The sequence below is a fragment of the Lactuca virosa genome, chromosome 1 (assembly GCF_052849685.1).
Source record: "Lactuca virosa cultivar CGN04683 chromosome 1, Lactuca_virosa_CGN04683_v6, whole genome shotgun sequence".
Lineage (NCBI taxonomy): Eukaryota > Viridiplantae > Streptophyta > Magnoliopsida > Asterales > Asteraceae > Lactuca > Lactuca virosa.
The window spans coordinates 55,729,123-55,800,282 of record NC_136426.1 but is presented as its reverse complement, the minus strand read 5'-3'; the positions used below and the strand labels follow the sequence as shown (position 1 = coordinate 55,800,282).

Sequence of the window (71,160 nt, the reverse complement as noted above, 5' to 3'; positions counted from 1 at the left end):
TCCAAGGTATTTAGGGTTGCATGTACACTTAGGAGTGTTAGAATGCTCATAACCCAACAACAACTAGCACTTTTGGCTAGGAAATTCCGTCCTCAAGTAAGTAAGGACTATTGTGAGATTTGTGCTAACACTCATAAGTGTTCAATATGAGTTCCTAAGGAGCCATAAAGTGTTAGAATGCAAATCTCTCCAAGTATAGTGAATCTCTCTCAAATCTCTCCAAGTATAGTGAATCTCTCCCAAATCTCTCCAAGTATGTGAAATCTCTCCCAAATCTCCCTAAGTATGCGAAATCTCTCCAAGAATAGTGAATCTCTCCCAAATCTCTTCAAGTATGCGAAATCTCTCCAAGAATAGTGAATCTCTCCCAAATCTCTCCAAGAATAGTGAATCTCTCCCAAATCTCCCTAAGTATGCGAAATATCTCCAAGAATAGTGAATATCTCCTAAATCTCTCCAAGTATGTGAAATCTCTCCCAAATCTCTCCACGGATCTCAAATCTCTCTCAAATCTCCCTAAATACCTTCCTTAGTCGAAAACAGCTCAAAACCGGAAGAGGAAACCCCAAAAGGACCCTTTTTGGTCCGGAACCTCTTGGTCCGGACTCCTCTTGGTCCTGAACCTCTTGGTCCGGAACTCTCTTGGCCGGAACCCTCTTGGTCCGGAACCCTCCTGGTCCGGAACCTCTTAGTCCGGAATGCCTTCTAAGGGCCAAGAGGAAGCATCTTCGGAACCTCTGAAGTGAGTCCGGAAGACTAAGGCTTGCTCCGGAAGGGCCTTGCACCGGACAACTTCGCTTCGCATCCTCGGTCCGGACTTACCTGATCTCGCGCCCGACTCCGGAAGTGGGCATCGACTTCGGAACTCCGCCTGATGACTCCGGAAAATACTGTTTACTTCGGAACTTGTCCAGCACCTTCGGAACCTACCCAGCAGATTCGAAATTGACCCAATTGACTCCAGATTTTCCTAAGAGGCTCCGGAACTTTGAGAAATTCTCCAGAAATTTCAGAAGGACTTCGGAAATTGCCCTAGAGCTCCGGAATTCACTATTTAGCCCCGGATTTTGGACTATTCCGGACATCTTCTTCATTTTGGGGTATTTTGAGGCCGGGAATCCCACCAAACTCGTGTTTTTCTTAACTAAGACCCCTAAAACCTTTATTTTATGCTAAAATTAATTATTTTAAGCATATTTACATAAAAATAAATGTTTGGGATTTAGGAAGATCTTATCCTAAATCAAGATGAGGACAAAGAGTTTGACTTTATGATGGGATGCAAATTCCTCATTTCCCAAGCAAATCCCAGTTAAACACAAAAATACCCATGGATATAAGTCTTGCACACCAGTCCTCCAAGCAAGTGTCATATCACTCTTATCCCTCCACTTAGAATACGTGAACTCCTCTTCTCCCTTTCCCCACTTCTCATTTTCATCTCCAGCAAACTTCTAAGAGTGCTCTCAACTCCTTCAAGCCTCAAGTTCATCTCTTCAAAAGAAATTCTCAGATTTCTTTGGTGAGTATTCTTATCCTATTTGAACAATAATTCTTCACATTATTCTAAGATTTCATTAACACAAAAATTATTCTTAGGATATTTTTAAGTTCAAAGAAACTCCCAAGTGTTGGAACTTGGAAACTCCTCCTCAGCTCTTCAAATCACCCAGCAAGTCAACTAAGGTGAGCTTCATACCCCACCTTTTCAATATTTTAATGTTTTTGGGGGAGAGTACAAGTCAAATCTTGCCTGAATTCTTGAATAATTGCTTATATACGTATATTTGTATGTGTGTGTAAAATATTATTAAATTAATATTTTAGTAATATACTCATGGACGTAGGATTTCTCAATTTCATAAAGAACAGAGGATACTTTGTGTACAAAAGGGCCTTCCAACTATTGGATGTGTCCAACTTAAGACCTTTATCTATGCTTTCATGTCTATAAATAAGACTTATAAAAAGGAACCTTGATAAGTTGATACTATTTCTAGTGATTTTTGGAAAATGGAAACTTTGTGACTATATTGTTGGATTAGTGTCTAAGTCCATAACTATTTTGGTATGTACTTGACCCGATTATGAGCACGGTCCTTTTGGGTTGCCTTCACCATAGCAATATGTAGGATGAATTAAGGAGAGAGAAAGGTTTAATTATGATTTATTAATATATTATAAGAATAATATATTAAAGGAGAAATCATATAGTTTAATTAATATTAGTTAAGAATTAATTTTGTGACTAAAAGAGATTAATTAAATTAAGGGGACTGATATTGTAATTATAAGATAGTTACAAAGTTGGGCTTAGGATCCATTAGATGGCAATGGACGAATTCTATATGGAGTACCATAAAGAAATCGTCCAAGGGCCTTCTAGAATGGTCCATTGGACTGCTTAGGGCTTAAGCAGTCAGATTAGGGTTTCCTAGTTGTAAACCCTAATAGCCTACATGTATATAAAGGACCCTTAAGCCCCAAAAACGTGGACAAGTGTTCCTCTATGGTTTCCAGCCGGTTTTTGGTGCCTCCTCTCTCCTCCCTCTTCATCCAAGTTGCTTAGTGGTGTTTGTGACTCCATTAGAGGTGCAGCATTTGAGGCACTAAGCTTTCTGAAGCCAATCAAAGCAAGGATTGATTGTTATTGCTATATAACAATCAAAGGTAATTACTAAATCCTTATTTCAGTTCTTATTTGATAGATCTAGGGTTTGTAAGTCTTGGATTCATTGCATGTACAATAGAGAAACCTAGATCCAAGCATTAGGGTTTGTGTGAGCACATAGGATTGTTCTTATGCTTAAAACCCATCAGTGGTATCAGAGCCTTGATTGGTTTCTGTTGTATGTGATGCAATTGTTGAATTCTTGCTGAAAATCGTTTTTCTTGCCTCTGCCCGAGTCAACTCGGCGAGTCAGTATCTGGACTCGGCGAGTTGGCCCTACTCGGCGAGTTCAGGACTGACTCGGCGAGTCCGGGAGTCTGACAGAGTATATTTCTGGATTTACTTGCTGTTTTGCTGTAGGATTGATGCCAAAATCGTTTTTTGATAATAAAATCCGAATTTTATTGTATGTAAATGATTATCCTTACCAAAACAAAAGATAATTTCAAATCTTTTGAATAATAGTTTCTTTATATGATAAATATAGATTATTCAAATTATTTAGTAATTATCATGTGATTAAAATTGGATTAGGTCAAATATAGATAATCACTAAATTAATTGTTTGATTTATATTATTTGTTATTTGATCCCTAGTAAGTTTGAATAGTTTCAAATTACTCCCTTTAGGTTTTATAGTTTAAATTTGAACTTAAAAGTTTTGTTTTTGAAATTTAAATAGTTGAACCCTAATGTTTTGAAAAGTTTCAAAACTTGCCCTCAAGTTTTGGAATTTAAAATTTTGATTAAAAGTTTAATGTTGAAATATTTAAATTCTAAAACCTAATATTTTGAAATGTTTCAAAACTTGCCCTCAAGTTTTGGAATTTAAAATTTTGATTAATAGTTTAATTATGTAATATTTAAATTCTAAAACTCTAGTATTTTGAAAAGTTCAAATTACACCCTCATGGTTTTGTTAAGTTAATTAAAAGTTTGATTAAAAGAGAAAGTTAATAAAACCACCTAGTATTTTAAAAGTGTAAAATACACCCTATACTATATATATGTAACATTAAAAGTCTAATATTATATATATGAGTAAAGAGTCAGTCTTACCGTTAGTAGGCCTCATTCACGAAGCTGGTCTATAAGGGGTGTTTAAGGAAATTGCCTATAAAATGGCGATTGAATGGGTATCCACTCTTACCCACCGCACTCTTGACTAGTGGAGGGTCGTTAGCCGAACGGGTAGGATAGGACGAAACCTTCCATTATAAGTATAATGAAGTACAAAGTAACTAAATGCTTTTACAAATTCCCAATCTTAGTTACTTTAGGACAAAATGTGAATTTGTATGCTAATCCATGGAATTACACTTCGTACCATTGTCAAACGTTAGTGGAGCGTGTGTGGCTAACCGGCACACTAATTTGGGATTGACATTGGTGGCGAAGGGTGGCTCGATGTTTATCATAGATCAATGGAACGTGTGTGGCTAACCGGCACATTGATTAGGTGATAGTAGCAATTGGGTGCACCACGTGATTCGTATGGTTATTCACACCTTGTTTGTGATCCTCGGCATCCCAGTCGCAAACTTGAAGGGCATAATCGAGATTAAACATGCCATTGAAAAGTTCAATGAATCTCAAAAGATCTAGGAGTTTCAATTCATTTAAAACTTAAATTTCTTTTTCGTTTTTCATGGTGGGAATTGGTAAATCGTCATTTACCTACCTTCAAATATTCTGCAACTAGATTACAACATCCCTCTTCTAGGTTGTAGAATGTTGTGTTGGATCCTAGCCTTGATGTTTCATTTGGGTGTTACATCAAGGATTCTTATCAACTAACTTGAATTTTCTCTCGTGTCGTAGATGTCTAAATCTTACAATGGTCTTCCCAAGTCCCTTGGAAGAAGCTTTCCAAATGAAGATGACATTCCAAGATACGATCAAGGAAATGAGAGTCATGCTTCACTTCCTCCACCTCCTCCAATTATTATCCCTAACCCACAAGGACAAAGGCTTGAAAAGTTCAAGCTCACTCAAGCCCTTTTGGCAAGTAAACACGAAGATGGGAAACCTGTGTGTGCACACGTCTTAGAGATGAAGTCACACATTGATAGGTTAAGGATGATGGGTGTCGATATCTCAGAAATATTGGCTGTTGACTGGGTTCTTCAGTCACTTCCTGAATCATATAGTGAGTTCGTTAGAGAGTACTATATGATGGACCATGACGTGACCCTCATTGATTTGACCTATATGCTTATAGCTGCTGAATCAGAAATGATTTGGCGTGCTGATCGAGCAAATTTGTCTGGAAAATCAAACTCCTAAACTTTAATGGACATTGAAAATGGTGACATTGGAAATCCGGAAAAGGTAAATTCTGAGATAGTTCCTTGTACCATTCCAAAAGAGTCCATCTGCTTCTACTGCCAAGAGAAGGGGCATTGGAGACGAAGCTGCCTTGTTTACCTAAGAGATCTAAGAGATGGGAGAGTCAAGACGTATGGCTCTACTTCAGGTAAAATCCAATAACTAACTCTATAAGTTCCTATTCTTTGATTTTCAATACATGATGTGATAAGATTACATTTTGATGTTTTGTAGGATCGAAGAAAAGAGAGGAAGCTTAAGGGAAGAAGTAAGCTGAATCTGATCGTGAAGAAATGGATTTCGATCGCATTGCTTGAAGATTGGATTTTTGAGCTACTACTTTAGAGTTGGAATAGATTGCTTAGAAATTGAAATAACATAGTTTTCATTTGAATTGCATTGTAAGGACAAGTTTTTCCGCAATAAAATGAATTTTGATTTCGTCCTATTTATTTATCCTTGCAATGGCATATGTGAAAATGGATGTTTATGTATTTCTAATTTTAGCAATGTTGAATTGGATGAGATTCTTGATTATGTAATTTGTGAAATGTCGAGGATTTGCCAAATAAAGGAAGATTCTCATCGCCCAAGTTTCAATTGGACAGAAACTTAGAGTCATACAACTTGGTTGCGTGATGAATGAGAAACTTCATATTTTGGAAATTAGACTAATTTTTTTTGGCAAAGTGTCAAGAGAAGGACCAGGAGATCGAGTACACTAGGTTGTGCGTTGATCAAGTCCACCACAAGAGTGATAAAGATATTCGTCATGATTTACTAAAGTTTAGTAAATATGATTATACTTATAAGATTAAGTATAATTCTGAGTTGATTGAAAGAGTTTCAATCAATAGCAGAACGAATAAGAAGAATCAGGTAGGCAGAAAGATAAAAGTTTCTCTATTCTAAGAAGAAGGGAGAGTACCTTTTATTGTGTTTTATGATAAGTCTTAATGATTAAGAACCATGTCTCAATTGATCCTCTAAGTGAGTCTTAGTGCAGTTGCATGTCTAAGAAGAGGAATCGAATATTGTAGAAATGGTTAAATCAAGAAGTCAATCATACTTCGTTCCAATATCAAGTCTTAGAGTCAAGATTCTGACATGAGTGACAAGTCTTAAGTAGGTTTATAACACTCGATAAATGTGGAATTTGGAAAAGTTTTCTTATTCTTGCACATTTGAAATTGGTAAGTTGTGATGTCTTAGATAAGACAAAGACCAACCAGGACCAATTGTGTGAAGTGTTAAACTTGACAAAAGGCTACACTAACTCTTGAATATTTGTTTGTCAAGAAATGTTTCTTGACAAGAGAATTTTATATGTCAAGGAGTCAGTGGGAGTCTTAATGGTCTTGAAAAGTTTCAAGAACAAATCAAGAGTAAACCTAGTTGGTCATCACTAGCACACGACTTGAGGTTTAAAGCCTATCGTGGATGACATACTCTTTTTCTGTGCCATTCCAATTGAGTTAATTATGTGTGTGAGTTCTATGAGTTCTCATTTGAATGCATAAAGACAAAGCACCTTGATCAATGGAAAGTACATTGATTTGAAAGGGTGAGTTGCTTGGAAGACATGGTGGGCATTCATGTTACCATGAGGCAAGAAATCAAGATTGAACAAGTTCAGTCCATATGGTTTTGGATTTGTCGCAAACTTTCGTTTTGACAAATTCACATGGATAGGAACACATACATCATAAAATCTAAGTGTCATAAAGTTTTCCTCCTTCATGAAAATGATTGTGAGGAAATGCTTTCACTAAGAGAGATTTTAAGAAGATAGCAATTGTGAAAATTGTATTCTCAAATTCGATTATGATTACGGAATCCCTTTTCATAGTTCGGATTGTGAGATTTGGCAATTGATCTGAACATTTGGGACTTAGTAACATAAATTCTGAATTGTTTAGACACACATGTGAGCTATCTAAGGCAAAGGTGTATGAGCTTAAAAAGCTTAGATAAAGGCTTATCAAAGCATTAGGTATTAGAAATATGAACTTAAGGAATTCAATAAGCATTGTTTTCTAGAAGGTCAATTGTTTTCTGAATACATGTCAAAGTTAGTGGGAGCATAAGTGTTATGCTGGTAAGAAAATAATCATCATGTTAGTGGGAGCATGATTATTATGGTAAGTATTGCAAGTTAGCAATATTAATTATAGAAAACAAAGATTCATTTTGCAAAGTTGCAAGGGTTGAAAAGTTGTTTTGCTATAATTAAGGGAGAAAATATTATACTTCGTTTCAAAATTATAAAGCTTAGATCGAGAAATGTTAATAAATTTAGTCAAGGATACATAGTGCATTCTCAAAATTCGATTATGATTACGGCATCCCTTTTCATAGTTCGAATTGTGGGAACAGGGCACATAAAATATTATGACAGAAGGATGATGAAGTATCATGTCTTTATGTGAGACATTATGTATCGTGTCCAATACGCTTCGGGTATAGGATCGATTGCATATGCTATAATATTTGACCATTCTAAAATTTTCCAAATGCCTAGGGCATTAAGAGGGAAAAGGGACTAGAACTGGTTTTGACTAAAATAATTAAACAACTATCAAAGGACGATCTGAGGTTCACTGAGGATTTGTCACTTGTGAGTAGTTAGAAGTAGAGTACTGGATGAACTATATTGACATTATTATGAATATATAAGATTCTATTAAGAATGAGTTGTCATATGGAAAATATGGAAATGTTTCCATTAATGGGAGTTGGATATTAAGAAATATGTCTAGATTAGAAACTTTTATGCGAGAAGGATGTTCAAAGGAATGTACTTTGAATGTGAGACTTCACGTCTATGGAATTGTCTTGTAACAATTTCCGATAAAATACCTTGTAATTTCATTAGTCGGGTCTTGGTGACTTTTGTGCTATGACATTACGAAAGAATCATTGCATAAAATGTTAGAATCTGACATATTCTAAAAGTAGCAAGAATTTGGTATTCTTATACTAATAATAAGGATTGTGGATTATGAAATGAGTTTCATTGGAAAAGTTTTCAATTGATCTATTTCACAAAGTATGGACCATAGGAAACCAAAGTGTGTATGCTTGGAGCATGGGACAATTGTGGTTATAATTCGAGTAATAAGTTGATTTTCTGAAACAGTAAGCAATGAATAATGAGTAATCAATATGGTGTTTAAATAAAAGTGTTTTTTATTTACGCTCAAAAGTTTTGGGACTATATAGGATTAATATTATTATTGCGTTTCACTTTGCATGTTTTGACTTCCAGAATAACTAGGTTATTCGAACCTCCACAGTCGGTCATACGTTGGAAGTAGGTATGAAGGAAGACTGTCATGAATCTGTCTGTAGATTGTCTAAAGTGTTTAGACATAGCACAAGTTTGCTGCAGAGTTCATGAGTGCTTTGATAAGATTAAAGTATTGGATCAAACCCACGCTCACTAGAATCACTTCATGGTTTTATCACGAGTGATTGGTGAGATGATAACATTGTATATTCTTGAAACCAAGATGTGTGAGTTGTTACTTGCTGATAAGTTGCACATTGATGATAAGTAAACGCACCAGTAACTTGGTGTTATAAAACTTATTGTTGTGTGTGATTCGATTAGTAGGTGCAAGCAAGCATTTGAGTCAAAGTTTATCCATTCCTTTTACCCAAGGTGGGATAAAAGCGATATCTGTGGGCCCCTCGATGATTTAGTGATGACAAAGGAAAGTGCTCGGCCGGGCCAAGACTGATTTGATTTGTTCAATTAGTCAGTCGTCATAAATGGGAAATCGGGAAACGACACATAGACTGAGAGAATGATTTCAATCCATGTCTATACGATATCTTATGGAGGAATATATAATCCCTTAGCTAAAGGACACGCGTATCTGATAAGATCAGAGTTGACAGCGGCTTTTGAAAGCTACGATTGCTGATCAGGTTCTGAAGTTATGCAAAATAGTTATTAGACTTATCCAAGTGGGAGACTGTTGGATTAGTGTCTAAGTCCATAACTATTTTGGTATGTACTTGACCCGATTATGAGCACGGTCCTTTTGGGTTGCCTTCACCATAGCAATATGTAGGATGAATTAAGGAGAGAGAAAGGTTTAATTATGATTTATTAATATATTATAAGAATAATATATTAAAGGAGAAATCATATAGTTTAATTAATATTAGTCAAGAATTAATTAAGAATTAATTTTGTGACTAAAAGAGATTAATTAAATTAAGGGGACTGATATTGTAATTATAAGATAGTTACAAAGTTGGGCTTAGGATCCATTAGATGGCAATGGACGAATTCTATATGGAGGACCATAAAGAAATCGTCCAAGGGCCTTCTAGAATGGTCCATTGGACTGCTTAGGGCTTAAGCAGTCAGATTAGGGTTTCCTAGTTGTAAACCCTAATAGCCTACATGTATATAAAGGACCCTTAAGCCCCAAAAACGTGGACAAGTGTTCCTCTAGGGTTTCCAACTGGTTTTTGGTGCCTCCTCTCTCCTCCCTCTTCATCCAAGTTGCTTAGTGGTGTTTGTGACTCCATTAGAGGTGCAACATTTGAGGCATTAAGCTTTCTGAAGCCAATCAAAGCAAGGATTGATTGTTATTGCTATATAACAATCAAAGGTAATTACTAAACCCTTATTTCAGTTCTTATTTGATAGATCTAGGGTTTGTAAGTCTTGGATTCATTGCATGTACAATAGAGAAACCTAGATCCAAGCATTAGGGTTTGTATGAGCACATATGATTGTTCTTATGCTTAAAACCCATCATATATTGCAAACTGTTAGGGAGTATTTTGTAAATATTCAATATAAAAGTTTGCGTCAAAGAAAATACACAAGTAGAGCCTTTATGACAGAAATATTTGCATGTCATAAACTGTTGTCGTAAAACCTCCAAGAACATAAGTAATGTTCTATATGTCATAAAACAGAAAATGCGTGTCATAACCGGCAGTTATAAATTTATACAAATTATAACTTGACACTTTTTCTCTCTTGACTAAAATGACTTATTTTTCAATAAACGAAAAGAACGAACACGAGCACCTAGTTAACGAGCCCAATCAACGATATGGAACGAGGATGATACTTCTATTCAATGAGTACGAATTTCATTATTTATCTAACAAATAATGGATCTCTAACGATTGCTCAAAAGGTTGTTAATATTCTAGTCAGACAAATCTCAAAAGTACCTAAATATAAAAATATTAGTGTACGTCTAAGTCCTGTAAGGAGTTATAGCCAGAGTCTTCTGGAGGGAGAGCGAGAATTTGTGTATAGATTTATACGGGGTTGACACCCCGCACCTTCGCTGTTCGCTACAGCTAGACAGGCCAGTCTAGGGTGACAAATGTCTTATCCAAACCGAGGGCGCCTGAGAAACGCCAAAACAGGCACTTCGTCAGATTAGTATGGTTATAACGACTCACTAGAATATGTTATATTAACTAGAAATTTATGTAAGGAAAACCTCATAAATAAACTTTGGCACGTTATGTTGACTGTCCTACACGTGATAGGTGATGGTCCGCATTTGTTGTGTCGACTGTCCTTCTTCATCGCGTAGAATGTCCACAATAGCCATGTTGATTCTTTCTCCTACAAGTATCGAGTCGTAATACTGCTATTTTTACAAATTAAAAAGCGTAGGACTATGGAAAACGTTTGTAAACGATTTTGATAACGATAAACTAACCCACACATATACATAGTTGGAAACTAGAACTTACAATTATTTTATAGCAGAAAATATAGGATTTTCTGGGGAAAACGATTTTTCTACGATTTCGATAACGACAAACTAGAACGCACACACTCAATTTTACTCGATAAGAGGAACAAGATTTTCAACCATATTTCCTTTTTGAAAATAAGGGATTTTTCTTGAAACGGTTGATTGTTACTATTCAAACGAACTATTCTCGGACACACCTCGCTTTTACAAATCACACTACTTTTCAAATCACTCCTTATAAGGATGAATAAAAGTAATGACATGCACACATATATCCATGATTTTCAAGGCAAGACTTCAAACGATTTCATAGAAAATATCGGATTTTCTGAAAGTACAATACGAACGATTCTAAACAAGTGTAAACGATTTTATACACAAAACTACTTATGAACTCACCAACTTTTTAGTTGACGCTTTTGATAAACTACTTTTTAGTCTTAGTGATCTAAACGAAAGTCGTAGTATTCGTTAAACCGAGAATTTTGATAAAAAGAACGTTAAAATCTGACTTCGTATGAGGAATTTATGATTTTTCTAAGTTTCGGTATAGCAGTAGACAGCTAAAAACTCGAAATAAAGATCGAGTGATTTTTAGCCGACACAACCTAAACGAGAATCGAAGGTCTCTTCAATAGTAGTACAACGGTAAAAAGACAGATAAAAACGGACGTCGGATGAAGAAGTTATGAATTTTTAACGGATTTTCCTGTCCCGGTCTGTTAAAAATAATAATATTAAAAATAAAGTCAAAATTAGCCAACGGAATCTAAACGAAAGTTGTAGAGCATAATTTTTACCTACGCGTGCATTTAAAGAACGTAAAAAACGGAGCCCGTATACGAATGTTATGGATTTTAGAAGTTTGGGACACAAAAATCGAGAAAAATGCTAAAACCGAGGAATTTCACATGGCTGGTGTTCGGCCACGTCACCCTCGCTTCGCTGCTGCCCCGTGTACGATCCGATGACGTGTTCGAAGCGTGGTCCGATAGAAATCAGACGCGTGTCGCATATGTGGCGTGTCCGAAGCGAGCCACGCCTCGCCTACGAGCTTCCGACGCGCCTCCCACTCCTCGCATCCGTGTCTTACCCTCGCACCAGCCACCTGTTCGCTTCGCATCCGAGCCACCTTGCGTCCGAGCCTCGCAGCAGCTGCCACGTGCTTCTTCCCCCTTGCTTCGGATCTGAGGCTCTCCTCTATAAATAGAAGGGCTGCGAATCCTCCCGGGTAATTTTGGAAAATTGCCACTTTTCACCCTAAATTCAATATTTTTACTATCTCGACTTCCCCCCGAAGCCTCGTTATCATTTCCAACACCCAAAACACGTTACGGAGTACCCGAAGAGCCCGAGAAATTTATCTTTTCGGTTTTGAAGCTCTACCCTCGCAGAGCCCGATTTTTCATTAAAAAGCTCCCGGTTTTATCAGAAACGATCGTTTTAAGAAACGAAGTGCTGCCCGATTATCGTCTTATCAAGTGAGTGTATAGTCACTTTCATCTTACACATAGATATGAAGTATTTTATATAAAATACGTGCTATGTGAATATATATTGTTTAGTTATTTGAGATGGATGATGAATGGATGATTTATACAGGTTTTTAAATAAATTAAACTGTATATGTATTTTTATCTACAAATATGTTGGGTATAACATGGGTAGATAATTGATGTGTGATGAAATAAAACGATGAGAGGCCTCGATGTTATTGTGATCCAGTCATCTAGCGGAGTATTGATGACGACCATAAACTTTTCTAGATAGTCCTGTGGAACGCTGGCAGGCTCGCAACCTGTAGGTTTTAATGAGCTTGGGTGTTCATTTGCTGTACTCCATCCCCACATGGTTGCCTTATTTGACATAAATTGCTGGGAAACCCCCAAAGCAGTATTGTTGCCCCGAAGAAATCCCTTAGACTAAGTCCCTTGTGATAGTTGTTTTAGGGACGTAAAGTGAGGATAACGGGAATGGATAATCAGGTTATTGTTGTTCGATGAAATTAATAAATTTATTTATTGTGGGTTGAAAACCCTATATGCTCACCAGACTCCCAAGCCTGACCCACTCAGTTTTCTTTGTATTACAGGTAGTGGCGCGAGAGCATAAGTTGAACGACTTATTAAGATATTTTGATTATAGGCCTGTAGTGTATATAACTGTTGTAAGGCTTATAAATGTGCCGTTTATGCTTTTGGTCTGTATCGGAACATGACATCCCGAATTTTGTTATATAATGAAAATACATTTCTTTAAGAAATGTTTTGGTAAATCTTATTTTATCATATTTCGTTTTGGGAACAAATTCCGCAACTCTTTTAATCAAAGAATTACTCTGAAATTATTTTAAAAGCATAAATTAAAACCGGCATTTTCTGGCCTTGATTTTGGGGATGTCACAGAAAGCAAAAGAAGGTTGTGATTGGTGGTTGAGCTTTTGTACAAAAATCGAAGAATCCTATATCAAAATAATAAGAAAGATGATGAGCCTGTGGGTGATTTTGAGCCCTCAATGGACCGTTGTCGAAGCTTCCATTTTTGTTGCTAATTTGTTACTGTGTTCTTTTAATAGAGAAGTAAGGAAGAAGATGAAGAAGTTATACATTTGGTCCCTAAAGTTTCAGCAACCTAGTATTTTTTGTCCCAAAAATAAAAACATTTTCATTTAATATTAAATTTTTGTGTTTTATAAAATATAGTTTATTTAATATTAAATGTTTATGTATTAAAAAAATATAATTTATTTAATTTTGATAGAAAAAAAAGTGTTGCCACTCCCAAATATTAACACCCCGTACCTGAGTTCATTTTAAGGAGAAAAAAGAAAAGAAATGGGTGGAAGTGAGAGGAAAGTAAAAGAAATTGGTGTTCCCGAGTTTCATTAAAGGAAAGAAGTGAAAGGAAATGGAAGGATCACTTTCCCTCCTAACTTTCCTTTCGATTTGGAAGGATTTGGAGAGAAAAAACAATATCTTTAATTTTCCTTCCACTTCTCTCAAACTCAAAATCACAAAAGACGAATTTTGTTTCTTTTTTTTTTCTTGTCTTTTCTCTCATTACTTTCTTTTCTTTTATCATCTTTTCTTTGCTACAACTCGAGAACGGGATGTAAGGAAAAGATGGCCCAAGCGTCCATATGCAGTCATAGAGGGTGTTTGAGATTCCTTCTCAAAATAATTTTTTAGACTTTTAGCTTTTTCAAAAAGCTAAAAGTTTGAAAATGTGTTTGACAAATCTAAAAGTTTTTTTAAAATGACTTTTTGGCAAGAAGAAAAAGAAATGGTTTTAAAAGTTAGAAATTTATCACTTTTAGTGATTTTTGGTTTTTTGGTCTTTACTTCCTTAAAAATTAATCCAAATACATTTTAAAACCTCTTTTCAAAAAAAAAAAACTATAAATCACAACTTTTTTACTTCCTTAAAAGTTATTCAAATATATTTTAAAACCTCTTTTCAAAAAAAAAAAAACTATAAATCAAATTTTTTTTTTGAAACGACTTTTAAAGCTAAAAAGGAGAGAGTCGCAGGAAACCCTCCCTAAGACTTTATTAAAGCTAAAAAAAGCAATACAAAACACCCTCCTAAGACCCATAGGTTCATAGTGACAACAGAAAAACCCTCGACTTCACTGGGAAAATAACGCCGCCGTTCACTCTCTCAGCCTGCCTCCCCCGGTCGGTGGTCCGAACGAATCGAGTTGCAGGCAAAATAGTATCTTTATTCGATTCGATTATGTAATAATGGACGCTACAGAGAAACGTACGAATAAAAAGGAGAGAGCCAAGGAGCGTAGAGAGAAACGTCACCAAGAGATCTCTCGCCTCCGTACAGTTCCTTATTCAGACCACGACAGGTATATCCAATACCCGCTTTTAATTGTTTACTTTTGTTCTACAGCGAACCCTAATCCCCAATCGTGGACTGAAGTTATAGAAATGTTGATAAACAATCATCATCATGGCTGAAATTCAACTTTAAGAGCTCTCAATTCTCGAACAAAAAATTAATCATTACAGTATCATTAATTTAGGTGGTGGTCTGCAGACACAATAGCGGTGGTGACCGGAGCCAATCGAGGAATTGGATTTGAGATCGCACGACAGCTTGCATTCCATGGATTGACAGTCGTTCTTACTTCAAGAGACACTACTACTGGGGAAGAAGCAACCAAAACCCTACAGGAAGAAGGATTGAAAGTCGTCTTCCATCAACTCGATATTTTAAACCATGAATCCATTGATTCCTTTTGTGCTTGGGTAAATGAAAAGTATGGTGGTATAGACATTCTGGTAAACAATGCAGGAGTAAGTCATAATACCGGATCTGATAATTCCGTTGAGTTTGCTGAAAAGGTAATCAACACAAACTATGTCGGAACCAAAAACATGATTAAAGCTTCGCTTCCATTGATGAAACCTTCAGCTGAAGGTGCTCGGATTGTTAATGTGAGCTCGCGATTGGGAAGACTTAATGGCAGAAGAAATGTATGTACGATCTTCTTTCATCTATAAATTCAACCTTCTACTGTTCTACATTACCTGAAATTTTTTCAAAATTGTGTTTTCAGAGGATCGGGGATGTTGGATTGAGAGAGAAATTAGAAGATGTGGAGTTGTTATCAGAAGATCTGATTGATGAGACTATGAACAAGTTCTTGGAAGAAGTGAAAGATGGGAGTTGGATCTCTGGAGGATGGCCTCAAAACAATACTGATTATTCATTGTCGAAGCTTGCAGTGAATGGTTACACTAGGGTTATGGGTAGGATATTGTCTGAAAGAGATGATGGTGAGAAGATATATATCAGCTGCTGCTGCCCAGGGTGGGTGAAAACTGCCATGACTGGATGGGCAGGTCAGACTTCACCTGAGGAAGGAGCTGATACTGCTGTATGGCTTGCTTTGATTAGGGACCAGTCTGTTAATGGCAAATTCTTTGCAGAGAGACGTGAGATTAATTTCTAAAAGCTAGAGTTTGTCTGTATTTTTTTGACTTAATGGACTGAAGGAGACATGATTTGATCTGCGAAGTTATACACAATGCATTTATGCGTGAAGGTGTCAAAATAATTCCACCTTGAAGTCAGTAGTACTGGGAAATGGTGTTAGGGAGTAAGGAAGTAGTGAGATATAGAAAGATAGAGAGAAGGTTTTTTCTCTCTCATTTGTGAAGGAATGTAGCAGGCTTCATGGATGGTCACAAGGCAGGGGATGTCCCCACCCCCCACCCAAGTCACTCGTGAGTTGGGCTTCCATGTCAGCATACGTGTGAGTTTTACTCACCATTCCGTTTAGCCTAGTATGTGTGTGTGTGTTTAGGCTGTTCCGTTTAGCCTAATATGTGTGTGTGTGTGTTTAGGCTAACCGGTATGGGAGCGTTTTCACGACGTCTTGGGCTGAGGTGGCACGCCTCCCCACGCGTGAACACCGCCCCAAGTCCGGTGGGGTGCGCGTGACGTGGCTCCGGAGACGGGAGAAGACGGAGCTTCCTATTGGCTTGCTTCTTTTTTGACCGTTTGCCCCTTAATTTTGTTGGTTTTTCTTTTAATCATCGAAGTAGAAAAAGAAAAAAAAAAAAGGATATACCCGTTTTCCAGAAATCGGGTGAAGAAGACAACCAAACTGTAAACGGGTGTACATTAGATATGTTTTAATGGAAGTTACAAATTTAGTCCCTGAGATTCTGTCATTTAATCCTATTATACCCTTTCACTTTTATTTGAATTAAGTTAAACCCTTAACTACATATAGTTATGTTTATTTAATTTTAAAAATTAATAATATGTTTATTTGATTTTTTAATTAGTAAAATGATTACTTAAGTTTATAATAATATTTTTTTACTTAATCTAATGTTTTAAAATTTAAAAAATAAAAATATAAATAATGTGGAGTGGTAACCATTTCCAATGTTTAGTGGGTTGGTGGTGGGTTGAGTGTGAAGCTGACGTGACGCACATGTGGCAACACTTTTTCAGTGGGGTAGGTGTGACCACTCCCCAAAGCCTTATGTTTAGCTTAATGCACAGGAATAACTTGATTGAATTCAAGATAGGAAAAAAAAAGACAAAAAGGAGTAACACTAGAACCATTTGTGATTTGATATAGCAATTGACTTATAAAAGCAGCACCCTAATGTCAGTTATAATGTGACAATGAAATTAAGGGGTGTTATGTGACAATGAAATTAAGGGGTGTTTGGGATTTGTATATTTGAAGTGTTTATTGACTTATTTTTTGTTTGATACCGGTAATAAGGAGTTTTTAGTGTTTGGATAAAAATATTTTTATTAACACTTATTTACTTAAATACGAAGTTTTTGATAAGTCATTTCTTACTTATTGACTTATTTAAAAAATTTTAATAAGTTGTTTTATTATTACTTATTGTCAAACACTAAATATAACATAAGTTGTTTTAAATAAGGAATCCCAAACATCCCTTAAATCCAAATGAAGAACCAAATTATTGTTTGTTATTAGTTTTGACTAATAGAACAATTTTGGTTTCTATAAATTAAATAATTTTACTAGATAATCCCGGAGGCTTTTGACTTCGACACGTCTTCGCTCGTGATCGCTTAGACCCCCTCTTCCATCAATAGGTACTCCCATGGCATCGACCACATGCCCTAGCATAGCCTTTCCCGCAGGGACATCCATAATAGAGCGAGTGGGCTTGACAAGATCTCCTTTGGAGCTGGACTCTTCCCAAAGAGACGATGACCTTCTTCCCGTTGCTCTATCTCATTGTTCCCCTTATCACTCCGTCGAGCCTGTGCTCATCGGCCATCCCTTCGGGTTCTTCAGTTTCTAACACTGCAAACCGAGAGCCCTATTGCTTATTGTCATCATGTTCTCGCTCAATTGTAAATTCAAGTACTTTAAATCAAATAAAACATGAATCATTAGATTAAAAACAAATCCAAACTTCAAACATAGACAAATGTCCAACTAGAAACTGGAAAAATCGAGTTTTTAGTTGTTCATGAATAAAACCCTAGAATTAAAAGTATAACTGAACTGTTGTAAGGCTAAACGGAGTGTATCCGTAATGATCTCCTTAACTTGATGTGGCAAGGCCACCTACGCGTGAGTGAAACAGCTACATCGCCCTCATGTCGTGAGTGTGAGGCTTTGTGAGTCTATAATCTCTGCCCTTCTCTCTTTCTCTCTATCTCTCTCTTTCCATGCTAAAACACCATTTCCCATTGATATATTTTGTGGAGGTGGAAAGATTTTATGTGATGTTACAGCCCTAAACTCGTAAGAATCACAAAACTATACCTTTTAACCTAATGCGTAAGAAGCTATTTTTCAAAAATGTTTAATGAGTACGAATTTAACTTTTAAAAGGAATCGATTTATTGGAAGAAAAAAAGGGCGATTAGGTTTTTAAAAGGAATCGATTTATTAGAAGAAAAAAAAGGGCGATTAGGTTTTTAAAATCACCTCCTTCTACGATTTTTTGTTGAATATATGGACGTGCTTTGCAAATTAAACATTCGATCCTTGACTTTCCAATGCAGTGATCACTTGTACGTTGCTGTGGTTCCAAGTGGCTCCAAAATTGCCACGGTGCTTTACGGTTGTTCACAAAGAACCGCCTTCCCCTCCTCCGCCACGTCACCTCGCGTTCGCGTATCCCTGAAATCAAACACATAAAATAACGCGAATCCCTAATTTACAGCGACAATCAGAGCAAATCATGGGGAATATCAGAAGAAGTGTGCTGTTTGGCATATCACGCTTCCTTAATTCAACAGCCGCCCCGGCTCGAGTACTCGGCGGCGCATCGTCAAACGCCACCATTCCGTATCAAACTCTCTACAGGTTCACAGTCTTGTGTTTGTGTGTGTGTGTGTGTTGCCTAATTTTGTTCCTCTATTGATGGTTTTCTGTAAGTTTCAGGCCTTATGTTAATTCATTCTCTCGTTTCTATTCTTCTAATGGCGGTGTCGAATCCCTAGATTTCGATTTGTCCAACGAAGAAAGCAAGCGAATATTAACTAACAGGTTTGTTTTTCATATCCCTATTTGAATTCCAGAAGCGTGATTGATGATGATGACGATTTCTGATTTTTGTTGTAAATTGGAGTAGATTGTTGTATAGAAGCAAACAAAGGGGTTTTCTGGAGCTGGACTTAGTTCTAGGAAGTTGGGTGGAGAATCACATTGGATCTTTAGATGAAAAGGGGATCAAATCGCTTATTACTGTCCTCGACCTGGTAAATTCCACAAATATTATTGCTAATAATTACCAGTAACAGATTACGCCTAGGGTTAACATCCGTCTTACTTACTTTTGAATTGCAGGAAAATCCAGATTTGTGGAAATGGCTCACTGGACAGGAGCAACCTCCTGAAGCAATCGAGACGAATCCTGTGAGTTAAACTTTACTGAAAAACATGAATTCATGTACTAGTTTGTTTCTTATGTATGTATTGTTTAGAGTGGGACTGATTTGGGAAAGTTGTTTTTGGTAATAAATAATAGGTATTCAATGAGGTGCGTAGCAAGGTAATGAACAACCTGGACAGCTATGCATCTAAACAGACAAGGGCTACACCTGGGCAGCCATGGGTGAGAGGATGGGATGATTTCAAGAAAGGTCGTGATAGCCCTGATGTTGGGAATCAGTAGTTCTTCTTCTTCTATAACTCAATTGCTGCTGCTTAGTAAGTTTACTTATGTTAAAAAAATTATGAAGAATAAAGGTGTTATGACATAATGATGATGATGATGATGATGATGATGATGATGATGATCTTCTAGTCTATAGTGGCTGATGTTGTAAACCTTAGAGTATGATGTTTTCAGGTCTGAATAAGTTGCGTGTTTGGCAAAGATGAGATTGTTCTGTTATAATGTTGTTATAAAATTGAATGTATACAAACTTCTAAATTTTTTTATTAAAAAAACACTGTTATTGTAATAGTAGAACTTTTGTACTCGTTACAAAATTGACAAAACCAAACTACATAAGATGTATCATCGGTTGTTGCTGTCACCACTGCTGCCACCACTAACACCCCACTGATGCTGTCACAACCCTCACAACCACCATCTTGCAAGGTATCTACTAATATCAACGAGGGTGTTGTTTTTAAAAATTGAACATTACATAAGAATATCCCTTTGTCTATGAAGTATGAAATCCCTAAATAATCATAATCCATCAAATGGTCAAACACCTGAGCACAATTGATTTCATGAGTATTACAACTTCGAACAACAAAAGAACATCCAACATAGCCAAACATTATCTTCTGCATCCTATTTATTTAACTCTAATTATGTGATATCATCTCAACACTTTCAAACACACGCTGAAAATTATAAACATGTGTGTTAGGGAACAATAGTAGTTAGTTTCTGAGGTAATAATGGATGCAAAATGTTACTCATTATCTCCAAATAGTTTGCCTATTACAACTAGCTACAAACATGTACGTGAAATCGTCAACATTTTCTGATGTAATAATGGATGCAAAATGTTAACACTTTCAAACATGTGTGTTTGTGAAATCGTCAATAAGGCTAAAGGGAGTGGTAACACTTCTAACACATTGCCACATCAGTTTTTTGAGTGCCATCTCATTTTTGACCATTTAACATATAATCTTAGCATTTGGTAGGGAGTGCTAACACTCTTAGCACTCCATTTTTTTTTTTCATTTACTTTATTTTATAGCAAGGCACTTTCAGTTTTATAGCAACGAATTTTCATTTTTTCATGACAACCTTCATAGCTATAGCTACAAAGGAAAAGAGCTTCTTGAATTATGGTGGTTCTAGTTCAAAGAAAAAAAAGCCTATTTTTAGATACGTTTAATAATGTTACAGTTAATGATTAATATAAGGTTATAACTACTAACTTGTCAAAAGTTCCAATCAGAGACTAAAATTCAGTAAATTACATCTTTTATTTTTCATACCTATTTCAAGAAAACAAAAAGTATGCCATGAAGAATTTTAGGTGCTAATTGCATTTAGCATTGCTCTTACCTTATTGGATTTGTCATGTACAAAGCAAAGAAAAATAAAAATGTATGTTCATTCATTGCAAATCACGAAAAGATTGACTTCAAAGTGTTAACAATCACATAAATAATATTCCTTTACAAATTCAATAAAAACCAGGTATACATTTGATTTAGAAGTGTAAACAAGAAGAGGAGCCCAAAAACTGGAAGGAAGTTTTTCATTGATGAATTTTATCGAACACTTGGTGTTCATACAAAAATAAAGAGTACGTGCAATGAGTCATGTGTACCTCAATTCTCAGTCGACAAATTCATACTCGACATTGAGACATTCTCAATTGACACATTCTTGAGTCGTTGGTTCAGAATTGACATCCGTAGATGCCAATTTCTCCAATCACCTTGTATTATGGACGATTACCATCTTGTATGTCGAGTGAGTTTTGGAGCGGGAGCATCAATGGAGGGTTTATTTATTTATTTATTTTGGAGTAGGATCATCGATGAAGAATGAACCAATCAACCGGCATGCCTCTACGATTTTGTTTGTTTTGGAGAACATCAAGTGCAAACCCAGATTAAAAGCAAAATAACACCAAACTTGATTTCCGCTTCGTCTTCTTCCAACCAATCACAATGCGTTGCTGTTTCTCTATCTTCTCGCCAAAACTTCGCCGAGTGCCCGGTAGCGACCCCACAAGCGAGTGCTAGGGGGAGGTGTTTCAAGTTGGCTAGCGAGCGTAGCGAGGCCGGTGGCAACCTCCACTCCGCTTAGCCTAAGTTGCCTATTACAGCTAGCTACAAACATATGATTACAGCTAGTTGAAAACATTTGAGATCCACCAAATAATTGAAAAAACTTATGAAAAGAGTTTGTTAATTAAGAGTCTCCTTGAAAAAACTTAAGTTTGAAAAAAACTCATCCGATGGCTTTTTGAATTTTCATGAGTTTTTGGGGTAAAAAACTCATATTTTGGATGCTCTAAAGACGTCTAAATTGATACAAGTATAATAAAGTGATTACACTAATGTAATCATCACAAATAAGCTCTTTATATTTTGGATGCTCTAAAGACGTCTAAATTGATACAAGTATAATAAAGTGATTACACTAAGGAAACGCTATTTCGAAATAGCGGTGACTCTATTAGTGCCGCAATTTACCGCGATTATGGTCACCGCTAGAGCGGCGTTATAACCGCTATTTGAATAAATTCCATTTTTGGGCTATTTTACATATAAAAAACATTTTTTTTTGTCATTCCATTGAATAAAATTGTTTTTTCTTAGCCTCTTAACTAAAACTTTTGTGTCATTCTATTGAATAAAATTGTAATTTTGTGACTGTCATGACTTCCATTGAAACCATGTATGTGTTGTGTTGCTAATTGTGTTGAAAACTTGAAGTACTACATTATGATTAACTATCAAATTGCTTAATCATTTATTTGATAACTGTAATTGTGTTAAAGTATGATAAAATAGTAAGTATTTCATATGTTTTCTTGTTAATTGTGTTAAAGTATGATTAACTGGGGCATTGGTAACCGATCTGTGAAGTATGATTAACTAATTATGATATGTGAAGTATGATTAACTAAATATGATATGTGAATTATGATTTACTGATTAACTAATCAACTGGATTAGGTTGAACTTTAAAGTATGATTTACTGATTAACAGTCTAATATATATAATTTCTAAATAATATAAAAAACGCTATATCACCGTTATACCGCCGCGAAAACCACGATTTCAAATAGCGGCCGGTGACCGCTATTCTATTTTTGACCGCGATAACTGCTTATATATATATATATATATATATATATATATATATATATATATATATATATATATTACTAGACAACTCTACATATACTAATAAAATTATTTTAATGCCACAATTTCGATCCAAAAGTACATTGTTATTTTTCCCATTTAATCTTTTTCAGGTTTCCGTTGTTTCTCACGGTATGCAACTTACTTTATTACAACTATCCATCCTTTCTCAATAAATGAACAATAAAAAGGTAAAACCTGACTTTTCTTACATTATGTTCTCAATTTTTTTTAAAGATAAATGGAAAGAAATATAAAAAGAAGTCTAGTTCTCCAGTTCATTTATTTTTGAAAGGAAATGGAGGTAAATGTTTTATAAAATTCTATAATTTCAAAAGTATCCCTATTATTCTAATTTACAAGCTAGCTACAGTTATCGTATATATACTTAACCTATATTTATTAGCAACACATCACGATCCATTTTTTTTATTAAAAAATAATTTTCTTTCTCGTCCATATCTAAAGTATCCAACCAGCCAAATTCAAAATTTAACCATTTATTAACAATCTAACACAACCAAAATTTTTGTAATATATGGAAATTAAAAACAATAAAATATACTGTTTTAAAAATTTTCAATAAACATATAATCAGATCTATAAATAATTATTAAAATTAAAAGAAATGACCATTCATAGACTGCCATGTGTGTAGATCATGGTCGTGAATATGAGATTGCCAGCCGACCACATACTCAATTGGTCTTCCAATTCTATTATTTATTTATTTTTCTTTATTGGTTCTTTTCCAACCAATCGGTCGCCCTCCTTTACCAATAAACATGGCAAAGTTGTAGAACACACATACGTTTCACTAGCTTTCCTTCCGATTCAAGGACATGTAAAACTGCCAGCTTTCCTTCCTTCCTATCAGTAAACACGACTCTTATATTTCTTTCTTCTTGTTCAAGTCGTCTTAAGATTTTTCATTTTGAAACTACAAATGGTCAGTTACCAATGCATGTTCCAAATACTGAATGCCTTAAAAATGGTTAGTTTTATAAAATTATTGCTTACATACCGATAATCATGTAATCACACACTCAATATACACAATAGGATTATGATACGACATCACCAACGTTTTTCAAAAAAAAAAAAAAAGGCTAAAAAGTTTGGACGGTCAATATACACAAAATAGGATTACGATACGACATCATTGACCATGATGCTGGAAATTAAACGTTTTATAAATACCATTTTTTGGCACATTAAAGTTAAATTAAGTTTTCATAATTTACAGAAATGCCCAAGTTTGGTAGTTTGGTCATTATTCCAAAAAGGGCCCCTAGGTTTACAAATTTGTTATTGGCCACTATTTTGAATATTTGTGACGTTTAGTCATGTTTCATTACGTTAGCTAAAACTTATTTGTTCTTAAAAAAGATGTACATATTTTAATGGCAAAAAACATATACTCCTTGGTTTACATTTTATTGCACCTTACATGTGAAAGATGTTTGAGGAAATATGAAAGTAAGAGATATTAAAGGGGTCTAAATGAAAAATCCCCCTAGCATTTAACGATGATGCCCACATCCAACTACCCATCCCAACAGATATTATATTTAGCAAAAGTCACCGCCAGCATTAACCGTCCAATTAAATGATGCCACCAGCCGACAACAGATTATACAAATATTAATTAGTTTCTGTATATAGTTATAAATCTCTATATTTCACATGTTTACAAAGAAACTAAAACAGAAAACAAATGGAGGAGAAGAATGGTATTATGCAGAATAATGAAAGCAGCCAAGAAGAACAAAAGAAGATTATGCAAATGAGGAGTTTAGTTGAAAAGCAAGATCCAACCTCCAAGGTACATGACTTAATGCTAAACGTACAAGTCAACCTCGATCTAGTAATTATCTTAATATATAGTATAATTCAAATTTGTGTATTAGGAATATGATGATTTGGAAATCAGAAGGTTTCTTCGTGCTCGTGATATGGACATTGAGAAAGCCTCTGCTATGTTTTTAAAGTTTGTTAAATGGAGAAAAACATTTGTTCCAAATGGTTCAATTTCTGTTTCTGAAATCCCAAATGAATTAGCACAAAATAAGATGTTCATGCAAGGAACTGATAAAAGTGGACGCTTGATAACAGTCGTGTTTGGTGGTAGACATTACCAAAACAAAACAGGAGGCCTCGAAGAGTTCAAACGTATGTTAATGTTTCTTACACTCACTTATTACTTTTTGATTTTATTTTTTCTCAAATTAATTGCGATTAGAATTAAACCACAGGTTTTGTGACCTTCATACTTGAAAGAATAACTTCAAGGTATGACCATATTGGAATCCGATTTGTAAATTAAAAAAAAAATTAACTAATATTTTTTATTAACGGATTTTTGAAATATGAATTTTTATCAGGATGCCACCTGGACAGGAAAAATTTGTTGCTATTGCAGATGTAAAAGGATGGGGATATTCAAACAGTGATATACGTGGATATCTTGCCTCCCTATCTATTTTGCAGGTTTACAACCATCTAATTTATTTATAATAGCATCCTACTTTCATTTCTTCATGTTACATGGTTTATACTTTGAAAATTTTGTAACTTATAGCAATGTCATTAAGATACAAAGCAATTTTCACTGATATAATTGGGTAGATACTTTTTTAAGTATAATGTCCAACTAAAAAAAAAAAGATGAAAGTACAATTATATAACTGGGTAGATCATTCAAAGTACAATGCCTAAATAAGAAAAATAGAATTGAAGGTATAATAGAAAGAAATGAAAGTAGGATGCTATAAGAGGAAGTGCATTGCTATTTCTTGCATTATTAAGTGCTAGTATAAATTAGTAAGATTGATGTTTATGACAGGATTATTATCCAGAAAGGCTTGGTAAAATGTTTGTGGTGCATGCTCCTTCCATATTTATGACAGCATGGAAGATGATTTATCCTTTTATTGATGAAAAAACAAAGAAAAAGGTAAGGTGCAATTATTGGCTAATAAGATCAAGCACACGAAGTAAAAGTAATAAAATATGATTGAATTTATGTTTACATTACATTGCAGATCGTATTTGTTGATAGTAAGCAGCTGAAGTCAACACTTTTAAAAGACATTGACGAAAGTCAACTTCCAGATATCTATGGAGGCAAAATGAAATTGGTTCCCATCCAAGATAGCTAGTTTGGTTTATGTTCTCCTAAGAAGTGAGATCATTCATTAAAGAAAGAGTCACAAGGGGCTGTTTCTTTTTCTGTTTTACTCATTAAGCATTGTATGGGTAAAGTGCTGAATGGATAAATCATGTATGATGTCTGGACTCCGGAGGGAGTATGTTCGTATCAACTTTGGACTGTATAAACAGTCTGAATATGAAAATTTGACCATTTCACCAACAGTTGATCGTTATTTAAGGACTGTTATAAATTGAAAGTGTAAACATTGGTGATAGAAAAAGTTAATTGAGAATAACAAAGATGTACCATATTTTATATTTTTAAATGGAGAATCACAAAGTAACGTTTATAAAGAAACAAATGATTTTTGATTTTTGTCAAATTAGCATGCATGCTGATAAGTGACAACTAGCTGGAAAACTTTGTTATGAAAAACAGAGAAACGTTTACTCAGTTTTGATTTTTTTTTTTTTTGGTCCCTTTTGTGGCGTGAACTGTGATGAACAAGGAGAATTTTTTTATGAATCACGCTTATGTGGTATCAGAAAACAAACAATTCACCAAGAAATCATGGATTATTAGATTTGATTATGAAGAAGAACCAAGAAATCACAAAGAATACAAGCCGTACAGCTGGGGAAAAAAAGAAATACATGAATTTAGGGTTAAAAATAACGTCTTGATGGATAAACACACCCTCACCCCAGCCCATTAAGATGTTGCATGTATTAAGTTAAAAATAAATAACGTTTAGACTTTAGATTAAGGTGCTATTCATTTTTTTTAACTTAATTGGCTTGATGGGTTAAACATTTAATTTGAACCTAATGACTTCATGGGTTAAGAGACCAAGGACGTGTTTGACAAAACTAGCTGGAAGCTGAAAGTTGTAGCTTTTATTTGTGCAGACGTGTTCAGCAAAAATAGTTGTTAGTTTTTAAAGGAGTAAAATTAGATAAAACCAAAAGCTACTTGAAGTAGTTTTTGATTTAGGAGCTTTTTGTTTAAAATAAATGCTAAAAACTCATACTACCGAACAAAGCTTTTTCTTAAAGCAAAAAGCTAAAAGCTTCCAGCAACTCTCAAAAGGTCCATGTCGAATATGCCCTAAGCCTTTACCTATTGGTCCATTTTTTCCTCCCAACTCTTCTTACATTAAAAGTGATGAATATTGTGAAATTTGATTTTTTGCAATGCAAGGGTAAAATGGTCATTTACTAAATGGTTTATTAAGTCTAGAAAATAAAGAGACCTTCTGCATACAACACTTCATCAAAACAGACATCATTACCCATTCAACTACTTCACCCATACAGTATTCGATAGGAAAAAAAACAGCCTCTTAGTGTTGTCCCTATTAAGCCCATTAAAGTCAAAAAGAAACAACACTTAAGTAAAGTGTGTTGTTTATAATGGTTGGTTTTAGAAATTGTTACAAGTAAAACTAGTTATAAAAAAAACTCGCTATCTTTTCGAAGAACCCAAATGCTTCATCAAAAACATGTATTTCTACACATTTTTAAGAACATCTTCTTGGCAATAAAAATATCATAGTCTCCCATTTTCATAAAACTTGCAATGATCAAATTGGAAGAAACAACATTGAACTTGTGATAAGGAACTTCATTAAGTAATTGGCAAGCAAAAGTGAAAAGATTAAAAGATATAAACAGCATTGATGTGAGAGATGCTTTCCAATAACAAATGTTGAATTAGTTGAAAGTACAAAATGTGAAGAAAATAAAGACTACACAAGAATTTAGGTGGTTTATTAGTTTATATGATCAATGTTACATATTTCATTCACAATGATCATTAAGTAAACGTTTTTAGATCATATGCTAATGGAAATTTATCACACGCCAGTTGACACTTATGGTAGTTACCACAAGGGTCTAAAGTCAATTTCCAATATGCATATGGAATATGGATGGTAGTTCTGAGATGTCAATATTATTGAGTTCCACATAAAAAATGTGTTGCATGATTATTAGTTTATAAGCATGTTTATAATGCATAGGTAGTACATGTACTAAGTGAAAATTTATGATGCCCAAAAAGTCATTCTGACCAAATTAAGTAAAAAAGAAACAACTAACAAAGCCCTATTTAGTAATTTCATAATTCAACTTCTCTGTAAAAGTAATATATAATTACAGAGAGAATCACTGACACACAGAAAATATAAATCTGTATAAATATGGGCATGTAAATCAAATATTAACATGTTTAGAGAGGAAGTAAAACAGATGGACGGAAATAGTGGTATTGTGCAGAATAATGAAATCAGCCAAGAAGAACACAAGAAGATTAAGCAAATCAGGGATATAGTCGAAAAGCAAGATCCCACCTCCAAGGTATATGTCTTAATGCATAATGTACAAGTAACTGTATCCTGTTCTTCTTAACATCTAATTCAATAAATCTCTAGATTTTTTTGAATGCTAAGATCAAGTAAGTAAGACTAATAATTAAAATTGTATATTAGGAGTATGATGATTTGACAATCAGAAGATTTCTTCGTGCTCAAGATCTGGATGTAGACAAAGCTTCTGCTATGCTTCTAAAGTTTATTAAATGGAGAAAAACATTTGTTCCAAATGGTTCAATTTCTGTATCTGAAATCCCAAATGAATTAGCACAAAACAAATTGTTCATGCAAGGAACAGATAGAAGTGGACGCTTGATTACACTCGTATTTGGTGGCAGACATTACCAAAATAAAATAGGAGGTCTAGAAGAATTCAAGCGTATGTTCTTTAACTTATTATTTACCAATATATATTTTCAATACTTTCTCTAATTAACTTGTGATTAATCACAGGTTTTGTGACCTTCACTTTTGAAAGAATAACTTCAAGGTATGAGTATATTGGAACTGAAAAAATACTCAATAACCGATTTTTGACTAATATTATCTAGAAAAATACTGGATAACTGATTTTTGAAAAATGAATATATCAGGATGCCACCTGGACAGGAAAAGTTTGTTGCTATTGCAGATGTTGAAGGATGGGGATATTCAAACAGTGATATACGTGCATATCTTGCCTCCATCTCTATTTTGCAGGTATTTATGTTGTGTATATTTTATATTCATATGCAAGAAATAGCAATGTACTTTCACTTTTTATAATTGGGTAAAAAAATTTCTTAAACTCTTAATAAGAAAAAAAAAATAGCTGTATGATGTTGTAGTAGGAAGAAATGAAAGTAGGATGATATAATACACAGATAAATTGCATATAGTCCTAGTATAAGTTTATTTTCTGATGTAAAAAATGATGTTTATGACAGGAGTATTATCCAGAAAGACTTGGAAAAATGTTTTTTCTGCATGTTCCTTACATATTTATGGCAGCATGGAAGATGATTTATCCTTTTATCGATAAAAAAACAAGGGAAAAGGTAAGATTGTCTGCATCCTAAAGTAAACACCTTCATATGGAAGTCATAAATGGTGCAAATAATAAGATCAAGTACACAAGTACAAAAGTATAATTGAATTTATGTTTACCTTACATTGCAGATCATATTTGTTGAAAATAAGGAGCTGAAGTCAACACTTCTGAAAGACATTGATGAGAGTCAACTTCCAGAAATTTATGGAGGCAAACTGAAATTAGTTCCCATTCAAGATAGTTAATTTATTATGTAAAATGCTATGAAAATTGTTGTAATGTAAGTAACAAATATTTATAATAATAACTTACAAGTTACCAATAATCGCCACATGTACAAACACCATCTTCTATGTGGTGAAAGCGGGCCCGGTCCCTTACAATAATTACCCTTTTCAATACTTTAGAAACCAATTTCAGCCAAGAGTGACAATCAAGACATGTCCTTAAATTCTTTGAAACCCTAATTTCAGATCCAGGGCTTGATTTTAGTATCCCATAAGCCAATGCCAACTTTTCACTATGATAATTCAGATTCTCTTCCTTTTCCTCTTCAGATATATCCATTAAAACCAATTCTGTAACAGGAACATATCCTGCATGTCTAATACGCCCAATCAATGCTTCTAGAACCTTGTAGATTGATTCCGTTTCAGAATGTGATTTATCTCCTGCTTTAAATTGATGAATGACTCCATTAACTTCAATCCAACTTTTTCCCTTACTTTTATTAACACCATTCCTTTTCATCATACTTCTCACTTTTTCAGATTTATCCCATTTATTAACTGAACAATATGTGTTTGAGAGTAACACGTAATCTCCACTATCAAGATTTGATATTTTTGCAACTGCAAATTCACCCAACTCAAGATTTCTATGTGTTCTACATGCACTAAGAAATGCCCTCCATATAACAACATCAGGGTCCATTGGCATCTCTTGAATCACTTCATAAGCTTCTTCTAGAAGCCCAGCTCGCCCAAACAGATCAACCATTGATCCATAATGTTCAAGTTGTGGTTTAATCTTGTATTTTGTTCTCATTAGGTCAAAATACTCACGCCCCTGTTGAGTCAAACCACAATGGCTACATGCAGTCAAGATTCCAATGAAAGTAATTTGATCTGGTAAAAAATTGTTAGCTTCCATCTTTGAGAAAGTTTCAATGGCATCCATGGCAAGACCATGCATTGCTAGACCATTGATCATGGCATTCCAAACAGAAACATGATCATGTCTTACACTTACAAAAATTGCTTTTGATGTTTCAATTCTACCACATTTTGAGTACATGTCTATAAGTGCAGAACTCAGAATAAAATTGAGTTCAATTCTTTTTTCGGTTAGCAAACCATGTATCCATTTAGCTTGGTCTAAAGCTCCAACACGAGCACATGCAGTGATTATGGATGAAAATGTGAATTTGTCTGGCTCTATGTTTGAACTTAACATCTTTCTGAAGATCCCAAATGCCTCTTGAAATTGTACATTCTTAACAAAACCTCCTATCATTGAGTTCCAGGATATTAAATCTCGTTTGGGCATTTTACGGAATATTTTCTTGGCAATATCAATATCTCCCATTTTCATGAAACTTGCAATGATCAAATTGCATGAAACTATATTGAACTTGTGATAAGGAACTTCATTAAGTAATTGATGAGCAAAAGAGAGAAGATTGAAAGATAGATATGTAGTAACTAGAAGTGATGTGAGAGATGGGCATGTCTGGTACCCGAGTTTAATGATTCTTGCATGTGTTCCACTAACAGATGTTGAATTAGTTGAAAACTTGCATTCTTCCAGAGAACGGAGTAACAATTGATGGTTTGAAACTGTTGTTCCATAAAAGGAGAATGGATTTAATATACACAAGAGTTTCCAAGTGAAAAGTTCATAACAGAAGTTCTTTGAAGTGTAACCTATTCTTTTTCGACCTCAAAAATAAAGCACCAATATTTTCTAGCATTAACATTTATGTTTAGAAATCGCATATATTGTTCTACACAAAGCTTCAAATATATCGATTATAATGTGTGCTGAAAACTAGTGCGTGTATGAGATCAATGATTTACGAGAAGTGATTATAATGTGTCAATAAACAGATGAAACAATGATGCCAGTGATTTGCGAACTCCGATGGATGCTGTCAATTGTTTCAATGCTGTGTGCGTCAAAATAAGGTGTAAGAGAGTAATTCCACGAAAACTGTTCGCAATCCAGTAGGGAAATAGATGGAGTTAAAAATAAATTGATTTAAGTTTTGTTCAGCGAGTCTGTGAGAGATGAAGAGGTAAGTAACCTGAAGGTTCGTTAGGAGGAAACCCGATACTGGATGCTGCGTGGTTTGAGCGCCATTGCCGGATGCAAGTACGCTTATTCTGCAAATAAATCCGTTTAATAATCGCGATCCTCATCACCTGCAATGAGTTAAGTATGACTGTTGGTAAGAAAAACACCAGCAGCCCCGCTTGTCCGTGTAGCGTTCAACTGTAGAGATTCGCCCGCCATTGATGGAGGAGAATTGGACGCCGACTGTTTAGCAGTTTAGGAATACACTTATGGGCTTCTAGTTAGTGCTTCAATAGCTCCATAGCCCAGCTCAGTTTGGCCCAAATATAACAATATACCTTCCAAATTCGATTCATATGCCAATATGCCATAGCCATAATGCCAATGCCCTATACATACATTGTCACAAAAATTAAAACTCACAAATTTATTTAACTTTTTTTATAATTATTACTTAAATATATATTTTTATAAAGATAGTATTATATTGTGATTTTTCTTATAAAACACCTTTTGTCTATTTCTGTTATGAGACCCACGTGGTGATTGATTTGACCAAGAGATACTGTTAGATTATCAACAATTTGGTATTAGCATTGATGTATGAAATCAATAAACTTTAAGGCAAAACAAATAAATTTGTTTTATCATCACTAATAAACACTATTATATATTATTTAGAACTTTTTCATGCTTTCAAATTTTAATTAACCGAATTTCCATAAATTCAAATTTTGCATCATCATCTTGCTTCAATTTATTGGCATCTTGCTTCAATTTGTTTTTTAAAAGCATTTAATAGCACGGGATCAACCCGATCAACTTACTACAGTGGCATCTACATATAAATTACTTGAATGATTATCATTTGTGTAAAATTATATGGGTGTGGGTGTAAAATGTCCTAACAATCACAATCAGTGGCGAGTTTGTATATATATTTGGTGGGTCACTTGACCCACCTTTTTTTTATATTACAAGTTATATATAATAAATTAGTGGGACCCACCTTAAAAAAAATATGACTGAACCATCTAAATATTTTTGACAAAAATTATATAATAATAAATTCGATATTTAGAGCCCTTGTTTAATGTTTTAGTAGCCCTAAAAATAATCCAATATGCATAGCCCAATATAAATTAAATTAAAAAAAAAAAAAAAAAAAAAAAAGAAGAAGAAGAAGTTAAGTTGCCTCACGAACAGCGGCAGTTTTCACAGAGGCATGAAGGCTTCAATTTCATTCATGCGGCGATCATATATTCATATTATAACCATTTGGCATTTGACCACCATAAGTATATTACTCAATTACTCAATTTTATTAATTTTGTCATTTTATGAATCGTGAATAATATATTAATTTTTTTTGTTTTGGAATTCTAATACCACAAACGGTTAATCGATGATTTACAATTCCCAAATCACAAATCTTCACAAATCCCATGAATTGCTCCGATTGTTAATTACTTAATTGCCGATTACAACTATTTTAATAATATCGAATAGTTACTGTGGGCTTTTTTTCTTTCAGTTGCATACTTTATTTATTGTTTTGCTCACCAATTACAGTTAGCCCTAGTGTTTGTTGCAAAAAATCACACGAAGGTTAATGATTTCTTTGATGCGGTTTCTCGGCTATTAAACATTATTGGATCTTCCTACAAGCGACGAAATAGTTTAAGAATAAAACAAACGAATAAAGTTATAGAAGCATTGGTTGAAGGTTTGCTTTATAATTGTACTAGATTTATTATTAAAATATTTTGTGGTTATGTTATTCTAATTAAACTTTTATATGGTAAATTTTAGGTGAGCTTGAGAGTGGTACAAGTTTGAACCAAGAAGTGGGTATCAAATGACCATATGATACTCGATGAGGTTCTCATTTTTCATCTCTATTGAATATCAAGAACATATATTCTTCAATTTGTGAAGTACTTGAAGACCTTGGTAGAGATAATAGTGATCATGATCGTAAAGCTGAAGCAATTCGCATCTTAAGGTTATTAAAATCCTTTGATTTTGTGTTTTGTCACACTTGATGGTTGATATCTTGGGAGTCACAAATCATTTAAATACAACATTACAAAGAAAAGACCAAGATATCGTAAATGCTATGAATCAAGTAAGTAGCTCTAAAAAAACAATTTAAGAAATTAGAGATGTAGGATGGAAACCAATTTTAGGGAATGTTACTTTGTTTGCGATAAACATGATGTTAAAATTGTGGATATGGAAGATGAATATTATGATGGATTCAGTCGTCGAAGATGTTCACAGGTTGGTAACGTTTGATATTACCAACTTGATTTATTTATTGTGTTTTGTCATTAGCATGTTACAGATTTTTTTTCAGGTTAACAACGTGCACCACTATAATGTTGATGTATTTAAGGCGGTGATTGATATGCAACTTCAAAAGCTTAACCATCGCTTTAATGAAACCAACACGAAATTACTTCTTTGCATAGCTTGTTTGTGCCCGCATGAGTCTTTTAAAGCCTTTGACTTGGATAAACTAATGGAAATGGCTACACTTTATAGGGAAGACTTTCCAACATAATATGATCTTCAAGTTCTTGAAGTTGAACTTAAAAATTACATTAAGAATGTGCGAGAAGATGAACAATTTAATCAATTGAAGAGCATTAGAGAACTTTCCAAAAAGATGGTCGAAGGACAAAAGCATATAATATATCCTAAGGTTTACCTTCTCTTAAAACTTGCATTGATCTTACCCGTTGCAACAACGAGTGTGGAACGCGCATTTTCAACAATGAAGTTGGTAAAGACTAATGTACGCAACAAAATGGGTGATCAATTTTTAAGTGATAAAACGGTGTCATATATTGAAAAAAAAATGTTTTAGATAATATTAGTAATGATACAATTGTGAAATTATATCAAGCTATAAGACCTCGTCGAGTACAATTGTAAGAACTTATTTTTTTTCTTTGCTTTTACGACTCGACCCGATCCGAACCCGCAATAATATATATATATATATATATATATATATATATAATATTTTTCTTCTTTTATCGGTTTCATTTAAATAGCGAACCATGTAGTTTTACGTTCTAGACTCGCCACTGATCACAATCTTTCCACAATGAAGAACAATTTCACCATTTTCACTCCCTTTGATGAAAAGAACCCATGATTATAAGATAAAAACTAGAAATAATTTGTGTATTGTTTCATATTGTATTTTAAAATTAATCATAATATAAAATATCAAATAACAATAATAATAGACAAGAGAGTACCTAATCATATGAGTTGAATACTTGGATGATATTGTTGATAGATGATCTGATCGTACGAGTTCAATTATTGGAAAGTATTTTTAAAATATATAGTATGCTATTCAAAAGTTAAAAACTTTAACAGATAAATTTGAAGGTAAACTCATTTCATAAATTTTCGCTCAACTTTATTATATAGGATTAATGATCCTTATGTAGGCAATATTTTACAAACGATAAAAGGACTAACTATTGTTAGTCAAATACATATACTAGACATATACCTAATTTTAGATTATTACATATAGGACATGCAACTGATGCTACTATTCATCGTTGAGTACATGTCATGCACACTACACATATTATTACATATTTGTCACTAACTATTACATATGTCATGCACACTACACACATTATTACATAATTGACACTTACTATTGTATATTGGACATAAAACGATATCTTATAACTATTACATTTTTGACAGGTGATAATAATTATATCGTGTTTGGAACAGTAGTTTTGTACTTGCTTTTATCTTGACCATGAAAATCAATGCATTGTCTCCATCAAACTAGTTTTAGGTAAAAATAATCTAGGGATAGATGAAACACAATTACATAAATATACATAAAGCTTCTACTCCTTCGTACAAATTAATAAAAAAAAAAAGTTCAAATTTCCTTACATAAACAAATGATTTATCTTATTTAAAACTCATAAGATCTACTTACATATTTATAACTTTCAAAAGATTTTACCTTAAACCGTCAAAGAGATTAATTACTCTTACTCCTCGCCGGCACACCGTAAATATTCCATTTCCTAACCGTTATAAAAAAGGTTATTTCCATAAAAGACCCTATATTTTGATCTTTTTTTCTTTTTAGACCTAAAACTTTTTTCTTTTTCGAAAAAGACCAAACTTTTACCTATTACTTGTTATTTTAGACCCTAGCAGGTTACCAAAAGGGAAATTAAGTATTTTCATTTCATAAAAAACCCTAAATTTTGTACTTTTTTCCAGTTTAGACCTAAAATGTTTTTTTTTATTTCAAAATAAACTCAATTTTAAAATTGGTTACAACCTTTAACACTAGTTGTATAAGGTACTTAACTATACCGATTTAATGAAGCGTAACTTCGTTCATGCATAAAAACGTGATTATATCATTTCAAATTAAAATAAAATCCTAAATTTTATTTTGGTAATTATTATGATTATCCTTAAGAATCAATAACAGTGATATACAAACACCATGCATTGATCTAAACACAATGTATACATAAGATAGTTTAATAAAATGAGGTAGTAGGCCAACTATTCAATTTTCTTTTCTCTACAACAAAATTCATAGTTTTGTCCGTTTTGCTCATTCACCACATTCCAACCATTGTTAACAATGTCAACCATTGTATTTTGATATTTAAGTGTGCGGTATCATTCTTGTTATTTGGATTTTCAACTTATGCTCAAATGGTTTCATTCACAAAATATAGTTTTATGTATCCATATGTGATGTTAACATTTTTTAAGGAAGTCTTAAACTAGAATCTCATATATCTAAACAAAACTAATACGAATGTTTATGATTAATATTTTTATGTATTTATTTGATATAATTATAACATATTATTTAATAATAGGCTAATGCTATAAAATATTCTATGGTTTTGGTTTAGAAGTATAATAGTGAGTGCGTTTGTTAACTGTTCTAAAAAAATTAATTAAAAAATTCGGCCAAAAAAATAATATAGAAAAGTGAGAGAGTGAAATATGTCCAAACTCACCAAATAAGTATAATAGACAAACTAAAAAAATTATTTTGTATATAGTTTGTTAAATGATATGGTATTTTTTTTTCTACAAATAAAAAAAATTGTTATTATGCTAAAAGATTCTTCTTAGCCATGTATTATCCATGTTACCAAAAAATATCAAATTAACATCAAACTTTTTATTAGCGGTAATAATAACATTTTCTATAAACAAAATATCAAGTTTAATGATATAATATATATCCAAGATAAAATTTAATTATATCTTTTAGACAAAAATAAAATTTTGTATTTCTTTTAGGTTATATTCGCTCAAAATATAATAGATTAGATAACATTTTTAGTGTATACATGTATACTTTCTTTTTCGGTGTAGTCAATAAGTACCTTATATATTTGGTCTTGAAGATTATAACCAATTTTAAAGTTGAGTTTATTTTGAAAAAAAAAAAACATTTTAGGTCTAAAATGGAAACAACTACAAAATATAGGGTCTTTTATGAAACAAAAATACCTAATTTACCTAGGGTCTGAAATAACAAGTAACACATAAAAGTTGGGTCTTTTTCGAAAAAGAAAAAAAATTTAGGTCTAAAAAGACAAAAAGTCAAAATATAAGGTTTTTATGACGGTTAGCGTAAATCCTTTACATAGTCATATTTGTCCCACCCACTCTCTACTCTCTGCAAGAACCCTCGGACCTTTCATCTTTCAGGTTATTTCGCCATTTTTTTTTATCTTCGTCTTCTTCGTTCTATTGATTACAAATTAGGGTTTTTGTATATTTGTTTCTACATGTGGCCGTATTGTTTCGATTCTTGGACACATTGCTTCCTTGCGGTTTTCAATATGTTGTTGATGTCGAAATGTAAGATTTATTCACCCGAATATCTTGGGAAGGAATCCAAACGAAATTTGTTCATAATTTGCATCCGATTTTAATTCCAAATCTCGAATTCCATGCGACCTAACACCACCTATATATTTTTTTTCTTCTTGGGGTTACTTTGAGTCCTGACTGTGTGTGTGTGTGTTTAAATTTAGTCTTATCGAGATTTCGTACAGAACCTAATTGAATATTGCGCAATTTTTGAAAAAGCACAATGAAACATGATATTACAGAATTCCTGTACATAATTTACTCCATTATTTGTTTGTCATCTCTTATTAGTTGGTTATGCATCAAGTTGGACTGGTTATTGTTTTATAGAATTCATTCCAAGTTTGAAACATATATAAAATTGAGATAAAACAATATATAGCTTAAGGGAACTTATAGGAAACCCTATAAGTTACAAGATCATGTTTATTAGAATCTTTAGAATCATGTGCGTTTCTATTAATACATACAGATATTGAATGTTCTTGCTTCCTGACATTGAGGTGTTATCTTGATTTTGCAGTATTAACAGTTTTCATCATGGCCAAAAAACAAGGACAAGATTCAAGCAGACCTCATGCCAAAAAACATTTCAAGAAGTTAACAAACAACATATCTAAAGACACTGTTCATCATTCTTCAGAAAACAGTGCTCTTGCTCCTGTGAATGATAAAAAAGAAGAATTCTGTGGTTACATATTCATGTGTAGTGGAAAAACTAAACCAGAGTGTTATATAAACCGAGTTTTTGGTCTTCCTTCTGGTAGAAGACAAGTTGTTGAAAAGATCAAACCAGGCACCAAGCTTTTTCTGTTTGATACTGATGTGAAGCTTCTTTATGGTGTCTATGAAGCATCATCCAATGGAGGAATGAACTTGGAATCTGCTGCTTTTGGTGGAATGTTTCCAGCACAGGTAAAATCTTTTATTTATATAAAATCATAATCTAAAATTACGTAAATAATTTTATAAAAATCTTTGTAGGTAAGATTCAAGATTTACAAGGAGTCTCTTCCACTCCCCATAGGTACATTCAGACATGCCATTAAAGAAAATTATCAAGGCCCAAAGTTTGCACCAGAACTTAATAGTCAACTGGTAAACACAATTTTCTTTCTGTCATTTTCCCCAATTTTCCCAAAACTTATATAATAGTAATACCCATTTGGGGTATTTTCGTAAAATTGCAGGTGAGGGCACTTCTGTCATTGTTTCGTCCCATCCCTGCACGATACCCTACAGCACCTAATGGTGCACCTGAACCACAGAGGATACCTGCCACAAATAATATTAATGGATGGATCAACAGCTCATTAACAAACGCCTTTAGAAAATACGTATAGACAACCAATTCATAATCTTCCTCAATTGGGTCAGCAAAACGGGCTAAACCTAAACCCACATTTACATAATTGCCATCCAGCTGTTGCCCCCGCCCATCACCCCCCACCTCCGCCAGGTCATCTGTATCATCAACCATATCCAAGGTAACTGATGTCAATGGGACAAAATTGTAATTTTGAAAAACGTGATCTAAATTTTGGTTTTTTTGACAGCTATATGACAATGCATCCGTGTGATCAAAGATTTGGATTGGATGCTGATAGGTATTTGGGTCACAACTCTTACCCTATCCCACCACCAGCTGCTTATGGTTCTCCTCTGCAACTGCGGCCTACAACTCCTTATGGTGGACCGCGTCCTCCTCAATCTCATACACAATCGCAAGGGCATGAGTTGCCAGTTTCATCTTATTACTTGTTTCCTGGGGGGTTACGCTGACAGTTGGCAGGTGGCGAAAGATTGGGTACTTAGAAGAATGTGATGACATGGTTTTGGTTGTAAATTTTTGGTGAGGGGTAGTTAGAATCTTTGTGAATATTTTGTGACTTTAGTTTGCATCAGAAACTTAAAAAATGTATGAGGTTAACTTTTCTATTAATAGAGAATAGTTCCCTTCTAAATGGAGAATAGAGAGCTATATTTGCCAAGTCGATTTTAGCTTATATGTTATCTCTAACGGATCAAATAGCTAAACTAAAAATAGCTGAAAATAAACAGATTAAATGACCCAGGAGTATTCAAGTGTTTCGAGTTTGACTATGAAAAGTCCACACGAAGTTTGCATTTAGCTGGCATAGGGTTAGGGTGTAGCTTAAATGATGCCATGTTTAGCATTTGAGGTAAAACAAATAAAACTATTTGACACGACTCTTTTGACTCATTTTAATTGTATTATATATTTATAACTTCTTCTCTTTAGTTATTGTAATTGTAACTATAAAATAATATTACACATGACACTCTTTTATAATTTTAAATGTAGAAAGATGAAATCAAAAATATTATAAAGATAAACAAAAAGATAAAAATATATGAATAATGTTTTAAAAATAAAATAGATGAAAATCGAAAATAAATTATAAATAAGATGACTATAAATGTAATGATACACACAATTCAATGACATTTCTTATCTACAATTCAAATGACATTTTTTATCTGACACAAAATTCAACGATACCGACACATAAGTCAATATATTTAATCATAACATAAGTAATGTTTTCTTATAAATAGCCACGTCCACTTTCATTTTCATCGTACATAATTTTGGAAAACAATTTATTTTAAGTAATGACATAAGTCGGCCCAAGTATTTTGCCATCATTTGATGAATTAAATTGAATGATGACTTAAATTACGATGTACGTTCATTTATTACTGTTAAGATATTTATGTTTATGTATATCCTATATTCATATTTATATGTATTCATTAGGGTAACGATATTCACACAAGCAATATATCTCAAATGGTGATAATAAAAGAAGTTATTTCAGTAGTGACATATCAGATTTTGAAACCGACATGGTAAAATTTTTAGGTTTATTAGTACAATTATTAATCAATAAGTTTAATAGTTTCTAATAAAAACATCATTTTCAGGTACTCAATTTTCATAAACAATTAATAAATTGTAAAAAACAATATATATATATATATATATATATATATATATATATATATATATATATATATATATATGAAAATGATCATAGTTGAAAATAATATATAAGATGAGGGACCACAAATTTAAAATTTATTTATATTGTGGTTTGTGACTTATGATACGTTTGGGTTTAATAATTATGTGCAGGTATGATGGTTGGTCATTTGAACCTATGCGTAGGTCAATTTGGGTGTGATTAACAACACCCATCCGAAGCTTACAGGTGAGTGTTTGTTGTTTTTCTCTAATTGTAGTTTTCCTCCTTAAAGAAACTCCTTGCTAGTAGTTGGTTCCCGTGTTCTAATTCTATCATAATAATGTATATTTGATTTATCAGTTACATGATAGGCTTAAGATTGTTAAATATGGGCTGATTGAGGTTGTCGGGATTTTTACCGTGAAGGTTTGGATAAATTTACATTAAGTGTTTTACTCCTAAAATCTCTATCTATATTTAAATCTATTTCTGTATCTCTATAACTCATGAAGTAAATACATTAAAAATATATACAGGTCCCACTCTTTTGTTAAATATAAGGAAACATATTTACCAAGACAATGCAATGTCACCACCAAAAAAAATTAAGATCACTATTAAATTAATCAGTTAAGTTATATATTAAGTTGATAGGTTGTTATAGTTCAAACATATGGTTCATTAGGTTGATAGATTTTATATGGTTACCAGAGATGACGAAGGTTATGATCGGAGATTGTAAAACTGGTCATCAAAGATTAAAATGGAGGCGTTGATGAAGAAGAAAAACGGTGGGTGGGATGGGTTGAGGTTAGTCATTTATTAAAATTGTATTATTAAATTTCCTAAATAGGTAAAAATCAAAACAAAAGTTGAAAAGAATAAATTTGTTTTTTTTCTGGAACAGGGACCAAGGTTTGTCACTTTTCCAAATCATAGGAATGGTTTTATTAACTTTTCAAATATTAGACCAAAATTGTAAAATGAGAAAAACCATAGGGACCAATTACGTAATTTACTTTTTATAATATTTAAAGGATTAAACTGCACAAATGGTCTATGTGGTTGTTCAAAATTGTCACTTTGGTCCAAAAAAGTTTGGACTAACACACAAGTCCAAAGTTTTCATTTTGTTGTTGTTTTAGTTAGTCCAAAATCATTTTAAAAATTCAGCAAATGATGGATTTACCCATATCTCTTTCTTTTTTGCTTTTCTTTACTATTAGTTAATTACAATAAAAGAAAAAACGAAATATAAAATATAAACTTACTACCTAATAAACCACCCACTCCCCACCCCACTAACACCCCTCTTAGACTCTCTCTCTCTCTCATCTATTGTCGGAATCCAGTTCCCCGTCGGAAACTGCCATCCCCAGAAACCGCCATATCGCCGGAAAACGCCACCCACTGCCAGGGTTCCTCCACCTTTTCACCAGAAAATCCAAACCACCACTGACGATGAAGGTGAAGATCGGAACATCCAACGCCGGATCTGCAACGTCGCCGACATCCAGATCTGTCTCTATGTCGTTTGGATTTCTGGCGCCACCGTGACCATCTCTGTGTTAGCGTCGACGAATCCTTGATTGTCGACTCGTTGACGAAGACGGTGTGTAGTCTATGTCACCGCCTCTCATTCCCCAACGATCCTAGTGCTGTCGGTCATGTACCCCAGGGTTTAAAGCCACCACCACCGTATGAAAACCCAAAACTAGCATCGTCGATCTTGTACCCCATTGTTTTTCTGGCGAAAACATCAGATTTGAAAATAGACCTAGGAAATCTAGGATCTGAAAAGTTTTTCGATGAAAACAAACCCCTGGCTCTTCAGATTTTGATTCAACTTCTCCGGTAGTGGAAACCGATTAGGGAATCCAAGGGTGTTTCTATAAGCATTTCCTAATCGAAGATGATGGGGGTTGAAGATGAAAACCCTAATCAAAGCCTTTGTCGAAAAATCTATGATGACGGTGGTGTTGAACTGTGGTGGTGATGGTTTTGTCATGTGGTGCCATTCATAGCTCAACAGATTTGAGAAGTCGGCACTGGAAAACGAGGGTTTTCAGATAAGAGGTATTCCAAGAGGTGGTGTTGACCTGTGGTGTTTATAGTTTTTGGCGGTGATGTTGTTTATATTTTCAGGCGGTGGTAGTGTTTTTAGTTTGAGTATTTAAGTGTGGTTAATGTAGAGAGAGATAGAGGGGGGGGGGGGGAGGTAACAACACAAATTTTCATTTTTCTTTTTCTTTTTAGTTATTAAAATAAAGAAAAATAGAAAATGAAAAAAAAATGAAGGGCAAACTCGTCATTTAAAAAAAATTCAAAACAAATCGGACCAAACTCGCAACAAAATGAAAATTTTGGACCTATGGTGCTAGTCTAAACTTTTTTTGACCAAAGTGACAATTTTAAACAAACTATATGACCATTTGTGTAGTTTTGTCTATTTAAAGTAAAAATGGTTTAACTCCACCAGCTCCGCCCGTTATCTCCTGGAAACCTTCCCAGGTCCCGTCGAGGTCTTAAAATAATAGTACTATTTTCCACTCCAATTCAACTTTAAAAAGTCGACCCCCTTTTACCTTCACTGGAATTTTCATTTTCATTTTCATTTTTCTAAACATCAGCAGCAGCGATGGGCAATTGTTGCTCCGACGTTACCGACGACAAGGCCGCCGTCGGCGGCTCTCCATATAATCCCGATGCTCCCGGTCCTAATGATGCCGTAGATGTTTTTCTCAAATCTCGTGGTTACCATGGCCTCTTTTCTCAGATCGAGGTACTCTCTCTCTCTCTCTCTCTCTCTCTCTCTCTCTCTCACACACACACACACACACACCTATTTATTTTTCTAATTTCCGATCATTTTTAGGATGACTTTTCTGTTTGCTTACCTGTATTACTTGGTTTGTTTACGTCCAATGGAGTGTGTAATATTTGACCTATCACGCGTAGTGTAATACATTGTACAAATGCAGAGTGAAGGTGTTAAGTGTTAAGTGTTAAGTGTTAGTTCTTAATTAGTCGAGGTTTTTGATCGATGAATCAGTTGACTAGTTTGTTATGTTTCATGCTGGTTGTTGAAAAATAGGTTCGGACTATGTGCAGGTTTAGATCGAGGGAGGTAATTTTCAGCCCAAAGACGAAGCTATGTCTGTATTGGGTATACACGTATAGTGTAGCAGCATGTAGTTGCTTCCTATAAAAAGGGGACAATGGGCTGGTTTTCAATTTTGATTTGATGTATCTCCTGACTATAGAATTTATAACAGCACTACTATTTTAAATTTTAAGCATCGTTTCTAAACAAGTGTTCTTTGATGTTCACTCATAAGTAAGGTAGACATATGGTTAATTATGATTATCAATGTATTGTTGTTATACCTGATAACCTACATATATGTCAAACTGATGTAATTAATAATCAAATTCTTGCAGCTGTCTTTGTCTGCTTCAAACTTGCGTGACATGGATATGTTTTCCAAGGTATGTTCTCATTATTTATGAACACCGATTTAAACATGACTTCATGTACTTATAAATCTATGCATTTTGAGTGAAATATTGCTTTGTTTCTTGTTTTTAGAAGCTGATAAAGTTTCTTGCTCTCTAACAAATATATGTTTTATTTTATCCATAGAGTGATCCCATGGCAGTTATTTATACAAAAGGAAATGATGGCTCATTACAAGAGATTGGTCGTACAGAAATTGTTCTAAATTCATTAAATCCACAGTGGATCACAAAACACACTGTTACTTATCATTTTGAAATGGTTCAAATGCTGTTGTAAGTTCTACTAGGTCAGATTTTCTATTTCATACATGTACATTTATTTTAAATTATATCTAAACAAAATATCATCTTACATTACAGGTTCAGGGTATATGATGTTGATAGGAAACTCCATGGCCCACAAGTAAAGGTGTAATAAATTATATAATTCTGCTATCTATTAACTTTTCTCAAAGATTCGACACTCAAAGTAATATGTTTGTTCTGCAGACACTTAAGTTGGATGAACAACAATTCCTGGGAGAGGCTACTTGTACATTATCTGAGGTATGAACTATGAACTATGAACTATGAACAATCAATCTTTTTGCTTTTTTAGTTTCTTGGAAATATGATGAAACATCTTCTGACTATCTATGTTATATATAATTAAAATTGAAATCTGTAAGTTTTGATTTTTATAAAAGATTGATGTTATTTCTATGTAGATAGTCACCAAACCAAATTGGTTGTTGACCATGGATCTTGTGGATGTAATAGAGTCAACCAACACCACACGTCCAAAAAACAAAGGGAAGCTCAATGTTCATGCAGAAGAAGTTTTTGTGTCCAAGACTACAACTGAGTTAACATTTAGGTGCTCAGATTTAAAGAATATGGATTTCTTCTCCAAAAGTGTATGTACTTAATTCTTTTTTTAATCATTACAGTAGAGTAGACTTGGATTTACTTATTTCATATTGTTTGTTTCAGGATTCCTTTTTAGTAATTTCAAAACGTGTGGAGGGTGGGACTACTATTCCAGTTTACAAAACAGAAGTTCTGAAAAATAATTTAAATCCAATTTGGAAACCATTTCTTTTGTACACTTCACAAGTGGGTAGCAAGGTAATAAAATATGTTATCATTCAGTCTCATATATATGCAATATGGAGTCACTTTTTAATTATTTAATTTAAATCTATCCAGGACACTCCACTGACTATTGAGTGCTTCAACTATAATAGTAACGGAAATCACAATCCACTTGGGTAGGAAATCGTTATATTTCTTTATTATTAATTGAAACCTTGATTTTTTTTTTTTTTTTTTTTTAAATATTTTGGGTCATTCAGCAAAGTCCAGAAGTCGCTTGCTGAGTTAGAAAAATTATCTTCTAGTGGTCAGGGAGTGCATATGTTTCCATCACTTGATAAAGACAATCAGAAAAAGGTTTTAACCACTAATAATTATTCATCTGACTCTACAGATATTATAGTGCTTTTCTCTTACCTATTTATATTTATAATATAATATATACACAGATACTGAAAAGTCAACTCTTTGTGGATAAGTTTTCTGAAAGGGTCCAGCATACCTTCCTTGATTACTTGGCTGGTGGCTGTGAATTGAACTTCATGGTGGCTGTAGATTTTACAAGTATTTCTGCTCTTTTTCTACACAGACAACTATGGATATATATGATTTTGTTGTCAAACAAACCTGCTTACCTTCTGTTGTATATATTTACATAATTTTCAGATTCTAATGGAAATCCACGTCAGCCAGATTCTTTGCATTATATAGACCATTCTGGACGTCCAAATGCATACCAAAAAGTGAGAAGCTACAATTTAATCACCTGTTAAACAAATACAAATAGTAATGATGTTCCACTTGTTTTAGGCAATACTTGAAGTTGGTGAAGTACTTCACTTTTATGATTATGACAAGAAATTTCCTTTATGGGGTTTTGGAGCTCGCCCTTTTGATGGCCCAGTCTCTCATTGCTTCAACCTAAACGGAAGCAGTGTCAACTCAGAGGTGAACCTGAAACTTTTAATTTTTTTTATAAGGGTGAAAAGGGCATTCATGTCTTTTTCACAGTGGAAAGATTGACAGCAATTCTCTGTCCAATTTGTTGATGATGCTGCTAAGGTTTAATTGTTTTTTTTATTATGGAAATTTTAGGTTGAAGGGATTGAAGGTATCATGACAGCATATAGACAGGCTCTTTTTAATGTTTCACTAGCGGGCCCCACCATATTTGGACCTGTGATAAAGGCTGCAGGACTGAGAGCCGGGCAGGCTTTGGCAGCTAATGAGAAGAAGTATTTTGTTCTATTAATCATCACGGTATTCATACAATTTAACAATTTAACAATTTAACACAATGATAATATGAAATGAAATACGTTTTCATTTGTTAACAAACAGGATGGAGTGATATCAGATCTCCAAGAAACAAAGGATGCTCTTGTAAAGGCGTCAGATCTTCCATTGTCCATCCTAATCATTGGGGTTGGTGGAGCTGATTTCAATGAGATGGAGGTAGTACAATTTGTTTTTTTTTTCCTCATACGAAAGGGTAAAACTGTCATTTACTACTCACATTCCATGCAGATTTTAGATGCAGATAAAGGTGAAAGTCTCCAAAGCTCAACAGGCCGGCTTGCATCTCGTGATATAGTTCAATTTGTTCCTTTCAGGGATGTTATACAAGGTAATAATTCTTCCTTCAATCCTTCTCTTTTGTATGCATTACTTGAAGAAAATATGTTTTTTTTTTTTATTCGAATATGATAAAAAATAGTTGTGATTTATTTGTTATTTTGCAGGTGGAGAAGTGTCTGTTGCTCAATCCCTTTTAGCAGAATTACCCTCACAATTCTTAACCTACATGAGAAACCGTGATATTCTTCCTTGATACATACATAACTTAATGAGTGCTTTCTGTCATTTCGTCTTTGTACAGTTTCATTCCACGTCTTTTTTTTTTTTTTTTAAATATTTTGAGGGCGTTGTGATATGAATGGACTTGGTGGATCCAACAAATGTAGTCATTAAATCCATGCTTGTCACATGTATGATAATGTCGTTTCCACTTTGGTCACAATGTGTGTTTAGTTTGACCCGAATCCGCTAGCAAAATGTAAAAAGTTATGGTTGAAATTCAATAGCTTTGTTTTTAAATGATATATGGCCAAAATAACTTTGGAGCATAATAAAGTATCGCTTTTGTATATACGTTTAGTTGTTTTCTTACTTTTTGTATACCATCTACAATTAAACTTCTTGTAATAATAACTAGTATATAAATTATATAACAAAATGATGACATATGGATTTTTAATTGGATTGTGGGCCTAAAATGTGATTTAGTATTGCAAATTGCAAGAATGAAGAGCCCGTTGAATATTTGCAAGAAGTGGGCTTACTTGACATGTTTGAAACTTGACAGACTTCGATATGAGTCGGTTTGTATTAATCCTTGCATTATTTAATTTCTTGTTCATTTTTGAATGTAATTACAACCAAAAAAGTTATTACATAATAATTTGTTAAGTCTTGACGACTAGAGGTGGCAATACAGGGGTTTCACTTTCATCATTAGACTACGGGTATATATATATATATATATATATATATATATATATATATATATATATATATATATATATATATATATATATATATATATATTTTCAATAAGCACAGATGAAATGGTTATGTATTTAAGTCAACCAAGTCAAGTCTTGCACTAATTGTGTTTGAATTTATCATAATAAATTGGTAGAACGTAGAAACAGTCAAGTCTATTCTTAGTGGTACTCGTAAGAAATTACTTGAAAGCTGACAAAAATAGCTTAGCTTTAACCATACCTAAACCAGAGGGGCCTGGACCATTTCATTTGCCTTTTTAATTTTTTAAACAATAATAATAATAATAATAATAATAATAATAATAATTTTTGGTTCGCTAATACAAGAAAGTTGGTCATTTGTAAAGGTTAAATGTCACAAAAATTGAATGTTTGACCAAAATTGTTATTCGTGCTCATCGTTATATTATAAATCGTATCTTTGCAATTGCTTATTTAAAATAATTTATATTTTATTTCATAAAAATATTTATTAGTTTGAGATACCAAAATGAGTTTTAAAAAATGTTTGATTAGCTTATATGATATTAAAATGTAATAAGTTAATAAAAACATGTTTTATTATGTTTATACATGTAAATGATCAAAAAAAAAAAACCCAGATAAAATGGTAAATTGATATGCACATTGTTCATGATGAAAATAAAAAATGAGTTTGCAATTCATATGAATTTTTAGGGTTAAAACATGAGTAAATATGTAAATTAGTTTCCACATATCATAAGCAAGTTAAAATAAAATAGCTTATCAAAATAGTATTTCTTTTACTTTATGTCATTCAAATACTCAAAAATATTTATTAACACTACCAAATATATATATATATATATATATATATATATATATATATATATATATATATATATATATATATATATATATATATATATATAGTTTTAGGTTCTACTGAAAACAAAAAACCCTAAAAAAAAAATGCATAAGAGATCACAAATCTTTGTTTTGACTTTATATATACAAAAATCGCTACTTTTTAATTAAATTCGCTGAAATTTCTTTTGAAAAAAAACCAAAGAAAAAATCAATTTTTTTTTTTCAGCGAATTTAAAAAAAAAACCTGAGATTTTTTTGGTATATAAAGTTAAAAAAAAAAGATTTGTGATCTCTAAGTATTTTTTTTATGCATTTTTATGATTTTTAGGGTTTTTTGGTTTTCCATATAACCCTTATCCTCTTTTATTCTAATAAAATAATATGTTTGTTCTCCTTTTGTTATTTGTTATCCTATTACACATCTTAACTAATGTCATATCACTTGTTAACATACTGATTCTCCATTTCAAATTTTAAAATTTTCATTCTAATTACATTAAATTAATAACATTAGAATAAAAACTAAAATAAAATTAAGGGTAAATTACATGAATGGTCCCTATGGTTTTGGGTATGGGTGAGCATGGTGCGGTTCGGTGCGGTTTTCGGCTAAAACCAAACCGAAAACCGCAACTTCGGTTTTTTGATGTTTAGAAACCGCACCGTTCGGTTTGTATGCGGTTCGGTTTTTGCGGTTCGTTTTTTTTTTTTGCTGATTTTTGTCAGTTTTTTTTATTTGGTTTTGTTTTGCCGTTTTTTCTAAAACTCACGCAACTCAACGAGTTACTTTGACTAAGATGAGGAGTGTTAATTATTACTTAAGAAACTTTATATAGGGATGAATCGATACCACCACCTATTAATAGGTTTGAACTCAAATGACATAACCACTGATCCAACATGCTTCTAATGCTTGAATATAATACGAATTAAATATAATATTTGTTTCGCACGTACATGAGATAATATCAATTAATGTATTCATAAAAATGATACTATCATCACTAGTACTCTTCATATTCATATGTTAAAAAATATAATAAACATTATCTATTCTTGTAAATATACTATATATATGTTTAAAAATATATAATCATCCTATAATAAGATAGATATTTATATTTATAAAAATTTTAATTGTCATGAGTTCTTCATTCTTACAAATATCAATACTTAATATATATATATATATATATATATATATATATATATATATATATATATATTCCTAAGCACATGAAAACTTTGTTGTTATCTATTCCTAAGCAATATATCATAACTCCTAAGAAGTAGCTCAAGAATCCGATCTTCAAACTATGCGATAGAAATCCATCTACGCGATCAGATTCAGCATATTCTTTCTTTAAGTTTCTTCAATTTTCTTTGATTCTTCAAACATCAACATGTGACCCAGTCACATCATGTAATAAGAATCTCCAAGTAGGAATATATATATATATATATATATATATATATATATATATATATATATATATATATATATATATATATATATATATATATACGGTGCGGTTCGGTTTTTTGCGGTTTTTGCAAGACTAGAAACCACACCGCACCAAACATTTTCGGTTTTTGCAAAACTAAAAACCACACCGTCGGTTTTCATTTCGGTTTCGGTTTTTCGGTTTCGGTTTATGCGGTTTTTTCGGTTTGCGGTTAGGTTTTTGCTCACCCCTAGTTTTGGGTAGTCTGCGCGGTTGGTCTCTATAAACTTTTTTTTAACTTAAACCATCCTGATGTTTGTGTTTTTTGCGATTTCGGTCCCTGACCAACATGAAAAGAGCAATATACCCTTATAGATTATTTTAACTTATTGCTATTTTGTAACTTAATTATTATAAGATTTTTTTTACTCATTATTTTCTTCCTTCCTCGTCAGCTCCAGGAAGTCGACACCCCTCCATCATCGACACCCACTCCGGCGCCATCCTTACCATCGCCCGTAAAACAACCACCACTGTAGCCCCTGAAACCACCACCATCGCGTGCCTAAAACAACCACCACCGATCTGCGTTTTTTTTGTTGCTATGAACATCCCTGAAACAATCGATCCTGAAAAAATGAAATCAGAGGAATCCATCAATGGTGGTGGCGGCTCCCCCTCCATAAATGAATCCCCAAACCAAAATCAGAAGAAACACCAAATCAAATTGATGCAGAATCAGACGAACATCAAATGAAAGCAAAATCAAACGTGAGAAAAAAAAAATCAAACCCGAATCCAGAAATCAAAATTGAACTAGATTAAACAAGAAAAAACGTGATAGAGTCCGTATAAGATGTTGGAGATAGTGTGGTTTTTGTTTCTGGCAGAGTAAATTGAAGATGCTGGCGAAGATGGCGGAGATGCTAACGGCATCGATGGTGTTCCGACTTCAGGGGTTAGGGTTAGTTCACCAGAGTTGAGAGAGGGAGAGGATAAGGTTTTTGGTTTATGATTTCCGTTCGTCGGAAAGACCCAGAGCAGCGGCGACGATGTGATGTATCATACATTGCACGTTCCTCTGATGACCAAAATCTTGTTGATTTTCGTTTCCATTTGTTTTTTCAGGTAAACATTGTTTCTCCAGTGAAGAGAGGGTTTGATTGGTTGGTTTTTGTCGGAGATTTAGTGCAGTCGTCGGAGTTGGGATGAAGGAATCGGAGATAGGAGAAAGGTCGAAGGAAGAAGAAGGCTGAAGGGGGCAAGGAGGGAGGGACCCACATGTATTTTTTTTTTATTTAAATATGATAATAAATAAATAAATAAAAATTTAATTAAAAAAGAAATGGATCAGAGTAAATTAGTCTTTTTTAGAACGGACAGGGACTAAGCGTGCAACAAAAATATAAAGTAGGGACGGTCCGAGTTAAAAAAAAGTTGTTAAGGACCAACCACACAGATTACCCTAAACCACAGGGATCATCAGTGTAATTTACCCTAAAATTAAAATAGAATTATTACATATTATAAGGTCACGTATTTATTTAAATAAATGATTATAGTTTTTTATATAACTAAAAAATATCACTTAATTAATAATTTATTTAAAATAACTGATTAATAATTTTGAGTTTTTACTATAAAAATTTAATTAATTTTGTAATCGTGGTTCCTACGGGTTATATATATATATATATATATATATATATATATATATATATATATTAATGCACAAGGGGTTTAACAATAGTATAGTTTACCGCTTTTGAGTTTTTGCCACAATTTTTTACTCACTTTCACACTTTTGGTCCATGCAGTCTGTTTTTATACTTTTACCTCCTCCAGACTGGATGACTCATAACTCTTGCCAATGTGTCCGCTCGCTTTCTGGTCCACATGTCTTCCACCGCCTTCGTTGCATTCTCTAATAGGTGAACGTGCTTCTTCCCCAAGATTTAGCGACTTCAATGTCCTCCTCCGCCAGTATCTCCGTCAATTACCACCACCAACCGGTTCTCCTTTCTCCTATCCCAAATCTAAATCGATTGAAGGAACGGTTGGTACCAACGTCGAAAGGTTATGTATGAAAGTATTGCTTCAAAACAACCCACATCAATTATTCGTCCCTAAGGTGACGATCGAGGTTTGAGGGTTTTTTAGATGGTATGGGCGAATGGAATTTATCAGCTTTCTTCATCTCCAATATCTAGATTCAGATGATGTTGCATTGTCACTACTCGGCCAACCTGTTTTTCGAAAAATGGAGTTTATCGACTTTCTTCATCTCTAATATTCAGATGATATTAGCGCTGTCACTACTCCACTAACTTGTTTTTCGGAGGTATATTTTCCCCCTTTCTTTACATTCGTATGTGTAACATCCTGTTTCGAAGGTTTCTTATTTCAGGATTGTGGACAATAAATGGATAAATTAAAGGCCTTGGGCTTCAAGGGAATATGGTTTAGACCTTATTGGATGATGATAATGTTGGATAAGTGATTAAAGCCTTGGTTTGTGTCTTGGAGTTACAAGGTAAAATGGGAAAAGTGATGTTTCAGACTTCTTTCATGAATTAAGGATTTTATTTCAGTGTGTTTTAAGTCAAAAGTAATTAAATAGGTTGTGGGGCTCGTCGATACCTTTCCGTGCATATAAAGAACGCTGAAAACAGAGTTGAAATGAAGAAGTTATGACTGTTTGAAGTTGAAGTGAAATTGGTTGAAAACCTATTCTCACGAGGTGAGAAGTAACTCTCACGACGTGAGAGTCCTCAAGAGGTGAGAATATATTCTCACGACATGAGAACTTTGCAGCCCAAAGCCCACAAATTTTTTAGGGGTTTCAAGGTATTTAAAGGTAAGGATTCATGTTTTAGGGTATTTTCTTAGCCTCCAACATATCTAGAACCTCTTCGGAGAAACCCTAGCCTCTATTTTCAAGATTTGAGCCTCCCCTCTCATCACTCATCCATTTTTGGAGTTTTTGGTGGTTTTGGAGCAATGTTTTCATGCAAGATTGATCTTTGAAGCTTAACAATTGAAGATCTCAACTTTCATCTACCTTCTAAACCTTTGTAAGTTATAGAGTTCCAAGCTTTATTGCATTTTATCTTTGGATCTAAGTGTATTTGGTGTTTTGGTCCATTTTAATGAGTTTTGAGTGATAGTTAGGAATAAAGTTTGCAACTTTTTTACTCACCAAGGTCCCAAGAACATTGTACGTTTCAGATTTGGACTCCAACATCCTTTTGATTAGTTTATAATGTTTTCTTAGACCTCATAGACTAGGAAAGTGTGTATCTTTTGCCTTCCCTTTCAGCCATGAAAATTATTTTGGTCATTTAGGCCATTTTGGTGTATTAAAGTTTAGATCTTGAAAGATTGAGACATTATTATGGATAAAGTTGGGAACTTTATCTATCTAAACATTATGTTGGTTCAGATATGAAGGTTGGAGACTTAGGCTTAATGGATTTAGCTGAGAAAGATGCATTCTTGGCCCTTTTGATACCTTAAAGACTAGATCTTGGTTGTTTGGATCATCCTAATGGATAAAGTTGGAAAATTTATCCATTATGAAGCTATTTAGGAGCTAGATCTGAGGTTATGGGCCTTGGTCTGAAGAGATTAAGCACTTAATGAAGATTTTGACACTTTGACCTAAATTCACGACGTGACATAGGATGTGTCACGACGTGACGATGCCCGTAATCGTGATTGTTTTTGTCATCGCATTCTCACGACGTGACCAAGGAATGGTCACGACGTGACGTTGACTTTGTCTAAGATTACCGTTGACCTTGTGGGCTTTGACCGTTGACTTTTTGACCGGTTTGACTTTTAGTCAAACTTAGGTAGAATTGAGTATTTGACTAAGGATTGGTCTCAGTTTGGTTTTAGAAAATTTAGATTGGCTGTTCTGATGCTGATGTATCTGTTGGGTTTCTGTTGAGTAGTTCAGGTGAGTCTTCTCACTATACTTGTCTGTGTGGTAGTATATATGTGCTAACCAGTTGGGTCTTATTTGTTGTTACTGTGATATGTGTTACTATGAGTACTGAGACTTCGGGTAGTCTCCAGGGTTGCTGATAACCCACAGGGCATGTTGTTTTCCCACTGAGATTATAGGTAGTCTTCAGGGTTGCTGATAACCCACAGGACTTGTTGTTTGCCCACTGAGACTTAAAGTAGTCTCCAGGGTTACTTATAATCCATAATTGTTTATTGGTGTTGTGTTGTATGTGGTATTTTGGGCAACTCATTATGCTTTGTGCTTAAAGTTGTGGATTAAATATTTTGCAGGTACTTATCGAATTGCGAAGGCGGGACTGTACACACACATCAACAGATTATGATTTGAGATTCCGCATTATATTTTTATTAAATCTGATTCCAGAATAATGGTTTATGAATAAATGGTTGTAACTTTATTAAAAATGGATGTTATATTATTATTAAAAATAGAAAATTTAGCCCTGGTTTTTGGAATGTTTCAAGTTGGTATCAGAGCCCTGGTTTGAGGGATTTGGATGAACACTCGTGGGATTCCAAACTCAAACTATGGAGTTGAGTGTTTTTCTAAACATTTTTGGAAAATGTTCATTTCAAGAGAAGAAAAGGGAAGATGCGATGTGTACAGTTAGCTGGAGCATAGAAAAGTGATTTCCCAAAATATTCATACTTGTTTTATATGTTGTGATTGACTTGTTGTTATATGTGTTATAGTATGATGTGTATGCTATAAGATAGGCTAAGGATCTGTTAGATTAGATGTCTAAGCCAATAACTAAATTGATATATATTTAAATTATTAACAAAGTCCTTTTGGGTTGCCCTCAAACCTAGTAATTGAATATGAAGACTTTTAAAGAGAGATATTGATTTATTGATTTGTTATATGATTAATAAATAGCAATAAATGGATTTATTAATATGTTATGAGAATAATATATTAATTAGAAATATTATTATTTAATTAAGAATCAATCAGAAATTAATTAGAATTAATTTTGGGATTAATTTGATTAATTAATAGTGCAAGGACCTAAGTTTTAATTGTTCAATAGTTGAACAAAAGGGTTCCAGAACCTTCCACATAAGGGTGGACGGTTTTGGGTGATTCTAGGGTTCTAGAATATACCTTGAAGATAATTAGGAAACCAGATAATTACCTGATTTAATATATTATTATTTTAATCAAGTAAGGGTTATCTAGGGTTTTCCTAACAACTATAAATATGGTTTTCCACCCTCTAATTTTCATCCATCACTCTATTCGCAAGAGCATAGCCGAAATTTCCCCTCTCCTCTTCTCTTTTCAAGAAGGATTGTTTAAGTTTTTTACTACAACATTAAAAGGTATGTAATCTTCTTCTATGAATTTCGAAATTAGCTAGGGTTATAGGGTTTGTGTTGTTCATTATAATGTTACTTCAATAGCGTTATGACTAGATCTAATAGGTTGCATGTACCCTTAAGTGTATAAAGATTTATCCGTGTTATTGCATGTAAAACCCATCAGGATCTACTCAGGGTTGCATGCTAGAGTGCCTACTAGAAGAGATGATTTTCTGTGTGTACTATGTGAGATGTTAGTGATGCATATGTAGGCAAAGGATCCTTAGGAATGGTGTGTTAGAATTGCCTGATCTTTATGATGCCTTTTGCCTATTGGTTTTTCTGCTCGAATGTTGCTTGCTTTGTGCTATGTGAAACTTATACTGATGTTAGATAGCTATTAAGCGAATACATTAAGTTACATGCCACAAGAATTAAATAGTTTTAGAATGCCTGATTTGGCCTATTGCGCAGGTCTTGTTTGAGTCCAACCATGGTATTGCAGGATCTTTCAGTCGAAGGACTGTTTAATCCTTGTTGCATGCAATTAATTGTATTTGTATGATAGCTAGTTGACATTAGTAGAAGTTTCTTTCGCAGCTGATAGAAGGGTAGGGGTGAGTATTCCTAGTGATATCGAGGGAGTTCTAGAGTGTGATGATGCGAGCACTTGTGAACGAGGAAGTCTAAGTTGGGAATCTAGGCAGTTTGTGATGGCTTTCTAAGCTTTTGGGTGTGTTGATACACCTGGAAGTGGTAGGGTTTTTAGAAAAGCATTCTAGTGCATGCTCATACGTGAGAAGAATCCTGGAGGGAGAGAGTCTAGGATGAGCAGTAGTGTGCGCCTGTGGTGGCACGGGTATTTAGGATTGATAGTGGTCTGGTGTAGCGACTTAGGGACTTTGAGATAATTCTTGGGACATGTACATATATAGGCGTGGAAGGTAGTAGAGGCACATACTACTGAAAGCACAGTATCTATACAGGGATCGAGAAGGGTCAAAAAGGTTTCTAAGGAGCTATCAGAGGGTAGATAGTGTGGTTTAGCACTAGAATTAAATGTAGTTGTACTCGAAGATGTTAGCTTGTTGGCTATGATTGTGTAGAATGAGATCAGAAATCGTTTGGGCATGAGTGTCCGTGGCAGTTTGCGTCTGGTTGGTGCAGACCAATGAGGTTTAGATAATTTAAAGACATTGATGACCTTGCTCAAAATAGTGCCATTTTGAGTCGCGGGACTCAAGAAGGAAGCCGATGTGATTTTCAACTCAAGGATTGTACCCGGAGGCTGAGTGGTCTGTCGATGGAAAGGGATGTTACTTGCTATATCAGGGTTGTATTTTCCTTCCTCCTGTGCTAATGGAAGGAGAGTTCGGATGTGGGTTAGTTGATGGTTAAGATAGGAGATGGTGATCTCCTCATCGATACTGCTGAAGGAAGGTGAATTTTGGTTTGCAGTAAATCGTCTATGTGTCGCAGTGAAGGGATATTTGAGACTAGATGGTTTTGGTGGTTCGATTTCCAAGGTGAAGGCCATGTCACATGTGGAATACGTAACGCAGATTCTAGCAGATCAAGTGTATCCAGGGAGACATCGAGTTTCTCCTGTTTTACGAACAAGAGTTATGCGGAGGTGTTGAGTTGTCAGAGTTGTGTTTTGAACATCTGTGGGGGGGGGGGATTCTTGAAGTTTCAAGGGGAGGATGAGGTTGTGGATCAACTCTCCAAGTATAAGGTTTTTTCTGCGTTAGTTCAGTACGGAAGGTGTTAAGTTTGTCCAATGGTGTTCTAACCTATTTCGTTAAGTTTAATGGGCGATGCTGGGAGAAAGGTCTCCGAAGTCTCCATCTGAGATTCAGAGATATCTTGTTCTTAGGATCATCTTGAATTGTGATATGCATCCTAAGAGTCAAGTCGGGTATGTTCATGGTTAAACCAGTTTGAGGCTTTAGGGTTGCAGACGTCAGTTGAAGATGGTTTGAACCCTAAGTGGGGGAGAACTTGGTATTCTGCTTGAAGAATCATCAAACGGTCCGGTTTTATGTTTCATCGTAATGGGTCAGAGTAATGTGCAGTTCAGGGATGTTAGATTTAGTTCAGAGTTTATGGCTGCATTAGGGAAAGAAGTGGGCTATCATGGAAGTGTTCGTGATCTGGAAGTTTCTCGCTACATTGCTCTGGGATCTGTCAGAGTCTTTTTTGGTTGCGGAGCAATTAAGGTTTGGCCAGATCATGGGTACAGAGCAAGTTACCGTTGTAAGTGTGTAATGTCCTCATAGTAGGAAATTGATGGGTATGGAACTTGTTGAGGTCAGTAGTTCCTTGAGGAAGTGCCATGGATCTTGGTAGGGGAGCGCCGAGCCGCTCGAATTGTGTATCAGGTATGGGAAGCATGGTTAGCCCATAATATGGTTTGAATCTTGGTCTATGTGTAGGTATTCTCTGGATTCTTGGTTATGGAATTATGGTCTCTAATGGGTTTGAGGTGGCATATGGCCTTAGTTATTGAAAGATTGGATATCGGGGCAACGTTGTTCAGTTTTCTAGATATTATCATGGCTATGCAAGATTTGGTTTCGGCAGGTCACATCGGCTGGGTTTGAATTAGGAATGATCTAAGAAGGATTTTTGGCAGCATTTATGGTTAATTTTGGAATCCTTTCCGAAATTAAACATTTTATTGATCTCATGCGCATTAGTGGGATATGTTCAGTGTATCAAGGCGTGGTATTTATTTTGTGGTTGATGAAAGAGTGTGTCAAATAGCGGTCACGTTTCGTTGTTTCATTCGATTTGTTGGTACATCACCTTGGGTAAGGTCACGTTTAAGAAGGAACACAGTTGACATGAGTTGCGCTGTGTTCTCTCTTGAGAAGTATGTCATGTTGTGTTTACAAGTTGGAGCAGGCGGTTCGGCTGTTTATTTTGTTTCCTGATTGTGTGCGGTCATGTTTTGTCTGACGATGTGTCAGTGGTTGTTGTACGGTGGAATAGTATGGGTTTCAGAATAGTATGGCTCCTGTATTTTGGAAAGTGCTGACTGGGATGTTGACTGGGCCTCTACCGTTCAATGGGATGATGGCAGTGTGTCTTTAGGCCCATTGGATGTCATAATCAATACATATACATAAGTTACTGTTAAATGTGACTTGAGCATTTGGATCATGCTCATGGAGCATTTGGATCACTTAGATCACAATGGAGCACTTGGGGTTCATGGAACATGTGACAATGGAATGAATCTTTTGAGAAAGGAATGGATCATCATAACGGATCAAGTGACAAAGTAACGAATCTTCCAAAAGGTGGTTCGGAGCAACTTAGAGTGTATTGGAGCAACTTGGAGTGGCTTGGAGCAAATTGGAGTGGTTTGGAGCAAATTGAAGCAACTTGGAGCAACATGGAGCAACATGTTGCGCCATGAAGATGGAAGTTGCGCCATCCTTATGGATGTTGAGCCAAGCATAGAGGATTTCGCGCCATGGAGTTATATCTTGCGCCATTCATGATGGTGTTGGGACAAGAAGAAAAGCGTTGCGCCAAAGGAATGGATGTTGCGCCATGAGGGAGTGAAGTTGCGCCAAGAGGTTGATGTTGCACCAAGGATGAGAAGTTGCACCATCTTGAGGAGAAGTTGCACCATCCTCTTGAGATGTTGCACCATGGAGGAGATATTACGCCATCATGGACCATCTTGGTACATGATGCGTCACCTCGATTTCTTTGTTGTGCCATATTGATCCACGTATGTGTAGAAGATGATCATACTCAAGAAATACACCATGTTGTGCCACCATGATGGATGTTGGGCCATTAGTGTTCATGATGCGCCACTTGTGCATCATGATGCGCCATTATGGTCAAGGTGGTCTATCATGTGCGTTGCTGATACACATGTGTTTTATGACATGGAAGAATGTTCCAGAAGATGTTGTATGGCGGATTGTGATTGGTTGACACCTTTCATGGGCCTATGGGCTTGACCCATTAGGGTTTTAGGTATGATCCCTCAAGTATAAATAGGAATGCATGTTAGGTCATTTTGTATCTTTAATTCTAGAGTGTTAGGCGAATCTCTGTGAAAATTGTACTTGTGCTCTCTGTTTGAGAGCTCTGAAATAAAGGGTACTCCCCTCTTGCCCATGGATGTAGGTCACCTTGACTGAACCACGTAAATATTGTGTCTTGTGTGCTTATAGTTTTGCTAGTTATCCGCTTTACTTCCTAACAGTTACAACGTAAAGACTTGATGCTCCTGAATACTATTGTGGGTTGTCTCTTAATCACTCGGTGTCCTAATCAAGTTCCAATAGCTTAAGTATTGATACCTGCGATGCATATACACTGAGTGGGTCAAGTTGGGGAAACCTGGTGAGATACATAGGGATTTCAATCCCACGATATTGATATGATGATATTCTTTAATTATCAGACCTGCAAAACCAACAGTTACAATACTAAATCCATATTGGCTTATATTCCTACATATCTATTCTTATCGATCCTCACAGATCCTAGTCCAAGATTATCAGGTAGAAATTATCTCGCCTGTTTAAAAGATTAAGTACACAACTAGGGGCTTCCTTTGTCGGTGTAAGTCATAAAGGCTTATGGCCTGTCAGAGTATTTGATGAATAAGGTTTTCCAATTAATCTATGTCTGTGAGTAATGAGTTCACACTAGCAATGTAATTCACAAAACCGTCTAGAATGATCAAGTGTTGTCACCTAGTCTGTAGGGTGACCAAACATACCACTAACAGTTTCCTGATCAACCCACCATTTCTGGTCATCCCGTACGGAGCTACCGTACATTGACACCTGATAGTGTCATGGAATAGAACTTTACTCTCCGTTCCTAGGTTACACACATTCTCCTAATGAGACTACCTAATATCAAACTTAATTGAGTTAGGTATCTTCCATGAGTCCAAGCTTATCCTGAGACTAGATTATAGTGCCTATAACCAACTTTTAATACCAACTCTACTCTTGGGTGACACTAACCTATTTCTGGTGTATTTATATTCCCTACAGAGTATTATTATTCTTTTATCTTATTATCAATGCTACCTTTAATACTATTATATGATGTTATCTATTTAATCCTAACGTAAAATAGAACCATATCTGGTTCGCACAAAGCATATATTAACATATAATCCAGGCAACAAGCATATAATTCACGTACGACTTCTAACATATATTTAATACTTTAATTATACTTGTATTAAATCATGTTCATGAAAGAGACTATGCACTCACTTAAATTAGGTGGGTAACTGGTGATTTTGGCAGAGTTTCGCCTAACACTTTTGATATTCCTTGACATGACAGAGGTTCTTCCTGAAAAAAGTTACGAAATTGCATTGGAAGAGCTTCTACTCGCTAGCTACTACTACTTTAGGGGTCGCAGGGCTTCACCGAAGAGTAAAACTAAGTAAAATGAGGCTAGAACCGAAGGAAATCAAGAGAGAATGATATAAGAGGTGTGGAGGAATGAATGAGGTTTGGCCTCCTATTTATAGCCGATTTTGGGGGTGTGCGGCATGAAAAAGGGCTGCATGTCACACATTTTAAGGTGACGTCTCCCTAGCCACTTTGTTCCACGTGTCAGACTCTCCGTGGTCCGCATTTTCACCATCTATAAGCGCGTGCCGCGCACCTGGCGCGCACCGCGCAGGGTGTAAAACGTAGAATTTGTAAATTCAATAACTTCTTCATACAAACTCCGTTTTCGACGTTCTTGATATTCCCGGAAAGCTCTCAACGAGATATACAACTTTCCTTTAGACTCCATCAGGTAATTCTAATTTTATTTTTCGTACCTATTTTTATAAGATTAAATGATTTTGTTAAAATCATAACTCTCTCGTACGGATTCTGATTTTGGTGTTCATTTTATCAAAATTCTTATCTTAAAGAGTACTACGAGTTTAATTTTGGATATTTTACCCAAAAGTCAACCATTCTATTCGTATCTTTTTACGTCACACATTCCTTATGTGCGACTGACTTTTATATCTTATAAAAATCATATCTAATTCATACGGAGTTGGATTTCTACGAAATTTATATTTTCGGGACCGAGACGAAGTGTACTTTCAAATATATATATATATATATATATATATATATATATATATATATATATATATATATATATATATATATATATATATATATATATATATATATATATATATATTTTGGCGCACTTATTTTTACGATTTACGGACAATTCAGCTGATTTTCCTATTTTTCCTTAATACGAAACTTGTATTATATAGTCCACAACACGCACGACTATAGATTATCCTATTCAAGGATTTAATTCTAATAATTATTACTTATCTGTATCCAAATTTGCGGGCGTTACAATTATCTCCCCCTTTGGATGATTACATCCCAGAATCATCAACAAAATAAGGCTTGTATAATGACTGTACACGTTACCTTTCCATCCTAGATGATAACTGTAACTCTTATGTCTTTTCTATTGAGTTTCCAACTCTTAGATTTCTTAACTATTGACGGTGCTCCATCCCATACCCGCTCTTCCTTCTAAATTCGATCTTCATTGAAAGCTCCTGGTCCTCCTAGAATTGACTTAACCTAAGATAAGGTCTTTACTTTGGCTATCGTAACCGATTGATGGGCCATGTTCTAATGACCTATCATCATATGATGCAACGGATAGACTCAGGTCTCTTTGAGTCGGGTCCTCACACGAAGAATTACTTCCTTCATGTTCTAATATGATATAATCACATTGTAGCAGGTAGCACTTCTATCTACATGCTACTTAATCCTAAAGGTGGCTGAGATACTTCTATCGATCGCTTTAATTATCTTTTCTTTCAACCAAAAGTCGAACGCTACATCGTACTTACCTTGTAGATTAGCCGAAATCGATTCGCTTTGACTACTAGGGTCAGAATAGAAATCTTCACCGAAATAAAGGTAATGATGGAAATGAACAAGAAAAAATGTAATCACTAGTACCTTAGTAAACTTGTGACTCCTCCAGATCCAATTACGAGTCTTGTGCTTTCGGTAGTACGGGCCCATACTACCTTACACACCTACTCATACTCTTCCTAAAAGTTGTTTCGTAGTTTTCCGAAGTTACTATTTCCTAAAGATAACAAAAGCAATTTTAACACATGTAGATGTGTCCAAATAATCATATACAACAAGTTTCCTAGACTCTACTATGATATCTTCCATGCGTAACTTCAACCACAATTCTATTTTCCTACCTTTGGTATAAATTCTTTCTCGTGTAGCGTCCTGCTTAAAGGTACACTATACCAGAATTTATTCTTAACCAAACCATTATGTTGAAATCATAATTTCCTAATGTCACACAACGATGTAACTTAACTAGAAATTTTATAACTTTCGAAAGTGATTACAACATTTATTATGCCCCTTATATTGGGCTTCACATCCTATTATTATCTATATAGACCGACTACTCATATATCGATCAATCACTTTCATACTCTTCATTTCCTACAACGGCATCCGTTTCATCAATGATCATTTGGTAGCTTCTTCCCTTGATCTTTGCTGGTAGGATCCTTGGGTTTTGCTTCTCAGCTTTTGGGCACTCCGCCTTCATATGCCCTTTTTCTCTGCAAGTCAAGCAAGCTTTTCCTTTTGCTGGGTAGTTTGTAGAGATATGCACCGACTTCTTGCATTTGTAGCAGACAAAACAATCGCCAAAATGCATCTTATTGCACTGTTCGCATCACGTCCCTTCCTGGTTGCTTCCAAACTCGTTGCTTGAATTTGAATACTTCTTCTTCTTCTTATTGTTGTTGTTGTTTCTTCCCTCATATCTCCTCTTCTCACCTACTTCAGCTTTGTCGACTGTCCTTTTCTTCATCATCCCTTCGACATACTCTGCAGCCTAGACGACCACCTCAAATATACGTGCCTGATTAACCGACACAGTGTACTCCCAAGGTAGCCCCTTGGCATACCTGCCAATCTTGGTCAGTTCTTCCGGAACAAGTCGTAGGGCAAACTCTGTTTTATCAGTGAAGGTATTGGTGCACTCATCCACTGACATGCTTCCCTTTCTTAAAGCCAGAAATTGATTCTCCAATTCCAACATTTTTTCAACCGAACAAAACTTCCACTTGAAATGAGTCAAGAATTCGTCCCATGTCAGTTGTAGTAGCTTATTGGGGCTCACAATTTTCCCTAACGTGTTTCACCAACAAAGTGTTGTGCCCTTGAACTGCTTCACAGCGTAGGCAGTTTGTAGCTTGCTCGTGTATCCACACATTATGAAGGCCGACTCCATCTTTTATATCCAATCCATGACTCCTACGAGATCTTCCTTCCCATTAAATTATGATGGCTTGCAAGTCATGAAATCCTTATACTTGCAGTAGCCTCTAGGTTCATCATTTCTATGGACCTCTAGTTTCTCTGGTCCTTGATAACTTTCCGAGTCATCATTGTTTCCTTCTTGGACCATCATGGCATGCAAAGGAATCGGTCCATTGTTGACTTGTTCAACAACTACCAGCTCATTGATCGCAGGTGCTCCTCTTCTAGCATTAGCTAGTTCTTGAGCTAATATCTCCCTAAATTCACGTCGTTGTTGATCGAGCATTTATTGCATCATTTCCCGAGCTTCATTCATCGGGATTTGAACAACAGTTGCTTCCGCGTTATGAGGTGATGGATCTCCTTTGTTATTGATGACTCTACTGCTCCTTGCGATTGTCATGACGTTCTATATAACCAAGCAGAAATTTAGCATACCAAGAAGAGAATATAGATAAGGAAGATTTAGATGCGAAATCCTCCTTATTACTCCGAAAAGTTATATGCGAGTTCTATTACCATAATTAAACGTTTAGAAATCTGAACACATAAAATTTCCTAACACTACGTCGACAACATATTTTAACTTTTTGCAGTACTTAGCAATCTCGGTAAAAATCTAAGGCATGCTATACATATCATTTAGCACATATAAGGCATTTCTAAAGTATGCTAGTGAATAATATAGCAATTAGGTTATTTAACCTTCGTTATGCTATATATATTAATTTCATATTTAGCACTTAATATTATTTAAGGCCTATACCCTAAAATATCCTAGTGCTTATGTCTATTCAGATATACAACCTAAACTATCCTAGACACACACCTCACCATCATTGCTTAACCTCTAAATTTAAGTATAAAAATCCTACAAATTCCTAGTTCGCTTAAACTAATGCTCTGATACCAACTATGACATCCTCTAATTTTCAAAATCAATTAAAACTTTTCTTTACGCTTTTAAAATCACTTATTTATTTTTGCAGAAAATCCCAGTACAAAAGATCATTTTGATTACAAATGTTTGTTTCCAAAATGTTAAAACCCTAAGGATGTCATAATCAATACAAATACATAAGTTACAACGTAAAGACCCGATGTCCTGAATACTATTGTGGGTTGTCTTTTAATCACTCAGTGTCCTAATCAAGCTCTATTAGCTTAAGTCTTAATACCTGTGATTCATATAAATTAGAGTGGGTCAGGTTGGGGAAACCTGGTGAGATACATAGGGATTTCAATCCCACGATATTGATATGATAATATTCTTTAACTATCAGACCCGCAAAACCAACCCTTATTGTACTAAATCCATATTGGCTTATATTCCTACATATTTATTCTTACTGATCATCACAGATCCTAGTCCAAGATTATTTGGGGAAAATTATTTTGCTTGATGAACCATTAAAAGATTGACTACACAGCTAGGGGATTCCTTTGTCGGTGTAAGTCTTAGGCTTATGGACCGTTAGAGTATTTGTTGAATATGGTTTTTCAATTCATCTACGTTTGTGAGTAATGAGCTCACACTAGCAACATAATCCACAAAACCTTCTAGAATGATCAAGCGTTTTCACCTACTCTGTGGGGTGACCAGACATACCACTAACAGTTGCCTGATCGGGACCCACCACTTCTGGTCATCCTGTACGGAGCTACTGTACATCGACACCTGATAGTGTCATGGAACAGAACTCTACTCTCCGTTCCTAGGTTAAGCACATTATCTTAATGAGACTACCTAATATCAAACTTAATTGAGCTAGGTATCTTCCATGAGTCCAAGTTTATCCCTAGACTAGATTACAGTGCATGTAACCAAGTTTTAATACCAACTCTACTATTGGGTGACACTAACCTATTTCTAGTGTATTTATATTCCCTACAGAGTATTATTATTCTTTTATCTTCTCAACAATGCTACCTTTAATACTATTATATGATGTTATCTATTTAATCCTAACATAAAATGGAACCATATCTGGTTCGCACATAACATAGTATATACATATATTAACATATAATCCATGCAATAAGCATATAATTCACGTACGACTTCCAACAAATGTTTAATAATTTATTATACTTGTATTAAATCATATTCATGAAAGGGACTATGCACTCACTTGACTTAGATGAGTGATTGGTGATTTTGGCAGAGTTTCGCCTAACACCTTTGATATTCCTTGACGTGACAGAGGTTCTTCCTGACAAAAGTTAGGAAACTGCATTGGCATAGCTTCTACTCGCTAGCTACTACTACTTCAAGGGTCATGGGGCTTCGTCGAAGACTAAAACTAAGGAAAATGAGGCTAGAACCGAAGGAAATCAAGAGAGAATGATAGAATAGGTGTGGAGGAATGAATGAGGCTTGGCCTCCTATTTATAGCTGATTATGGGGTGCGCGACGTGCAAAAGGGGTGCACGTCATGCATTTTAAGGTGACATTTCCCCAGCCACTTTGTGCCACGTTTCATGCTCTCCGTGGTCCGTGTTTTAACCTTGTACAAGTGCGTTCCATGCACTTGACGTGCACCACGTGGGGAGCAAAACACAAATTTTGTAAATTCCAAAACTTCTTCATACGGACTCTGTTTTCGACGTTCTTTATATCCACGGAAAGCTCTCCACGAAATCTACAACTTTCCTTTAGAATCCATCAGCTAATTCTGACTTTACTTTTCATCCCTATTTTTATAAGATTAAATGATTTTGCTAAAATCATAACTCTCTCGTACGGACTCCGATTTTGGTGTTCCCTTTTCCAAAATTCATATCTTAAAGAGTACTACGACTTTTATTTTGGTGACTTACCCAAAAGTCAACTATTCTCTTCGTACCTTTTTACGTCACATATTCCTTGTGCGCGATTGACTTTTATATCTTATAAAAATCATATCTAATTCATAAGGAGTCGGATTTCTACAAAATTTATATTTTCGGGATCGGGATGACATGTAATTTCAATATATATATATATATATATATATATATATATATATATATATATATATATATATATATGTGTGTGTGTGTGTGTGTGTGTTTTGTCGTACTTATTTTTCTGATTTACGGACGATTCAACTGATTTTTCCTATTTTTTCTTAATATGAAACTTGTATTATATAGTCTGCAGCGCGCACGACTATAAATTATCCTATTCAAGGATTTTACTTCTAAAAATTATTACTTATGTGTATCTTAAATTCACGGGCGTTACACTAATGAATATGGGAGATCCAGAAAGCCTAACGTTGCCGTGTAAATTTGGAAATGCCACGAAGAAATTTGCTTTAGCCGACTTTGAAGCTAGCGTAAATTTGATGTCTTATTTTTTTTTATCAAAAGCTTGACCTTCCAGAATTGAAGACCACAAGAATGTCGATCCACATGGCTGATCACTCGGTTACTTATCATTGAGGCATAATTGAAGACTTTTTGGTTAAAATTGGAAAATTTGTTTTTCCAATTGATTTTGTGGTCATAGATATGAAAGATGATGAATATTTGCCAATTATTCTTGGACGCCCACTACTTTACACTACAAGATCCTTGGTAGAAATTTAAGAGTCAAACCTTACCTTACGAGTGGGGAAGGAGGCGATTACATTCGGGGTTGATGAAAAATTCAAGAACTATAAAGCACAAGATGAAGTATTCCTTATAGATGGGGTAAATGAAGACAATGAGATTGAATAATTTGAAAAATTAATGGAAGAAGAAGTACAAACAAGGGAAAAGACAAAACCAAAGGAAGAAGTCAAGCTTACTAAGCCAAGGGCCTCCACTCAAATGGTTTTTGAAGTCTTCGCCTTTACCACACCAAAATCTCAAGTTGAAGAGGAACATAAAGATGAAGAACTTAGTCTAAGTGTTGAAGAAGAGGATATAGATAGCAAGAAGACCAAGCTTGATAAAATGGAAGTGGAAAAGAAGGAACACGTTGAAGATAAAAAGAAGAGCACCATAACTGAAAAATCTCAAGGAGTCAAGAGAAAACATGATGCATGCGACAACCCAATGAAGAAAGAGAATTCAAAGAAGGCTTATAGAAGACGAGTTGTGTCTTACAAGAGGAAACACCTTGAGATGAAGGAGAACATAGAGATTCTGCTCCCAACCGGCACAACGTAGAGCAAAAAGGAGTCCAGATCACGACTCCATCAAAACAAGCGCTTCGCGGGAGGCAACCCGAGCTCGGTTTGAATTTTCTTTTCCCTTTTCTTTTCTTTTTATTTGTTTTGCTTTCGTTTTTACTTTTTAGATTAATCATTCTTCCATCTTCTGTTAAAATGAAGTGTGGGATCACAAAGTAAGTGGTAAAACTTTTAAAAAAGAAAACAAATGGATATTAAACATTTTTCGGTACCCACGATGTGACCATTCATTGCTACAACGTGGAGAACAAGAAAGGCCCCATTACATTTATGATATGTGCATATGTAGTCATATATTGCATGCGTCTTTCTAATACTTTTAGCTACAATTATGCTTAAAGTGTCTAAGCTCATAACTAAATTGGTATATACTTGTAATTACAAGTAAAGTCCTTTTTGGGTTACCCTTCTAACTAGAACTTGGTTAGAATGACATTTGTAGAGAGATGATAATTTATTAGTTTATTATATGATTAATAAATTGTAATAAAAGATTTGTTAATATATTATATGATTAAAATATTAATTAGAAATAGTAATAATTAATTAAGACTTAATCAAAAGTTAATTGGAATTATTTTTTAGATAAATTAGAATTAATTAAAGGTGCAAGCGTTGAGCTGTAATTGTTCAAAAGTTAAACAAGTCAGAGGATCCAAAACCTTCCATAGAGTGGACAATTTTATGATGCCCTAATAGGGTATTCTGGAAGCATCCTAATAATTAGGAAACTTGGTAATTGCCTAATTTGAAATATTATTATTATATGTTTAAATTAGGGTTTCTAGGGTTTCCCAAACAACTATAAATAGGACCCTTGAGTTAGCTATTTTTCGTCCACTCCTTTACCAAGAGAATAGCCGAAAATTTATCTCTCCCTCCTCTCTCCTCAATAGTCTTCTAGTTCTAGGGTGTGAGTACAAGCCATTAGAGACATCATCCTTTTGGTGCTAAACTTTCCAAGACCAACAACTACAAAGGATTAAAGTGATTTGTTTACTATAACAAATCTATGGTATAGTACCCTAATCCCATGATTTTGATTATATTAGGGTTTTTTTGTTCATGGTATGTTGTCTTCAAAGTGTTATGACATAGACCCTTATAGGTTACATGTACCCTTTAAATGTTAAATGATTTTCCACATGTACATGTATTTTTTGTAGCCTATAAAACCCTTCAGTGTCAAGATATAGATAGGCTAATTGGAATCCGTATAACTTGAAAACGAACAAAATGTCTAAAAACAAAAAATAAAAACTCGAAAAAGGAACTCGAAAAGAGATGGTTAGTGAACGGAGAGAAATAAAGAGATGGACTTAATTGTTATGTTTCCGACTCCTTTTTTTTGTTTTAAGAAATTTTTTTCATTTTCGAGATGTACAGATTCCGATTAGCCTATATATAACTTGACACCCGTTTCGGATTCCGTTAACATATATATTAATCTTATTAAAATAAATAATTTTATAGCTATTCTATATTAATCATATTCAATATTCGTGTTTAACAAACATTTTTATACGTTTTTTACAAGAAAATGTTTATAAGTTTTTTTTTACAAAAATAATAATCATATAACCTTATTTGTAATATATAGCTAGATATTTGAATTAAAAAATAATAATTATATAACCTTATCTATATTAAAAAAACAAAAAAAGAAAGAAAGCATGATTATAAATGAATTATTTTATGAATTATGATTATACCAGTCATGAAATCTTTTAAATATATAATCAAACAAAACGTAAAAAAAAATATTAAAAATGTATTCGAACAAAACGTTAAAAAAATGTAAAATTTTTTTCCGAACAAAATGTCAAAAATATAAGTGAACAAAATACAAAAAAAATATTGAACAATATATTTGAACAAAATATCAAAAAAATCTAAATCATAATAAATAAAAATAAATAAAATAAAAACAATAATAAATAATAGTCAAAATTATATAAATGATCATTATGATTGAAGGAAATTACATAAATGGTTCCTATGGTAGGAAGGACAAATATGTCATTTCACATTGAAAAAATTAACACAGTTAGTCAAAATGACATCTAGTGTTCATTTTAAACGTGAAAAGAACCCTGTGTCCAAAATTCTTCAAAAGGATTTTCGATGTTCTTTTTTGCCAAATACAAGGACCAAATATGTAATTTTGTCTATAAAATATGTTAATTTATTTTGAACGACCATCTCAAGATTAAACTGTGAAATTCGAAATACATTTTGGGTTGTGTTTAACTTATTTGGTTGTTCTCATTGTAACTAAAAACTTTAGTTATACTCGTTTGACATAAAAAATTAAACAAAAAGAAAATAAAATCCTGTTTACAAATTAATCAATATTGCGAATTTAAACACATTGTGAAATTTAACATCTTTTTTAAATACCTTTAAACCGAAGCATCTAGAGTCTAGAGGCACCTTTACGAAAAGGATTGGTGTTTGATGGCCAATTGGCCATGGTCCATTTTCAAAGCCTTGAGGTGCGTCATTTCCAAGCCAGTGGTCCATTATAACAAAGCCGTGGACCAATCGATTAGAGTCCTCATGTCATGGTTCGCTTCACTCCAATTTTTGGCTACATAAATAAAAAATGGGACTACACTGTTCATCTTTTCTGCGGACTATTCGAGTATTTGAATTTCGACTATTCTTTTATATGTACCAAATCACAACTTCCACCTAATTATCACTTACTTATGGGAAATTATATTTCCATTTAACCAATTTATTCACTCTTTTAAATATATGTTTTAGTAATCTGTATAATAATTGTAATGGTATTATATCACATCTCTTTGTTTATAAGACCAATTTATCTTTCACCTTTCACTTTTTCTATACCTTTCTTATTTTCTTTTCATTATTTAGAACTCAAAAAATAATTACATTTCACTTCACTTCACATCATGTTATTCTATTTTTTTTTCACAATAAAAGTATTCTAATTTAAAAAACTAAATGTTAATAAATAATTTAAACCAAATAAAAGATAATTAGTAAAGATAATTACTGAAATGGTCCTTGTGTTTTGGTCAAATTTGTGTGTTTGGTCCCTAACCTTTTTTGCACTCGGACCGTCCTCATACTATGATTTTGTTGCGGGTTTCGTCCCTCCTCGAGATGAAAAGACTATATTGCCCTTTGCATATATTTTTTTATTTTTTAATTATTACTTTTATTATTTATTAATTAAAGAAAAACAATTAAATGATTTATAAACATGTGGGACCCATTCATACTCCTACTTGCAATACAAACACCACATGCCGCCGACAACCACCACATGCTACTGAAAACCACCACCGACCACCAATAACCACCACCGACCATCGAAAAACACCACCCATCGATTCCAACATCACCACCATCCACCAATTCTGGCTCAACTACAGACCATATCATTGATTTCATCAGGTCACACCCAAGATCAAATCCCATAAATCAAACTTGAACACGAACATCAAAACCATAACAAGATCAAATTCCGAAATAAAAAACCTAACCAAAATTAATCCCACTCTCTTGAAATTAGAG

General features: G+C 34.2%; 7 protein-coding genes across 10 annotated transcripts; 6 read left to right on the top strand and 1 right to left on the bottom strand.

Annotated features, from left to right (window-relative positions):
- Positions 1 to 14,298: 14,298 nt before the first annotated feature.
- Positions 14,299 to 16,421, top strand: LOC145131853 (uncharacterized). Its single transcript, XM_079066518.1, has 3 exons — positions 14,299 to 14,602; positions 14,780 to 15,233; positions 15,317 to 16,421. The coding sequence occupies exons 1-3, from the start codon at positions 14,490 to 14,492 to the stop codon at positions 15,710 to 15,712; spliced, it is 963 nt and encodes a 320-aa protein (XP_078922644.1). The 5' UTR covers positions 14,299 to 14,489; the 3' UTR covers positions 15,713 to 16,421.
- Positions 16,422 to 18,249: 1,828 nt separating this feature from the next.
- LOC145131792 (succinate dehydrogenase assembly factor 2, mitochondrial-like) lies at positions 18,250 to 19,595 on the top strand. Its single transcript, XM_079066460.1, has 5 exons — positions 18,250 to 18,580; positions 18,659 to 18,763; positions 18,849 to 18,975; positions 19,064 to 19,132; positions 19,245 to 19,595. Exons 1-5 carry the CDS (start codon positions 18,456 to 18,458, stop codon positions 19,389 to 19,391), a joined length of 573 nt encoding a protein of 190 aa, XP_078922586.1. The 5' UTR covers positions 18,250 to 18,455; the 3' UTR covers positions 19,392 to 19,595.
- Positions 19,596 to 23,337: 3,742 nt separating this feature from the next.
- On the top strand, positions 23,338 to 26,056 carry LOC145131658 (CRAL-TRIO domain-containing protein YKL091C-like). Of its 3 annotated transcripts, none has more exons than XM_079066335.1 (7): positions 23,338 to 23,453; positions 24,288 to 24,402; positions 24,488 to 24,749; positions 24,833 to 24,869; positions 24,962 to 25,067; positions 25,423 to 25,533; positions 25,622 to 26,056. In XM_079066335.1, the coding sequence occupies exons 2-7, from the start codon at positions 24,295 to 24,297 to the stop codon at positions 25,736 to 25,738; spliced, it is 741 nt and encodes a 246-aa protein (XP_078922461.1). In that variant the 5' UTR covers positions 23,338 to 23,453; positions 24,288 to 24,294; the 3' UTR covers positions 25,739 to 26,056. The 3 variants fall into 3 exon arrangements, with proteins under 3 accessions (XP_078922461.1, XP_078922534.1, XP_078922501.1); XM_079066408.1 differs by having other exon boundaries at positions 23,340 to 23,421; XM_079066375.1 differs by having other exon boundaries at positions 23,441 to 23,571.
- A 1,900-nt stretch (positions 26,057 to 27,956) lies between these two features.
- On the top strand, positions 27,957 to 29,457 carry LOC145131608 (uncharacterized). The gene is made up of 6 exons (XM_079066293.1): positions 27,957 to 28,088; positions 28,220 to 28,481; positions 28,556 to 28,592; positions 28,696 to 28,801; positions 29,029 to 29,139; positions 29,261 to 29,457. The coding sequence occupies exons 1-6, from the start codon at positions 27,957 to 27,959 to the stop codon at positions 29,375 to 29,377; spliced, it is 765 nt and encodes a 254-aa protein (XP_078922419.1). The 3' UTR covers positions 29,378 to 29,457.
- Positions 28,042 to 31,665, bottom strand: LOC145131542 (Tetratricopeptide repeat (TPR)-like superfamily protein). Its single transcript, XM_079066243.1, has 3 exons — positions 31,438 to 31,665; positions 29,445 to 30,970; positions 28,042 to 29,347 (listed from the first exon to the last, which is right to left on the bottom strand). Exons 1-2 carry the CDS (start codon positions 31,550 to 31,552, stop codon positions 29,448 to 29,450), a joined length of 1,638 nt encoding a protein of 545 aa, XP_078922369.1. The 5' UTR covers positions 31,553 to 31,665; the 3' UTR covers positions 28,042 to 29,347; positions 29,445 to 29,447.
- Positions 31,666 to 37,099: 5,434 nt separating this feature from the next.
- LOC145131490 (DCD domain-containing protein NRP-like) lies at positions 37,100 to 38,817 on the top strand. The gene is made up of 4 exons (XM_079066178.1): positions 37,100 to 37,175; positions 37,864 to 38,255; positions 38,325 to 38,438; positions 38,531 to 38,817. The coding sequence occupies exons 2-4, from the start codon at positions 37,881 to 37,883 to the stop codon at positions 38,681 to 38,683; spliced, it is 642 nt and encodes a 213-aa protein (XP_078922304.1). The 5' UTR covers positions 37,100 to 37,175; positions 37,864 to 37,880; the 3' UTR covers positions 38,684 to 38,817.
- A 4,014-nt stretch (positions 38,818 to 42,831) lies between these two features.
- Positions 42,832 to 47,020, top strand: LOC145131381 (protein BONZAI 1-like). 2 transcript variants are annotated; one of them, XM_079066128.1, is made up of 17 exons: positions 42,832 to 42,852; positions 42,961 to 43,112; positions 43,772 to 43,819; positions 43,974 to 44,122; positions 44,210 to 44,258; positions 44,339 to 44,395; positions 44,557 to 44,745; positions 44,822 to 44,956; positions 45,038 to 45,099; positions 45,184 to 45,280; positions 45,373 to 45,487; positions 45,590 to 45,666; positions 45,734 to 45,871; positions 46,019 to 46,183; positions 46,265 to 46,378; positions 46,451 to 46,550; positions 46,666 to 47,020. In XM_079066128.1, exons 2-17 carry the CDS (start codon positions 42,969 to 42,971, stop codon positions 46,752 to 46,754), a joined length of 1,728 nt encoding a protein of 575 aa, XP_078922254.1. In that variant the 5' UTR covers positions 42,832 to 42,852; positions 42,961 to 42,968; the 3' UTR covers positions 46,755 to 47,020. The 2 variants fall into 2 exon arrangements, with proteins under 2 accessions (XP_078922254.1, XP_078922219.1); XM_079066093.1 differs by having other exon boundaries at positions 42,844 to 42,866.
- Positions 47,021 to 71,160: the final 24,140 nt, after the last annotated feature.

Coding starts and splice junctions, on each gene's coding strand:
- LOC145131853 (XM_079066518.1), top strand. CDS start 14,490: ATGGACGCTACAGAGAAACGTACGAATAAAAAGGAGAGAGCCAAGGAG. Junction 14,603..14,779: donor CCTTATTCAGACCACGACAG/GTATATCCAATA, acceptor TCATTAATTTAG/GTGGTGGTCTGCAGACACAA. Junction 15,234..15,316: donor GACTTAATGGCAGAAGAAAT/GTATGTACGATC, acceptor TTGTGTTTTCAG/AGGATCGGGGATGTTGGATT.
- LOC145131792 (XM_079066460.1), top strand. CDS start 18,456: ATGGGGAATATCAGAAGAAGTGTGCTGTTTGGCATATCACGCTTCCTT. Junction 18,976..19,063: donor TTATTACTGTCCTCGACCTG/GTAAATTCCACA, acceptor TTTGAATTGCAG/GAAAATCCAGATTTGTGGAA. Junction 19,133..19,244: donor AAGCAATCGAGACGAATCCT/GTGAGTTAAACT, acceptor AATAAATAATAG/GTATTCAATGAGGTGCGTAG.
- LOC145131658 (XM_079066335.1), top strand. CDS start 24,295: ATGGAGGAGAAGAATGGTATTATGCAGAATAATGAAAGCAGCCAAGAA. Junction 24,403..24,487: donor AGCAAGATCCAACCTCCAAG/GTACATGACTTA, acceptor TTTGTGTATTAG/GAATATGATGATTTGGAAAT. Junction 25,068..25,422: donor CCTCCCTATCTATTTTGCAG/GTTTACAACCAT, acceptor TGTTTATGACAG/GATTATTATCCAGAAAGGCT.
- LOC145131608 (XM_079066293.1), top strand. CDS start 27,957: ATGTTTAGAGAGGAAGTAAAACAGATGGACGGAAATAGTGGTATTGTG. Junction 28,482..28,555: donor AGGTCTAGAAGAATTCAAGC/GTATGTTCTTTA, acceptor GATTAATCACAG/GTTTTGTGACCTTCACTTTT. Junction 29,140..29,260: donor ATAAAAAAACAAGGGAAAAG/GTAAGATTGTCT, acceptor CTTACATTGCAG/ATCATATTTGTTGAAAATAA.
- LOC145131542 (XM_079066243.1), bottom strand. CDS start 31,552: ATGAGGATCGCGATTATTAAACGGATTTATTTGCAGAATAAGCGTACT. Junction 30,971..31,437: donor TCCTCCTAACGAACCTTCAG/GTTACTTACCTC, acceptor ATGGAACAACAG/TTTCAAACCATCAATTGTTA.
- LOC145131490 (XM_079066178.1), top strand. CDS start 37,881: ATGGCCAAAAAACAAGGACAAGATTCAAGCAGACCTCATGCCAAAAAA. Junction 38,256..38,324: donor GTGGAATGTTTCCAGCACAG/GTAAAATCTTTT, acceptor AAATCTTTGTAG/GTAAGATTCAAGATTTACAA. Junction 38,439..38,530: donor CAGAACTTAATAGTCAACTG/GTAAACACAATT, acceptor GTAAAATTGCAG/GTGAGGGCACTTCTGTCATT.
- LOC145131381 (XM_079066128.1), top strand. CDS start 42,969: ATGGGCAATTGTTGCTCCGACGTTACCGACGACAAGGCCGCCGTCGGC. Junction 43,113..43,771: donor GCCTCTTTTCTCAGATCGAG/GTACTCTCTCTC, acceptor AAATTCTTGCAG/CTGTCTTTGTCTGCTTCAAA. Junction 46,379..46,450: donor CTGATTTCAATGAGATGGAG/GTAGTACAATTT, acceptor CATTCCATGCAG/ATTTTAGATGCAGATAAAGG.